Genomic DNA, 72,089 nt, shown 5'->3' on the forward strand with positions numbered 1-72,089 from the left:
ATATACGTTTTATAGTGAGATCTAACAGGAGGGCGGATACCAAATTTGGTTGCTCTAGTCTTAATAGTTTCCAAGATTTGTGGATGCCCCAGATTTTCGACCTTTGCGGAGGCGGAACGGGATATGGCGAAATTTTGAGGCCAAAAGGTCAAGGTCCGATATCAAAGGAGTGTGGATCAAAAATTTGATTGCTCTAGCTCTTATAGTCTCTGAGATCCTTCAACTCACATTTTACAATTGGAAAAACCGACCATGAAACCTGTGTGTTAGAGAGAGACAGAGCGAGAAAGAATGAAATTTTTTTCTTGATTCTGGCTATAATAATTATACGATCTGGTTCAGATTTTGCATTCTAGAGGATGACTCTAATCCTCTACTATTCTGCGTTTTCTGTTTTCTCGTATCTTTGAAATTGTGGATGCCACAGATTTTCGCTTTTTGTGAGTGCGGAAGTGGGCGGGGCAAAGTTTTGAAACATTCTTGTAACAGTGACATATCACAAAAGTCCGGATTTGAAATGTCGTTGCTCTAGCTCTTGTAGCCTTTGAGCAATAGGCACTGATAGGGACGGACAAACGGACCGACGGACAGACAGACAGGGCTCAATTGACTCGGCTATTGAAGCTGATCATGAATAAAAATACTTTTTTAGGTCGGAAACGATTCCTTCAGGACGTTACACACATCCATTTTCACCACAAATCTAATATACCCCAATACTCGTTTTGAGTATCGGGTATAAAAACGAGGGGGAACGTTGTGAGTTGCTGCGGAGACCGCAACTCTACATTTATACCCGATACTTAATCAATATGGCTCTCCTTCGGCAGACGCCGCGAACATTAAACGACACGACAAAGAGTGCGTGCGAGAGAGACAGAAAATCAGTCTGCGCGTGACGTCGGACGCTGCATAGCCACTGCAAAAAGATTTGTTCCTTTTGGCTAAAAAAATGATCCGATCTTATCCAGATTCAGCAAGCGGATAGATATAGTCATTCTCTATGATTGTGCGTTTTTAGTTTTCTCGATTCTGCAATATTGTGGATGCAACAGATTTTCGTCCTTTGTGGTGGCGGAAGGGGGTGAGGCGAAATTTTGAGATATACGTTTTATAGTGAGATCTAACAGGAGGGCGGATACCAAATTTGGTTGCTCTAGTCTTAATAGTTTCCAAGATTTGTGGATGCCCCAGATTTTCGACCTTTGCGGAGGCGGAACGGGATATGGCGAAATTTTGAGGCCAAAAGGTCAAGGTCCGATATCAAAGGAGTGTGGATCAAAAATTTGATTGCTCTAGCTCTTATAGTCTCTGAGATCCTTCAACTCACATTTTACAATTGGAAAAACCGACCATGAAACGTGTGTGTTAGAGAGAGACAGAGCGAGAAAGAATGAAATTTTTTTCTTGATTCTGGCTATAATAATTATACGATCTGGTTCAGATTTTGCATTCTAGAGGATGACTCTAATCCTCTACTATTCTGCGTTTTCTGTTTTCTCGTATCTTTGAAATTGTGGATGCCACAGATTTTCGCTTTTTGTGAGTGCGGAAGTGGGCGGGGCAAAGTTTTGAAAAATTCTTGTAACAGTGACATATCACAACAGTCCGGATTTGAAATGTCGTTGCTCTAGCTCTTGTAGTCTTTGAGCAATAGGCACTGATAGGGACGGACAAACGGACCGACGGACAGGGCTCAATTGACTCGGCTATTGGAGCTGATCAAGAATAGAAATACTTTATTAGGTCGGAAACGATTCCTTCAGGACGTTACACACATCCATTTTCACCACAAATCTAATATACCCCAATACTCATTTCGAGTATCGGGTATAAAAACGCACAATCATAGAGAATCTGCAATATTGTGGATGCCCCAGATTTTCGTCCTTTGCGGGGGCGGAAGGGGATGTGGCGAAATTTTGAGACCAAATGGTCAAGGTCCGATATCACAGGAGTGTGGATCAAAACTTTGATTGCTCTAGCTCTTATAGCCTCTGAGATCCTTCAACTCACATTTTACAATTGGAAAAACCGACCATGAAACGTGTGTGTTAGAGAGAGACAGAGCGAGAGAGAATGAAATTTTTTTCTTGATTCTGGCTATAATAATTATACGATCTGGTTCAGATTTTGCATTCTAGAGGATAGAGTCATCCTCTACTATTTGGCTTTTTCTGTTTTCTCGTATCTTTGAAATTGTGGATGCCACAGATTTTCGCTTTTTGTGAGTGCGGAAGTGGGCGGGGCAAAGTTTTGAAAAATTCTTGTAACAGTGACATATCACAACAGTCCGGATTTGAAATGTCGTTGCTCTAGCTCTTGTAGTCTTTGAGCAATAGGCACTGATAGGGACGGACAAACGGACCGACGGACAGGGCTCAATTGACTCGGCTATTGAAGCTGATCAAGAATAGAAATACTTTATTAGGTCGGAAACGATTCCTTCAGGACGTTACACACATCCATTTTCACCACAAATCTAATATACCCCAATACTCATTTCGAGTATCGGGTATAAAAACGCACAATCATAGAGAATCTGCAATATTGTGGATGCCCCAGATTTTCGTCCTTTGCGGGGGCGGAAGGGGATGTGGCGAAATTTTGAGACCAAATGGTCAAGGTCCGATATCACAGGAGTGTGGATCAAAAATTTGATTGCTCTAGCTCTAATAGTCTCTGAGATCCTTCAACTCACATTTTACAATTCGAAAAACCGACCGTGAAACCTGTGTGTTAGAGAGAGACAGAGCGAGAGAGAATGAAATTTTTTTCTTGATTCTGGCTATAATAATTATACGATCTGGTTCAGATTTTGCATTCTAGAGGATAGAGTCATCCTCTACTATTTGGCGTTTTCTGTTTTCTCGTATCTTTGAAATTGTGGATGCCACAGATTTTCGCTTTTTGTGAGTGCGGAAGTGGGCCGGGCAAAGTTTTGAAAAATTCTTGTAACAGTGACATATCACAAAAGTCCGGATTTGAAATGTCGTTGCTCTAGCTCTTGTAGTCTTTGAGCAATAGGCACCGATATAGACGGACCGACGGACAGACAGACAGGGCTCAATTGACTCGGCTATTGAAGCTGATCAAGAATAAAAATACTTTATTAGGTCGGAAACGATTCCTTCAGGACGTTACACACATCCATTTTCACCACAATACTCATTTTGAGTATCGGGTATAAAAACGAGGGGGAACTTTGTGAGTTGCTGCGGAGACCGCAACTCTACATTTATACCCGATACTTAATCAATATGGCTATCCTTCGGCAGACGCCGCGAACATTAAACGACACGACAAAGAGTGCGTGCGAGAGAGACAGAAAATCAGTCTGCGCGTGACGTCGGACGCTGCATAGCCACTGCAAATAGGTTTATTCCTTTTGGCTATCAAAATAATCCGATCTGATCCAGATTCAGAACCGGATAGATATAGTCATTTTCTATGATTGTGCGTTTTTAGTTTTCTCGATTCTGCAATATTGTGGATGCAACAGATTTTCGTCCTTTGTGGTGGCGGAAGGGGGTGAGGCGAAATTTTGAGATATACGTTTTAAAGTGAGATCTAACAGGAGGGCGGATACCAAATTTGGTTGCTCTAGTCTTAATAGTTTCCAAGATTTGTGGATGCCCCAGATTTTCGACCTTTGCGGGGGCGGAAGGGGATATGGCGAAGTGTTGAGACCAAACGGTCAAGGTCCGATATCATAGGAGTGTTGATCAAAAATATGGTTGCTCTAGCTCTTATAGTATCTGAGATCCCTCAACTCACATTTTACAATTGGCAAAACCGACCATGAAACCTCTGTGTTAGAGAGAGACAGAGCGAAAGAGAATGAAATTTTTTCTTGATTCTGGCTATAATTATACGATCTGGTTCAGATTTTGCATTCTAGAAGATATAGTCATCCTCCACGATTTTGCGTTTTCTGTTTTCTCGTATCTTTGAAATTGTGGATGCCACAGATTTTCGCTTTTTGTGTGGGCGGGAGTGGGTGGGGCGAAGTTTTGAAATATGTTTGTAGCAGTGACATATCACAGAAGTCTGGATCCAAAACATCGTTGCTCTAGCTTTTATAGTCTTTAAGCACTAGGCGTTAATAGGGACAGGGCTCAATCGACTCGGCTATTGATGCTGATCAAGAAAATATATAGTTTATGGGGTCGGAAACGATTCCTTCTGGACGTTACACACATCCATTTTCACCACAAATCTAATATACCCCAATACTCATTTTGAGTATCGGGTATAAAAAAAAAAAAAATCTTCAACTTCACCAACTCAAACGAGGGGGAACTTTGTGAGTTGTTGCGGCGACCGCAATTCTGCAATCTCATAGGTACGGTCATTCTCTATGATTGTGTTTTTATAGTTTTCTCGTATCTTCAATATTGTGGATGCTTTAGATTTTCGTCCTTTATGGGGGGCGAAATGGGGTGGAGCGATATTTTGAGATATACGTTTTATAATGAAATCTGACAGGAGTGCGGATACCAAATTTGGTTACACTAGCCTTAATAGTTTCCGAGTTTTGTGGATGCCCCAGATTTTCCACCTTTGCGGGGGCGGAAGGGGATGTGGCCAAATTTGGAGGCCAAAAGGTCAAGGTCCGACATCACAGGAGTGTGGATCAAAAATTTGATTGCTATAGCTCTTATAGTCTCTTAGATCCTTCAACTCACATTTTACAATTGGCTAAACCGACCATGAAACCTGTGTGTTAAAGAGAGACAGAGCGAGAGAGAATGAAATTGTTTTCTTGATTCTGGCTATAATAATTATACGATCTGGTTCAGATTTTGCATTTTAGAAGATATAGTCATCCTCTACGATTTTGCGTTTTCTGTTTTCTCGTATCCTTGAAATTGTGGATACCACAGATTTTCGTTCTTTGTGGGGGCGGAAGTTGGCGGGGCAAAGTTTTGAAATATTCTTGTAACAGTGACATATCACAGAAGTCCGGATATAAAATATCGTTGCTCTAGCTCTGACAGTCTTGAGCAATACGTGCTGATATGGCCGGACAGACTGATAGACGGACGGACGGACAGACAGTCAGGGCTCAATCGACTCGGCTATTGATGCTGATTAAGAATATATATATTTTATGGGGTCGGAAACGATTCCTTCTGGACGTTACACACATCCACTTTTACCACAATTCTAATATACTCCAATACTCATTTTGAGTATCGGGTAAAAAAGCGAGGGGAACGTTGTGAGTTGCTGCGGAGACCACAACTCTACATTTATACCTAGTCTTGCTCTAGTCTTAATAGATTCCGAGATTTGTGGATGACCCAGATTTTCGTCCTTTGCGTGGGCGGAAGGGGGTGTGGCGAAATTTTGAGACCAAACGGTCAAGGTCCGATATCACAGGAGTGTGGATCAAAAATATGGTTGCTCGAGCTGTTATAGCATCTGAGATCCTTTAACTCACATTTTACAATTGGCAAAACCGACCACGAAATCTGTGTGTTAGAGAGAGACAGAGCGAGAGAGAATGAAATTGTTTTCTTGATTCTGGCTGTAATGATTTTACGATTTGGTTCAGATTTTGCATTTTAGAAGATATAGTCATTCTCTACGATTTTTCGTTTTCTGTTTTCTCGTATCTTTGAAATTGTGGATGCCACAGATTTTCGTTCTTTGTGGGGGCGGAAGTTGGCGGGGCAAAGTTTTAAAATATTCTTGTAGCAGTGACATATCACAGAAGTCCGGATATAAAATGTCGTTGCTCTAGCTCTGATAGTCTTGGAGCAATATGTGCTGATATGGCTGGACAGACTGATAGACGGACGGACGGACAGACAGTCAGGGCTCAATCGACTCGGCTATTGATGCTGATTAAGAATATATATATTTTATGGGGTCGGAAACGATTCCTTCTGGACGTTACACACATCCACTTTTACCACAAATCTAATATACCCCAATACTCATTTTGAGTATCGGGTAAAAAAGCGAGGGGAACGTTGTGAGTTGCTGCGGAGACCACAGCTCTAAATTTATACCCGATACTTAATCAGAATGGCTCTCCTTCGGCAGACGCCGCGAACATTAAACGACACGACAAAGAGTGCGTGCGAGAGAGACAGAAAATCAGTCTGCGCGTGACGTCGGACGCTGCATAGCCACTGCAAATAGGTTTATTCCTTTTGGCTATCAAAATAATCCGATCTGATCCAGATTCAGAACCGGATAGATATAGTCATTTTCTATGATTGTGCGTTTTTAGTTTTCTCGATTCTGCAATATTGTGGATGCAACAGATTTTCGTCCTTTGTGGTGGCGGAAGGGGGTGAGGCGAAATTTTGAGATATACGTTTTATAGTGAGATCTAACAGGAGGGCGGATACCAAATTTGGTTGCTCTAGCCTTAATAGTTTCCGAGATTTGTGGATGCCCCAGATTTTCGTCCTTTGCGGGGGCGGAAGGGGATGTGGCGAAATTTTGAGACCAAAAGGTCAAGTTCCGATATCACAGGAGTGTAGATCAAAAATTTGATTGCTCTAGCTCTTATAGTCTCTGAGATCCTTCAACTCACATTTTACAATTGGAAAAACCGACCATGAAACCTGTGTGTTAGAGAATGAAATTGTTTTCTTGATTCTGCCTATCATAATTATACGATCTGGTTCAGATTTTGCATTCATCCTCTACGATTTTGATTTTTCTGTTTTCTCGTATCTTTGAAATTGTGGATGCCACAGATTTTCGCTTTTGTGGGGGCGGAAGTGGGTGGGGCAAAGTTTTGAAATATTCTTGCACAACGAAAGGCGCCTTTCAGCGATGGACCACTGTATTGAAGCTGTAAGTGACCCAATTTCCTTGTTCTTTTTTGCGCCTTAATTCGTAAAATCGTAAAAGGCATGCGCAGTGGCCAGCCGCTGCTGATAAGAGAGCGCAACGCTTGCGTTCCCCACGCTCGAAGCTTTTCGTTCTCGTCGTTGCCAATTCTGCTTTAGGCTTGCAGTGCTCGCTTTCCGTGCATTTTTGTAATGCATTGAAACGTAGCAGACAAATACACTAAACAAAAGAAACAATTTTTTAATCTCCTTAAACCAACAACCATAAAAATGTTTTTTTATTTTTAATTAAATTTCGTTTTGGCTCACCATGGCGGATCGCTGGTCTGACCCCCGCGGCTTTTTATAATTTTTTCCCCGTTTTTTCTTTATACATATTTAATTTCCTTATTTCTAATATCATATATTATATTCATATACCCTATCGTTTATATATACATACCTCTATAAATATCTAAAACTTTTCTCTTTCTCCTTTAGTGATTAAGCCTCATATTTTTCCATTTTCATTAAAATTTTTTTCCCTTGATTTGCCTACTAGTTGTAATTAAAGACTTGTGTTCTTTCTAGTATTAAGCCCAGAGAAATATATTGAATTATGTCAGCCATGAATATGGAGTAGACTTCTAATTTCCTGGTGACATGGTGATGTCATCGGGTAGGGTGAGAATATTAGGGATTTCCAGAACCTTTCGCACCACTGGAAATGGGTCGTGTGGGTCGACTTCCATCTCAAGGCCTCACGCCCTCGATATTTTTGGAACACCCCGACGAAAGCCCCTAGTACTTTCGAGTACGCCCTATGTATGATTGTGCCATTTCATTTCGGTTATGCTCGGAATAGGCAAATTGTTGTTTTCGGAGTTAGCTCCCTGTAGAGTCACGGGATTCTACAATTTTAAAGTTTATTTCCCCCCCCCCCAAGTTACCGAATGAGCACGGAACCAGAGAATCCCCACCGGCAGTGACCTCGACATCCCCTCCAATCCATCCCCTACTGACATATAGAAATATATAGTTGACTTGTTACAATACTTTATGGGGTCGGAAACGATTCCTTCTGGACGTTATACACATCCACTTTTACCACAAATCTAATATACCACAATACTCATTTTGAGTATCGGGTATAAAAATGGAGCGACCAGCAATTGGTGGTATTAAGTAAACATTAGTATGCATGAATTGGCTTTTTTTATGATCAGTGCTTTGAAGCCTTTAAATAAACGACTAATACACGCCTGTCGAAATGGACTTCATAGATGGAAAATACCACTATAAGCATTTGGCATGATATTACTGCGGATTTCAGGTGCTCCCGAAATAATTTCGTTATTGTCGACCAGGACACATACAATTACAGCTCTAATATTCATTCTGCAACCAAGGCACCGCACCAAAGTAGATATACTGGAAAATATTCTCAAAATTGTTCGGAAAATGCTTGAAGTCCAGAAGGAGCAGATGAAATTATGGGAGGAATAGCAGGAAAAAAAAGCGAGAGACACTCCAGCAAATTGCGAGTAGCCAAGCCAAAACCAACTTCCAAACAGAGCTGCTTCAACTCTTAAGGGAGTCAAAAGCGTGACATTATATAGTAATTATCAGCCAGGGTATGGTTTTCATGTTAACAAAAGTATTCTGATTTGCTTTTGAAACCACATTGATGCTCTGGTTTTCAAGAGAAAACGAACACATTTTTCTCCACGTAATGAAAAGTAAACGGCTTTTTATACGTCAAAAAAGCGTCGAGGGTTGATCACTAGAGACACATTAATCTGCCCTCTCTGGTAATTGCGGAAGTCTCATCAGGATTCCCAAGTGCTTAAACGAGGACGCTTTCCACACTTTGGCTTCTCTCATTCTGAGGGCAGAAAGTGTTGCCACCGATATGGCCTTATCAATCTTAAGACTTTACAGGAAACGGTTTGCTGCCATCTCCTATTGGCATTTTGCTCGAACAATTCGTGCGTGAGGAGCCTGCACGTAGCCAAAGGCATCGCTACTTGCTCCCTCTCCGATAAGAGAAAAATCGTAGTACCCTGGCTGGCTAGCTCGTCGGAGTCGTCGTTCCCCTCGATTTCCGTGACCGGGGACCCATATAAAGAAGATATCTGGGAAGCAAGCTGGGAGTCTGCGATCACACTGGGCGGAATACTCGCCGTGAGATGTAGCCTCAGCAGCCGTTCCATCGAGTTCAAAAGGAAAGACGATAGACTAATTGGTGTGAAATCTTTTGAGGCAGTGTGCGAGCGCTTGCCTGCCTTGGGAATGAAAACGACTTTGGTCTGAAGCCCTCGTAAATTATTTTGAGCCAATTAATGTCTTTATGTCCCGCGTGAATCAGTTGGGCAGGGAAAATGCCGTTTGGCCTCGCGTACTTGTGAGGTTTAAAGCTTTTGATCGCCCAGGAAATGTTCTCCTATCTTGTTCATTCCTTTTGAATCATATTTTCTTAACCCATATTTGAGTCGGACATAATTGGTCAGTGCAACAACACTTTTCGGATTCGTGCGATAGGATAGAAACAGCGTGTCAGACAAATTAAATTATTAAATACACAGGGGTGCATCTTCGATGTCTTGATCTTCTTAACTCGCTCACTTTCTGCCGTCGTTTTGCTTCATAGAGAACAATTGAAAATATTAAACCATTTTCATCACTCTGAATTATTTTTGAAGCAAACAGGTCAGCTGTTTTTGTTTGTCAGAATCAATGAGAGAATCAATGAGCAAATCAACACAAAAAATGTTTGAAAACGGGAGCACTTAATAACGAAAACGAAAAGTTTTGCCTGAAAACATAATAAACATAAGTAATTGAAAACTGGAGTTTTCATAGTTGCACAGTATTTTACCCTTTTTCTTCGTTTACATTAATTTCGTCGATGAAATTAATTGGTGTTTGGTACGTGCGAAGAATTTGTAAATTCAAATCATTATAAGCTATTTACACTTACGACCATCCACCATTCATTTCAAGGATGGTGTTCGGGCCAGCCGCTGAAGAATAACCGTAACTTTAACATTATTATTGTATGAGCAGAGAGAGCCGCCTATGTTGTAAAACGTTGACGTTCTGCAGAGCTGCTGCGCTCTCCCGCTAAAGGGGCTCTCTGCCGCCGCTACTTCGGCAACTACTTTGATCTGCTGCCGCCAAGCTTTTTTGGCACCTATGTGTTTCAAAAATGAAAAGAGATTTTGGGTTAAACTTTATAATTCGTATTTAATCTTGGTGGCTTAGCGGAAGCCGATTGCTTGCTATTGCCAGATAAAATTTATTCGAGATCAATATGCAGCCAATGCGCTGAGGGGTTAGCATAGAACTAAACTATAGACGACGGCGTTAGATCAAAGTGATTGCCGAAGTGTGCGGCAGCAGATCAAAGTAGTTGCCGAAGTGGCGGCGGCAGAGATCCCCTTTAACGGGAGAGCGCAGCAGCTCTGCAGAACGTCAACGTTTTACAACATAGGCGGCTCTCTCTGCTCATACAATAATAATGTTAAAGTTACGGTTATTCTTCAGCGGCTGGCCCGAACATACTCCCCCCGTTGGGAGCTAGTCTCTCAACAGATTCCTTAAGGGGCAGCAAACATAGCCGAGCGACGGCCCTCCTGATGTTTCCTGAGGATGTCTTCAGGTCAGCGACGCGACACGCCGTCCTTGCGCAAAACGACATCGACCACTCTAGCCAGTGGCCAACGCATTGGAGGAAGATTTTCGTCCTTCACCAGAACGAGGTCGTTCTTGCAGATGTCTTGCGCGGGGGTGCGCCACTTCGCGCGCTCTTGCAAAAGAGTGAGATACTCTTTGCGCCAACGGCTCCAAAATATTTGTTGTAGTTGGGTAACCCGCTGCCAGCCATCCAGACGATTGTAGTTCAGCTTCGTTAGGTCAGGCTCGAGGATTTGCTCATGGGGGCCGCCTAAAAGCAGATGAGCAGGAGTCAAAATGTCTAAATCATCACGATTTTCTGAAAGCGAGAGCAAAGGGCGAGAGTTAACAATTGCAGTGATCTGACAGATCAGAGTGCGCAGCTCGTCGAAGCTAAGCACAGATGGTCCAACTGAGCGGTACAGGTGATATTTTGCGGTCTTCACGGCCGCTTCCCACAACCCGCCAAAATGCGGAGAGCGAGGTGGGATGAAACGCCAGTCGATCGAGTCAGCCAAGCAGGATTCGTGGACCTCCTTCATATGGGGTTCGCTCAGACAAAGCTTCTTTAGCTCCAGAAGCTTGTTCTTGGCCCCAACGAAGTTTGTCGCATTGTCCGACCAAATTTGACTTGGCCTTCCTCGAGTGGAAGTAAAACGCTTTAGTGCGCCTAGAAACGATGCGGTGGTCAAATCCTTTACGAAAAAGGTCCACAGTAATCTACTCCAGTGACTTCAAAAGCTCGAGATCCTCCCAAACGTTCTTTAGGTAGGTCTCCCATGATGTGTTCAACCATGCGCGGCCTAGTCCTGAAGCATCTCACACATCTGCTGACGACCCTTGACACTGCTTTAACACCTCCAATGGACCAATATTCCAGCCGAATTTTGGATAGCAAGGCGCGAGGTCCGGCATGGAGGTTTCTTTCATGATAATTTCTTATCAGCGCAAAGGTAATGGAATGTCCCTTTGGCAGAATGAGCGGGTGCTGAGCGTCAAATCCTAGCGATGAGTTGCCAAGACGACCTCCAACTCTAAGTAGTCCAGAATGATCGATGAACGGGTTGAGCGAACTAATAGAACTGGATTTCATGACTTGACCATTGCGCCGAATCTCCTTTATGTCCATCCACAAATTTGCCAGCTGAATGTGTCGAATTAGAAGATGCGTTCCTTGCCGAATATCAGAAACGGTGAGTCCTGGATGCCTAAGACGATGTATAAATTTATGCATGTAGGCGAATGTGCGCTGCATGCGAAAGAATGAATTCGCAAATTTGCATCCGGACGTGAGATCGGCATGTGGAGACGTGATTAGCAATCCTCTCTTGCGAAGCTCCAAAGTTGCTATGTTGTTAGATGGAGATACAGGCCACTTATCCTTGGAGCCTAGCAAAAAGGATGGGCCGTGAAACCATAGCTCTGACTGGATAAGATGGTTGGGAAGCGAGCCTCTGGAGAGAATATCAGCAGGATTTAAAGATGTGGGAACATAGCGCCATTCCATGGCTGCCGTCAACTCCTGAATTGATGCCACTCGATTTGCCACGAAAACTTGAAATTTAGCTGGCTCGTCCCTAATCCAAGATAATGCTGTTGACGAATCCGACCAGCAATAGAACCGACCTGTAAAGATTCCCATGTCCTTTACATTCTGCATGATTTTCGCAAGCAAATGGGCTCCACTTAATTCCAGCTTAGGAATCGATATAGTCTTTAGAGGCGCCACTCGCGACTTCGAGCACAAAACGTGGCTCGAAGACTGGGCTTCCCTGGACACGACATACACGCAAGCGCCATATGCTTCTAAGCTGGCATCACAGAATCCGTGAACTTCTGCAGCCACACTAGAACGAAGAACCAAGCGAGGAAATGAGATCCGAGAAATGCTTGCCAAACTATTTTTCAAGTCCATCCAAGTTGAATGCAACGCTGACGGTAGGCTTTCATCCCAATCCAAATTTTCTCTCCAAAGCTGCTGAAGGAAGATTTTGCACCTGGCAATGACTGGATTTATCAATCCAAGAGGGTCGTAGAACCTCGCAATCGTAGATAAAACCGACCGCTTTGATGGCTTTGAGTTTGTGTCCAGTGCGGACAAGGCAAAAAGCAGCTGATCCGAAGCAGGGTCCCACGCTAAGCCGAGAGTTTTGGCTATGTCGCATCCATCATTAAACTTTAAGAACTTCTCTATGTCATCTTCAGGGGTTCCCTCAAGTACTTCCTGGTGACTGGAGCACCATTTCCTAAGTCTAAAGTTACCACGGGACAGTAAAGCTGATGTTTGGTGCATCTTGTCCATGACCTGTGCGACCGAATTACCGCCCGAAATAAGGTCATCCACGTAAAACTCCTGCCGCAGAGCAGCTGAGCCAAGAGGGTAGGATTCACCCTCGTCGATGGCCAGCTGGTGCATTGCGCGGAGCGCTAAAAATGATGCAGCCCTCGTGATGCACAATCGTCTTCTTCTTTGGAATTCAACCCAACTTCCACACAATTCTCGACTTCCCAAAACATACGAACAGTTTTATCCAACCTTGCCTCCATCTCAGCTATCGAATCTGGACAATTGTGCGTGGCCAAAAGCGCCGAGCTTGATACCTTCTGTCCACCACCAGATACGATCCACCCAAGCCGGGTCTTCTGCAGAAGAGGCAGTCCATCGGTGAGTTTGATTTGCCCTACGCAGAGGAGATCATAAAAAACGCTCGCACCAATGAGAAGATCAACCCGTTGGGGATTGAAAAATGCAGGATCAGCGAGGTGAATGTTAAATGGAATACGCCAATCGGATACATTTACTGCCATACTTGGTTGAAAATCGGTAATCGTGGGGGCGATGAGAGCAGTAAGCGTAGTTGTGTAAGCAGAGGTGCGAGAATGCATACAAATGCTTATGGTGGATCCCTTAGTAGAAACGCTGGTATCGCCCAGCCCAGACACAAGTGCAGACGATTGAGTTCTCCTAAGCTGAAGCTGCTGGGCGAACCTGGATGTGACGAGATGCAGCTGCGATCCTGAATCTAAGATGGCACGACAAGGAACTAAAACGCCAGACCGATTCTTCACGAGAACCACGGCTGTAGCCAGAAGCACGACATCAGAGTCAAGACCTTGGGCAGCAAGAGAGGTAGACGATGGTAGAGACGAGCTGCTAGCAGAATTTTGAGCAACGGAAAGAGTGTCCGGTTGAACGGCCAGATCGGGAGGAGTAATACCTGGGCAACCTTGTGTTGTTGGCTGTATACTATCGAAGTGCAACAAACTATGATGCCTACCGCCGCATACTCGACATTTTCCACTATTGCATGCGCGGGTCCGGTGCCCCGGTTTTAGGCAATTGAAGCATAGGGAAAGCTTCTTCACTTCTTTGTGGCGCAGCAACGGTGAGAGATTTCCGAATATCTTGCACGAGTATATTCCATGGCCCGCTGAGTGGCAAAATATGCATACAGACGGGTCGGCGGAAGAGTTGGAAGCTACAAACGTTTTCTTAACATGCGTATAGGAATGGTTTTTTCCCACCTGATCGCTACTAGCGTGTGTCGCTGTAGCATATTCCAATCGCTCCATTTTCTGGCAGCGTTGCTGCAAGAATTCGAAGAATTCCTCTGCGGTAGGTATAGCATCCGACGATGTGTGCTCCTCCCATTTGGTTTGCGTCTTCGAATCCAACTTCTGCAGCAGCATGTTGATAACCATGAATCCCGAAATCTCCTCAGCAGTTCCCAATGTCTGCAACGCTCGCATGTGTAAATTGACTGCATCCGAAAACTCCCGAAGCCTTTTAGCAGAAGGCGAGTCTACCCTCTTTAGCCCAAGAATCTTCTTGATGTGTGCCTGGAAAACAAGTCTTTTGTTATTAAAGCGTTTATTAAGTATATCCAGAGCCGCACGATAATTGGCACTGGAGAGCTCCAACGATCGAACCGAATCCAAAGCCGCATCAGCGAGGCAAGAGCGAAGGTGCTGGAATTTCTCGATGTCACTGAGATCCGCATCCTCTTCAATCACCGATTTGAACATTGCCATAAAATCCGAGAACTCGACGTATCCACCAGAAAACTTAGGCACCTTCAGCTCAGGAAGTCGCTGCTTGTGAGCCATGATGATGGTACTATGTCCGGAATGGCTTGGCAGAGTCGTAGAATGCGCAGCGGCGTGTGACTGGCTTACTTCAACAGCAGCCAGCAACTCAGCTTTCAACGATATGAAAAGAGTATCGAAGATTTCGCGCAGCTCACTCCCAATCTCGTTTTGATCGAGAGCCTCCAATTCATTATGGGCCTTATTAAATTCCTCTCGAATTTCTGCCAACATATCAAGGCGAACCTCGACTTCGGCGGCGGTCAGCTTATCGATTTTATTCCCCGCGAAGGATTCGCCAAGTCTGTGCAATCGATCATATAATGACTGACTTTTACGCTTATACAGACTCAGTCTGGAATCAGCCACCACAATATTTCCGCCCGCGCCTGTATTTGGATCGTTGTCCATGTTAACCGTTGTGCAAAATCGACACAAAAACGGAAAATGAAATACCGCTTAAGAGACGATGTATAGACGCGAGAGCGAGAATGCAAGACACGAAAAGTCAAGAACCGCGGCTGCAGCTGCGCAGAGAATGAGAGATTCGACGCTTAAAGTACCAGAATTTGTCTATAAATATTCCAGCCGAACTCTCACTGAATTTGCACTTTAATAGGCTATTCACACTGACGACCATCCACCATCCACCATCCATTTCGGGGATGGTCCGTAAGGTTTTGCCGTTCTGAAAATTTCCCAGTTAGTTCACCATCCATTTTGGATGTTCCTAAACCGCACGTTTCTATGCGATAGTTAGCCGATGGTTTTCAAATGCAACTCTGAATAATTGTCATTCACAATTGAAAAATGGTATTCACTGCGAAAACATAAACAATGATTGTGACAAAATTAACAAAAAACAAAAACAACAACAGAACAGCTCGGAAGGACAGCAGACCAAATTTTCGAAAAACTTATTAATAAAATGGATTTAGTGCCAGAAAACTCCTCCAGTGGTACGTTGAATAGATATATTTGTTTTTTATTGTTTATAATATATAATATTATTACACAATGCAGCAAACAAGAGAACAACAGCAGGCGGCAGGGTGAAATGGAGTGCCGCGCTTGAGTGCCTGCTGATTGACATATGGCAGGAGAAAATTGAAGACTTGCGCGGACCACGCAAAAATTCACATGTGTACATGGAGATGGCCGAGTCCATGAAGGAGGCTGGGCTTGAGCTTGGATGGGGCGAGATAAGGACAAAGCTCGAGAACATGACCAAAAAATACAGGTAAATATTATTGACTCTGCCAAATAAAAGATTGTGAAACCTACTATTTTTTTATACTTTGCAGGATTGAAAAAAATAAAATTGGACCGAGCGGGGGTGCTCCATCTGTTTCTGTTTCTGTTTGAGATGCCAAGCTTTTTTGGCACCTATGTGTTTCAAAAATGAAAAGAGATTTTGGGTTAAACTTTATAATTCGTATTTAATCTTGGTGGCTTAGCGGAAGCCGATTGCTTGCTATTGCCAGATAAACTTTATGCGAGATCGATATGCAACCAATGCGCAGAGGGGTTAGCATAGAACTAAACTATAGACGACGGCGTTAGATCAAAGTGATTGCCGAAGTGTGCGGCAGCAGATCAAAGTAGTTGCCGAAGTGGCGGCGGCAGAGAGCCCCTTTAACGGGAGAGCGCAGCAGCTCTGCAGAACGTCAACGTTTTACAACATAGGCGGCTCTCTCTGCTCATACAATAATAATGTTAAAGTTACGGTTATTCTTCAGCGGTTGGCCCGAACAGATGATCCGTAAGTTTTTGCCGTTCCGAAAACTTCCCACTTAGTCCACCATCCATTTTGGATGTTTCTAGACAGCACGTTTCTATGCGGTAGTCAACCCATGGTTTTCAAATGCAACTTTAAATAATTTTCACTCACAACGAAAAAGGGTATTTTACTGCGAAAAAATAAGCAATGATTGTGACATAAGAAACATAAAACAGCAACAACAATAAAAACAAAAAAAGACTTATAGAGCATAAAAATAAAATGAAAGAAGCAGCAGAAAATTCCAGTGATAAGTTTAATAGTAAATAATATTGCGTTTGCCAGTCAAAAAATTTTGAAACCTACTATATTTTTATAATTTGCAGGTTTCAAAAATATTTAATCTCACCAAGCGGGGTGCTCCATCTGGATGGCATTATTTCTATAAACTCGTTCCTGGGATCTCTGCGTGTCCACAATATGGAGCAGAAACCGTGGGACAACCACAGCAAGTTAAATTAAATATATTTTTTTACAACTATATTAAAAGGGTTCAAGGTTCAAGGGTTAAAAGGTTCATTACAGATGTTGCTGAATTCCTTACGGATCCTGCAGCTCCACTAGTTTTTCTGTCAGAAATGGGCCCCCACCAAAAGGCCTCTAAAAAGTCCTCTGTTCTACTGACTGATTAGTATTCCTGGCTTATTTTTTTAGGGAAGATACCCAGCATCTCATCCTCGTCAAGGTTATAGTCTTCATCATCATTGTTATTCATTTGCAGTAACATTATCAGTTGGTGCAAGAAAATATTTTCTGTTGAACCACAGCCAAAATAATTGCTTAATCTTCATTTTGAGACAGCAACAGATTAAAAAATTAATAATATTAATAAAATTATGAACTTGTTATTGGCATCAGTTGTTTTTGATAGATGGTGTATGGTTCCAGTGTAAATCGGAGTTTCACATCTTTAAAAAAAATCCCACCGTTCCACAGGGATGTGCTCAGTGTGCCGAGACTATATGTCGTGTTCATTGTGGGAAATTGTAATGCAGGTTTATCAGACGTCACAATACACATCGAAAGAATCGATTGGTTTTTGGTGAAACCAAAGAATCGATTATATCGATGTTTGAATTGATTTTTGCCCAGCTCTATTAAGCAGGCTGCTGTTGGTTATATAAGTAACATGATTCAGAGTGTTGTGTTTCAGCTCTCGAGGCTCCGGTTGGAAACATCTGTCAATTTATCTTTTTCTATATGTTAACCTATTTCTTTTAATTAGGCTTGGCAGCTGTATCGTTCCTAGTCCACAAGTACGAGGTAAGGGCTATTTGAGCCGACCCCGCTTAAGGAATCCGTACTGGAATCTTCGAAAAGAACGCACCGTAAGCAAAGTCTCAAAACTTACTATTAGCCATTTTGACATTGATTCTTGACTTTTAAAGAATACGGAAGATTTTGTGACTGCAGAAAATAAACATTTTGTCAATGAGCTAGTTTATGACAAATACGGTACTCCAGCGCTTATCAAGAGCATACAAGCCCATGCCAATAATTTTATCCAGACCTATGATCCGGAAGATGGCATTCGTCCCTGGTCCCCGCACACTAGGCGTTGCGGTGTAATAGCACGTAAGATTGGTCAGTACCCGCTATGGCTTAAAAATGGCAAAAAAGTGCGCACCACATTGTTGCAGATTGCTGATAACCATGTTATTAAGTACATGCCACACGAAGAATGTCGGCCTCAAAAGAATTTGAGCCGTGTTCATAATTCGAACCAGTATGGCTGTCTCCTCGTGGGCGCTGAAAGTACGAACCCATCCATGCTGACTAAAGAATACTGCGGGATATTTCGCGATGCAGGCGTCGTACCAAAAAAAAATATCATGCGTTTTATGGTCTCACCAGATGGAGCACTAGCACCCGGAACACCTTTAAATATTTCCCGCTTTCGCGTTGGAGAATATGTGGATGTTCGCGGCAAAACGTGAGTATTACGGAGCACTAATAGTTCGAAATAAATAGGACATACATACATACACACATACATATGTGTAAATATATACAGCAAAAGTTTCGCCGCCCATAACAGCCAAACGAATAAAGCCAAGCAAACCAATTTTGTTCCCCCATTTAAATACTTCTATTCTTAACAAATAAACAATAATTTCATGAACAAATACAAATTTTTTAAAGAATGAAAAATAAAAAGCGAAAAAAAAACGCATGTACTCACTTTTTCACTTTTTATAAAAATTAAAGTAAATCATAATATTAGCATTTTGTGCATAGACCCATATTAGAAATTGATTTTTTAATACGGGTTGGAATGCTCTCTTATCAAATTCCCAAGAATATCTTTTGGAATACGATTGCATTCCGCATCTACATGTCCTCAGAGATCACTTAGGGCTCACGCACACTGTAGCTGAAATTGGAGCTGAAAGCGGAGTTGATAGCTTATTTATAAGCTCTGAAAAAAAAAACACACTGCACCGGTGCAAGTGCGCACATTGCAGACCGAGCTTAGCTGAAAGCTGAAAAAGCTTGCTGAAATCAGCTCAGCTTAGTTTGATCAATTAAGAAATTTTGTTTTTTTTAGCAAGCTGATTGCTGATTTTGTTCAAGTGTATTGGTTCATAAGTGCGAAACATTGTTAAGGGAAATTACGATTAACCCAGCGCTGGGAAATATGCGGGACTATTACAAATATTTGAATAATAGTCTTATTTCTATCATTTCTGGAAGGCGATAAATTGGGCAAACAAGTTTTATTATTTACCATTTTCATAAGTCAATAATAAATATAATATACTATGTCCCCAAGTACAGTAAACGAAAGACATTACAGTGTTTATTATTACACAAAATACTTAACAATTGAAAAATGTATTAATAATTCGTAAAATAAAAGCAATATTAATACAATACACAACGGAAATGTGGTTGAAATACACGGAATTAAAAAAAAAACGAGGGGGAACGTTGTGAGTTTCTGCGGACACCGCAACTCTACAGTTATACCCGATACTAAGTCAGTATGGCTCTCCTCCGGCAGCTCCGCTAATATTAAACGACACGACAAAGAGTGCGTGCGAGAGAGACAGAAAATCAGCCTGAGCGTGACGTCGGGCGCTGCGTAGCCACTGCAAATTGATTTGTTCCTTTTGGCTATAAAATGATCTGATCTGATCCAGATTCAGCAATCTGATAGATATGGTCATTATCTATGATTCTGCGTTTTTAGTTTTCTCAAATCTGCAATATTGTGGATGCAACAGATTTTCGTCCTTTGTGGGGGCGGAAGGGGGTGGGGCGAAATTTTGAGATATACGATTTATAGTGAGATCTAACAGGAGTGCGGATACTAAATTTGGTTACCCTAGCTTTAATAGTCTCTGAGATTTGTGAATATCCCCAGATTTGCATCCTTTGCGGGGGCGGAAGGGGGTGTGGCGAAATTTTGAAATAAACTCGTCTCGGTCCGATATATTAGGAGTGTGGATACCAAATTTGGTTGCTCTAGCTTTTATAGTCTCTGAGATCTAGGCGCTAATGTTTTACTCTAAGCAAAGCCGCCTATGCTACGTGTGTGTTAGAGAGAGACAGGGCGAGAAAAAGTGAAATTGTTTTCTTGATGCTGGCTATAATAATAATACGATCCAATTCAGATGCGTCTAAAAGATATGGTCATTCTCTACGATTCTGCGTTTTTGGTTTTCTCGTATTTTTAAAATTGTTGATGCCACAGATTTTCGTCCTTTGTGGGGGCGGAAGTGGGCGGGGCAATGTTTTGAAATATTTTTGTAGCAGTGACATATCACAGAAGTCTGGATCCAAAACATCGTTGCTCTGGCTCTTATAGTCTTTGAGCATTAGGCGCTGAAGGGGACGGACAGACGGACGGACGGACAGACGACATGGCTCAATCGACTCGGCTATTGATGCTGATCAAGAATATATATACTTTATGGGGTCGGAAACGATTCCTTCTGGACGTTACACACATCCACTTTTACCACAAATCTAATATACCCCAATACTCATTTTGAGTATCGGGTATAAAAAACGAAGAAAACTTCCGTCTGGCTACTGTACGGGCTGTGAAGTAATAATTAATTAACAATATAATAATAATAATTATAATGATAACTTTTTGATGCCACTTAAGGAGATCGACAAAGTTAGGCAATGGCTTTTAACTATCAGATCAGCCGACAATATACGCACCTGCCAGCTGATTCTGCGTGAAAAAAGCTCTCAAATCAGCTGGGCTTTCAGCTCCGATTTCAGCTACAGCATGCGCGAGCCCTTAGGTTAAATGGCCAATCCCAAGCCGTAGTTTCACGATTGACCATAAGTTTTCAATCGGATTAAGTTCGGTTGTTTGAGAAGGCCACTCCATCAACTTCAAATTTTGATTAGCCAGCCATTCTCGAAAATTGTTCGCAATTTGCTACGGATTCCTATCTTGTTAAAAAGTTATTTAAATTCGGGATAAATAAATTTCTCCGGAAAATTAAAAAGTTGGGCTTGCAGAAGTTTTAAATAGTCCTCTTTGAACATAATACCATCAATTATTTGTAGAGAACCAACCTGCTACCATGTAAAGCATCTTCAAACCATAGTAATATGAAATAATCAGGCAGGCTCCGTTTTTCATTTACGTTTTCAGCTAAAATGTTTTGTTTTGGTTGTAAGGCTCTCCAGTTTTCACATATTTTTGCTGTTTGCACCAAAACGAAAATTGTTGTTGCCCTGTCAATTTTTTTCCGAGCCAAATTTGAGGTTGGGTTAATATAAATGTATTTATAAAAAAAGCAAAAGATAAATTACCCTGATATAGGTGTCAAGTTTATGTTAATGCATCAATAAGTCATCTATTTTTTTCTGTTTGCAATTAAGGTTCGTTTCGTTGTATAAAATGCCGTTTACTTTCCATTTCGTCAAAGAAAATGTTTTCGTTTTGAAAACGGAAAAATCTTGCAGAATGTGAAAACGGGAGCACCAATTTATGTGATTTTAAAAGTAAACCGAAAAAACTTTTGTGAAAACCGGAGCTGGCTGTATTGGAGGTAGAGCAACCAAATTGTGTGTGCAGACTCCTGTAAGATCATACTGAAACAAGTGCTACGGGAAAACCGAAAACGCAAAATCAAAAACGAGGGGGAACGTTGTGAGTTGCTGCGGATACCGCAACTCTACATTTATACCCGATACTTAGTCAGTATGGCTCTCCTCCGGCAGACGCCGTTAATATTAAACGACACGACAAAGAGTGCGTGCGAGAGAGACAGAAAATCAGTCTGAGCGTGACGTCGGGAGCTGCGTAGCCACTGCAAATTGATTTGTTCGTTTTGTCTATAAAAATGATCCAATCTTATCCTGATTCAGCAACCGGATAGATATGGTCATTCTCTATGATTGTGCGTTTTTAGTTTTCTCGATATCGGACCTTTAGGTTTATTTTCAAAATTTCGCCCCAACCCCTTCCGCGCCCACAAAAGACGAAAATCTGTGGCATCCACAATATTGAATATACGAGAAAACTAAAAACGCACAATTATAAAAAATGACCAAATCTACCAGATTGTTGAATCTGGATTAGAACGTATGACTTTTATAGATAAAAGCAACAAATCAATTTGAAAGGGCTACGCAACGCCCGACGAAACGTTTTCTGTCTCTCCCGCACGCACTCTTTTACCCTCAATGTAGCCATACTGATTTCTCAAAACTTTCCCCCTCGTTTTCTTTGCTGTCTGGCCACTGACAAAACAGAAAAAGACCAAGTCTCTTCGCTTGTGGTTTCTGTTTCGTGTTTTCGGGGGAGCGAACACACTATCGTGTCTCACAATAAAAACTTAAAGAGACATTTTTAATCAAACGGTCACAGAAAAAGTGTCAGTGGCTAATCAGAACCAAAAAATGGTCTGTGTATGTAAGATATTATTAAGAGTATTGTTTATTCGTATTATTATCGCTTATTTGGTATCCACACTCCTAAGATATCGGACCTTGACGAGTTTGTTTCAAAATTTCGCCACACCCCCTTCCGCCCCCGCAAAGGACGAAAATCTGGGGATATTCACAAATCTCAGAGACTATTAAGGCTAGAGTAACCAAATTTGGTATCCGCACTCCTGTTAGATCTCACTATCAAACGTATATCTCAAAAACCTCACCCCCTTCCGCCGCCCCAAAGGACGAAAATCTGTGGCATCCACAATTTTGAAGATACGAGAAAACTAAAATCGCAGAATCATAGATAATGATCATATCTATTAGGTTGCGGAATCTGGATCAGATCAGATAGTTTTTATAGCCAAAGGAAACAAAGCAATTTGCACTGGCTACGCAGCGCCCGACGTCACGCTCAGACTGATTTTCTGTCTCTCTCGCACGCACTCTTTGTCGTGTCGTTTAATATTAGCGGCGTCTGCCGAAGGAGAGCCATACTGACTAAGTATCGGGTATAAATGTAGAGGTGCGGTCTCCGCAGCAACTCACAACGTTCCCCCTCGTTTTTTACTTGGATGTTGACATGCAATGACTGCATCTTGCGAGAGGCGATGCAATTGCTGCACCGTCAAGTGACCCGTCCGAAACCAGCAGAAGGCTGTTACGCGAGCATGCAGGAAAGTTAGCTATTAAACTTATATTCGAGGAAAATTAGCACTAAACTAACACTAAGAGAACGAGGGGGAACGTTGTGAGTTGCTGCGGCGACCGCAACTGTACATTTATACCCGATACATAGTCAGTATGGCTACATTGAGCGACAATGTGTGCGTGCGGGAGAGACAGAAAACGTGTCTGAACATATCGTCAGGCGCTGCGTAGCCACTGCAAATTAATTTGTTCCTTTTGGCTATAAAAATGATCCGATCTGATCCCGGTTCAGCAGTCTCATAGATACGGTCATTCTCTACGCTTCTGCGTTTTTAGTTTTCTCGTATGTGGATGCAACAGATTTTCGTCATTTGTGGGGGCGGAAGGCGTTGGGGCGAAATTTTGAGATATACGTTTTATAGTGAAATTTGACAGGAGTGCGGATACCAAATTTGGTTACTCTAGCCTTAATAGTCTCTGAGATTTGTGGATATCCCCAGATTTTCGTCCTTTGCGGGGCGGAAGGGGGTGTGGCGAAATTTTGAAACAAACTCGTCAAGGTCCGATATCACAGGAGTGTGGATACCAAATTTGGTTGCTCTAGCTAATGCTCGCTAATGTTTTACTCTAAGCAAAGCCGGCTATGCTACGTGTGTGTTAGAGAGAGACAGGGCGAGAAAAAGTGAAATTGTTTTCTTGATGCTGGCTATAATAATAATACGATCCAATTCAGATGCGTCTAAAAGATATGGTCATTCTCTACGATTCTGCGTTTTTGGTTTTCTCGTATTTTTAAAATTGTGGATGCCACAGATTTTCGTCCTTCGTCTGGGCGGAAGTTGGCGGGGCGAAGTTTTGAAATATTCTTGTAGCAGTGACATATCACAGAAGTCTGGATCCAAAACATCGTTGCTCTAGCTTTTATAGTTTTTGAACACTAGACGGACAGACAGGGCTCAATCCACTTGGCTATTGACGCTGATCAAGAATATATATATTTTATTGGGTCGGAAACGATTTCTTCTGGACGTTACACACATCCACTTTTACCACAAATCTAATATACCCCAATTCTCATTTTGAGTATCGGGTATAATTAGGCATGCATTCAAAATACAAAGCCCACTACAATTACTAATTACTAGAAAGATGTGTAAGGATTAGTCATTTAATAAGAGAAAGAGAATTAGTGGTGGATATGGTAGAGGGAATTATAATCCGAGCATAAGACCCTAAACGGTTCATGCAAGGAATAATTCGATCTACAAAACAACGGTATAAAATTTCTAGTAAGTCCGATAGGAATCGTGAAGTTTATGCGCCTCAACAGATCAGGGCTGTCTATGTCACCTCTGATCAAGTTGTGCATAAAAATCGAACCAAATATTTTTATACGGTTAACTAAGGATGGGAGGTTTACTAATAACAGTAACAAGAGTAAGATGGGAGTCTCACACCTTCATCCCAGTTAAGGCCCCGCAGAGCAAAGAGCAAAAAGATTTTCTGTACTGATTATATACGGTCCTGGTGTACTTTGTACTGAGGGCACCATACAGAGGAGCCGTATTCTAAGATCGGTCGAACAAGCGAGGTATAGAGAGTCTTTGTTATATAGGGGTCGTCAAATTCCTTTGACCACCAAGAATAAAGGGCCTAAATGGCTGCCCCGAAGAAACCTTTACTGGTGAAGAGAGGGAGTTTTTGAAGAGGACTCTTTGAAACCTGGAACAAAGATAGCTAGACATCCATCTCAGGAGGTTGGGCGGAAACCCTAAAAGGTCAAGTTTATGCGCTAGAAGGAAGTGGTTTACAGAGTCGAATGATTTACTAAAGTCGGTGTAAGTAACATCCGTCTGTAAGTTACTTTGAAAGCCTTTAATAATGAATGAGGTAAACTCTAACAAGTTCGTGGTGGTTGATCGCCGCCTTATAAATCCCTGCTGAGTGTGATATATAAGTGACTTGACCATCTCAAACATTTTGGGAATGGCGGATAACTTTGCTATACCTCTATAATTGTTTGCTTCAGACTTGATACCCTTTTTATGGGGAGGAATAATAAACAATTCCTTCCAGATCGGGGGGAAGCAAGAAGATTCAATGGACTGGGTGAATACTTTAAGCAAGGGTCCATACAGTGCCTCGGCGCAGTACCTGAGTACACAACCTGGAACCCTGTCTGGACCCGGTGAAAACACCGGCTTAACAAGTCGAAGATAATGAAGTAAAGAACATTCATTTAACAAAGAACAATTGCCTGATCATTATTTGCCGACGTATTACAGGATGATAGCGAGGATGGGTGTGCGGACATTCTACGCTTACTGTTTACGAAGCTGTAAAACTGTTTAGGGTGCTGAGAAAAACGTATCCTGAATCGAGATAGGTAGTTCTTATAGCCTTGAGCATTAAGAAGTGAAAAGTTTGACCGTGCTATTACTTAGCGAGAGTGAGAAGTAGGAGAACCAACTTCTTGAAATTTTGTATAAAGTCTTGATTTTATGTTTTTTAGGCTGGATAACTCTTTGGTAAACCAAGGAGGTATTCAAGATCTAATCGGACAAGAAAGGGGGGCACAAGAATCGAAAAATGCGCCAGGAGCATGGTAAAAAATGTTTGTGCCTTTTATGACATCAGTGCACAAGTACAAAGCGGACCAATCAAAATCCCTAATTAGATTATTAAGCTTCTAAAATTTGGCTTTACGAAAGCAACGGAAACGTTCAGGTGGCCTACTCGACCGATCCAATACAGTTGGTCCTATATCTAGCGACACTTCGAAAGTTGGATGGTAGGCGTCTTCAGGTATAGTAAGCGGAAGGGCTCGGGTTAACAACACTAAGGTCGGATCCGATACAAAGCACAGATCAAGCAATCGACCCAAGGAATTTTTCACATGGTTGACTTGCGACAGGGATAGGTCAAGCAAGCCGTCAACAAAGTCATGTCGTGATATGGGCACTAGGTTACTAGACTCGTTTAGATCTTTATGAACCTGGACTGTGAAGTGTTCCGACGTGAAGATAGAGTCCACTGCAATCAGAACCCCTCGTGCACGTCGAGACGAACGGTCCTTTCTAAAAGTTGTGTACCGACCTGCCAAAACCTCGGAACTAAGAATGTCCGGCTTTAACCAGGTTTCAGTAAATACAATAACGTGGGAAGCAAATGCAACACTATCCCGGAAAAGAATGCTGAGTTACTATGTACTTACATTCTGATAGGTTACTGAAAGAGAAGTTAGTTTTTTGGAAGGGTGGAAACAGGACGCGAAGATGAGAAAGATGAGGATGGCACATTGGGATGATTTGTAAGAGTTAAGGGGGCCTTCTTCTTCTTAGCCTTGAACTCCTTCACCACCAAATGCTCTGCCCAAAATTTTGCAGAGCAAATGGTGTTAAAATCAGTTGGGGAGACAGTTATTTTGAATGAAGCTATCTCCCTGGCATACGAGAACTGCTCTATTACCAGAGCATTGCGCAGCGTTGTATGGTTGAGGGTACTTTGTGTTTACGTTTGGCATTTATGTCCCTCATGAAATATTTGTTGAGTAGCCGGTTAGCTGACGACGAGAATTTTGGCAGCAGCCTGATTGTGGATTCGTACAACCTATGTTTGATGGACGGAAAGTCAGCTTCTGCTAAAGAGCATTATTATATGGTGTTTGGATTTTTCTTAAATTTGTATTTGCGCATTTGTGATATATATTAACGCATTAACATGGACGTTTGAATATTTTGAGTTTAAAAATCTAATGATGCTAAGTGTTAAGTTTGGATTCTAATTGTAATCTGAATTGTAGACAAGAATTCCAATTCCAAGAATTTTCAAGTGTTCTACAGATTGAATTGTCGTGTTTTGAAAATTAAGATCATTGTTTCTCGCCCTGCAGCGGTGTTTTCTGCAAAGATGCAGTATTTTACACTTGTTTGTGGAGAGTTTGGCACCCGACAAAATTCCCCACTCCTAAATATCTTTAAGTATTTTTTTAAAACAATTATGTACAGCGTTTGTGTTTTTATACCCGATACTCAAAATGAGTATTGGGGTATATTAGATTTGTGGTGAAAATGGATGTGTGTAACGTCCTGAAGGAATCGTTTCCGACCTAATAAAGTATTTTTATTCTTGATCAGCTTCAATAGCCGAGTCAATTGAGCCCTGTCTGTCTGTCCGTCGGTCCGTCCATATCAGTGCCTATTGCTCAAAGACTACAAGAGCTAGAGCAACGACATTTCAAATCCGGACTTTTGTGATATGTCACTGTTACAAGAATGTTTCAAAACTTTGCCCCTCCCACTTCCGCACTCACAAAAAGCGAAAATCTGTGGCATCCACAATTTCGACGATACGAGAAAACTAAAAACGTAGAATCGTAGAAGATGACTATATCTTCTAGAGTGCAAAATCTAATCCAAATCGTATAATTATTACAGCCAGAATCACGAAAACAATTTCACTCTTTCTCGCTCTGTCTCACTCTAACACACAGGTTTCATGGTCGGTTTTGCCAATTGCAAAATATGAGTTCAAGGATCTCAGAACCTATAAAAGCCAGAGCAACCAAATTTGGTATCCACACTCCTGTGATATCGGACCTTGACCGTTTCCTGTCCAAATTTCGCCACACCCCCTTCCGCCCCCGCAAAGGACGAAAATCTGAGGCAACCACAAATCTCAGAGACTATTAAGGCTAGAGTAACCAAATTTGGTACACACACTCCTTTAAGATGTCACTATAAAACGTATATCTCAGAATTTCACCCCACCCCCTTCCGCCCCCACAAAGGACGAAAATCTGTTGCATCCACAATATTGCAGATTTGAGAAAACTAAAAACGCAGAGTCATAGATAATGACCATATCTATCAGATTGCTGAATCTGGATCAGATCAGATCATTTTTATAGCCAAAAGGAACAAATCAATTTGCAGTGGCTACGCAGCGCCCGACGTCACGCTCAGACTGATTTTCTGTCTCTCTCGCACGCACTCTTTGTCGGGTCGTTAAATATTAGCGGCGTCTGCCGGAGGAGAGCCATACTGACTTAGTATCGGGTATAACCGTAGAGTTGCGGTGTCCGCAGCAACTCACAACGTTCCACCTCGTTATATTTAGTATTTTCTCAGAATTTATTTGTTCCAGGTAGTCTTGTTTTAATAATTTTGGATTAAATATACCGAGCCTAGTTAATTGCATACCTAGTTCTATATCTTCGATATATTCTGTGAAATGTTGTAGATTGAATATCAAAATTTCTATTTGTTGATTCCTGTCTTTTTCTTCATTTAGTTTGTTTATAACGTTTATTCCGCTATTAACTGCATCTATTACCAAATTTAGTTCATTCATTTGAATGCTATGGCTGGCTAAATTTTCTATTTTTTGTTCCAAATCGACTTTATCTTCCTGATCTAGTGTTCCAAAGAGATATTTCCTACTATATTGATTAGGCCTCTTTTATTTCTTTTGGTTATTTTTAGCCCGTTCATTTCTCTTTGCAATTTGTCTACTAGATATTTTATTTGGATTATGTCCTGGAATTTAGTGGCTTGCCTTAACAAATTTTGGTATAGTTCTTCGGTTTTAGTTACATTAACAGTTAGATAATGGTATTCGTAATTGATAGGTATGTGAATCGATCCAGTTTTGAATATCATATATCCGTTTTGGGATTTTATAGGATTTATTTCTATGTTTTGGCCCTGTGCCATTACGATGGTAATTATGAGGAAGATGAGGATTTTAATTGTGTTGAAGTTCGCCGATTCCATTAACTTCCTCGGTTTCTCTGGAATTATTATATTTGCTTCTATTAAATTTCTTCTTTTTCTTGAATTTTGATTTATAATGAGTTATTTTCCTACCCCTATTCTTTTCTTCATAATGTTTTTCGTCTACCGCCTACTTCATACTCTATGCAGTTTTTATTTAATTGAGTGTCATAATCAGGTGAGCCTGCATAAATGAATATATCAGCTGGTGTCCTATTTGTGGTATTATGTTTGGTTTTATGATTATAAGTATAAAGAATTAATTCAAACTTCGTGAATCTATCTTCTGTGTTATCCTCGCTAGATATTATTCTTAATTTTTCATTTACTGTTTTATGAAATCTTTCTACGTCAGATATTCCATTTTTGCTGGAAGTGATCTCTATTTTGACGTTTTCCGCATTCAGCCATGCTTGCAATGCTGTGCACATAAAAGCTGAATCTTTATCGGCTTTGATTTCAATTGGTTTGCCCATCTCGTTGAAAACTTTCATGATGGCTCTTTTTGCTTCTAACCAGTCACGACTTTTTACTCCTACAAGAGTGGCAAAATTCGAGTATACGTCAATACATGATAGGAACTGTTGGTTACCAACCATATAGAAATCCATGACGTATTTCTCTCTGATGTTCAGTATTTCCGGTGTAGTTTCGAATGCCAACTTCGTATTTCTATGCTCTGTTTTGGCAATATTACAAGTAGGACATTCGTTTATGATGTTTTGGATTAGTTTTTGATAATCCGGGTAATAGTATTTTCCCCTAAACCAATTGACGGTTTTCTCTATCCCTGGATGGAGTAAGCCTTTATGATTCTTTAATATGGTTTCTTTAAATTCAGCGTAATTCTGAATATCTAGGAGTTTCGTGCTTGATTTAATAGCTTTGGTTATATTGTTAGAATTAATGATTTCTAAATAGGCTTTTTGGAATGGAGGAAAATCTGTTTCGTTATGAAAATATAATGCGCTCTTTTTGGTGCATAGATATTCCTTTATTATATCCTTCGCTAAGGTGTTAGTCATTTCCTTATACGTGATCTTGATGATTAGCTTGTGAAAATAACGAATTGTTTCTACCTTATCTTCATTGCCTTTTATTAGATCAATTTGCCGATTGTAATAGTTAATTGGTCTTTCCGTGATAGCAATGTGGAAGCTTCTCCAAGGAGATTTTCATTAATCTTTACCCTTGATAAGGCATCAGCTACATGATTTTCTTTGCCTGGTAGATATTTCATTTTAAAATCAAACTCATTCAGTTTTATTTTCCACCTTTGTAATTTCATATTTGGCTCTTTGAGGTTGTTCAACCAAATCAAGGGTTTATGATCGCTTTCTATCTCGAATGTTCTACCGAACAGGTATGAACGGAAATACTTGGTTGCCCATACGATCGCTAATAATTCCTTTTTGATGGCTGAATAGTTTATTTCATGTTCATTTAGGGTTCTGCTAGCGTAGCAGATCGGTTTGTGTTCTTGTGACAAAACCGCTCCCAATGCTATGTTACTAGCGTCGGTTGTTACCGTGAACATTTTGTCAAAGTCTGGGAACGCAAGGATAGGGTCTGAGGTGATGAGTACTTTTAGTCTCTCAAATGCCTCGACGTACTTTTCTTCCTTGGGGTCTATGACAGCTCCTTTCTTTAGTTTGAGTGTCATGGGTTTTGCTATGTTTGCAAAATTAGGAATGAAGTTCCTGTAGAACCCGCAAAGACCTAAGAATGACTTTATTTGTTTAGTCGTTTCTGGTATTGGAAATTTGACAATGGCAGAGATTTTGCCTGGATTTGGTACTATTCCTTCAGTAGTGACACCATGACCTAGGAATTCAGTTTCCTTTTTCATGAATTCACATTTATCCATTTGTAGCTTCAAGTTGGCGTCTCTCAACTTTCCAAATACTCTCCTTAGTGACAACAAGTGTTCTTCCAATGAAGTGGAAAATATAATGATGTCATCTAAGTATACAAAGCAATCTTTGAAGATTAACTCTTCTAGCAGATTGTTCATACATCTTTGGAAGGTAGCTGGTTCAGTGGTTAGCCCAAAGGGCATACGAGTGAACTCGTAATGTCCATGCTTAGTGGAGAACGCAGTTTTGGAGATTGAGCTAGGTTCCATGGGTATTTGATGGAAACCTTTTGCTAAATCGATTGTCGTAAAATACTGACATTTACCTAGTTTGTCTAGGATTTCATCCATTCTTGGAGTTGGGAATTTGTCCTTAACTGTTATTTCATTTAGACTTCTATAGTCTACTACCATTCGATATTTTTGCTTTCCTGAAGCATCTATCTTCTTCGGAATCATAGATATGGGCGAGCAGTAAGAAGAAATTCGACTTTCGAATTATTCCCTGCCTGATCATATCTTTGATTTGCTGGCTTACCTCCTGATCATGTATCTGGGCATATTTGTATGGTCGTCTGTAGACCGGGTCTTCATGTTGAGTTTTGATTTCGTGCTTGATTGTACTTGTGAAAGTCAAATTGTCACCTTCTCTGTACTGCACATCCTTAAACTCATATAAGACCTTATTTAACTCTTCCCTCTCTTCGTCGTTTAAGTGTTCCAATCTTAATTGATTACAAGTATTGAAGTATTGATCTCCCTCTGGAGATGGGTCAAGGCACTTAGGTGCGATCTTCTCTTCTTTTGTAGAGGGATCAGTGCACTTCTGTGCGGTCTTGCCGGCTTCAATAGCTTCTCCACTCTGAATGATTGGGTACGACCTAGCTCCTAGTGTTACAGTGTCATTTCTGTAATCGATGACGGCTTTACTTGCCATCAAGTATTCTCTTCCTAATAAAATATCATAATTTTCGGAAAAGTTATGTATGTAGAACTTTTGTTCGGACGGACATGTTTTGTTCGCATTCCTCATTATACTCTTAGTTAAACGGATAGGTCCATTGATGGTATGGACCGTAAGGTTATCGTCTTTTATCTCGGAATCTGTATAATTTTCTTTCATGATGTTGATCGATGATCCCGAGTCAGCGATACACCTTAATATTCTTTTATTAATGGTAATGTTTATATAGGGTCCTCCTCGGTTTCTTCCGAGGCGGCTTGATGAAAATTTACGTCCATCTTCGTTTGGCCACTCTGGCTCTCCCTCCCTCTTTTAGTAGGTTGGTTGGGTCCACTCCCACTAGCTTGGTTTTGAGATATATGCTGATTGAATGGATTCTGAGCGCTACCTTGATTCAAGGAATTTTTGAACTCATTGTATAATCCAGGATTTTGGGAATTTTGATTTTGATTTTTTCGATTAGTCTGACCTGTTCCAGATGAACTCTGAGTTTGATTGTGATAGTTAGTAGTATTATAATTTGGAAAATAGTTTCCAACATTCGAATTGATTGTGACGATTTCGATTGATCTTTATTTGTACCTGAATCTGTTGTACGAGCTTCGTACAATCCTTCTTCTTGTGCTGCCTTCTTAAGATTAGACAATGTGGTAATATCTTTTCTTGCTAAGGTCATGAACATTCTGTCAGGAAGTTTTCGAGTAATGACATCTTTAATTGTGTTGTTCAAAGCGTTTTTATAAATGACATTATTTTCTGGTATGTTTTCTAAGTTTAGCTTATTGTTTATTAATAATGCTTTTATCTCTAATTCTTCTATAAACTTACGAAGACTGCCGTTGAATCTGGTGGTGTATAGTTGTCGTAAGAGTTCTTCATATGGTGTGTGATTTTTGAACTCGTTGATCAGCGCCGTCTTCAGTTCGAGCCACGTGTTGGGTTGTATCATTTGCGATATGCGTTGTGCCTCTCCTGACAGTTGGATCTCGGTCGCTCCAAATAGGATCCTTTGTTGGCGAAGATCTTCAGTTGGATATAATCCGCATACATATTCGATTCGTTTGATAAATGAGCTTAGCTGTCCAGATGAACCGTCATAGGCAGGTATTTGTCTGATCGACAGCAGTGCCTGGTTCAAGTGGATTTCGCACAATGATAGTTGTGGTAACGCCATGTTGTTGGTGTTGATTGGGTTTTGTTTTGTTTTCAGTAGTTTTTAACTTTATTTTGGTTCACTTGTAAGTTTTTATACCCGATACTCAAAATGAGTATTGGGGTATATTAGATTTGTGGTAAAAGTGGATGTGTGTAACGTCCAGAAGGAATCGTTTCCGACCCTATAAAGTATATATATTCTTGATCAGCATCAATAGCCGAGTCGATTGAGCCCTGTCTGTCTGTCCGTCCGTCCGTCTGTCCGTCCCCTTCAGCGCCTAATGCTCAAAGACTATAAGAGCTAGAGCAACGATGTTTTGGATCCAGACTTCTGTGATATGTCACTGCTCCAAAAATATTTCAAAACTTTGCCCCGCCCACTTCCGCCCCCACAAAGGGCGAAAATCTGTGGCATCCACAATTTTAAAGATACGAGAAAACCGAAAACGCAGAATCGTAGAGAATGACGATATCTTTTAGACTGCGGAATCTGAATTGGATCGTATTATTATTATAGCCAGCATCAAGAAAACAATTTCATTTTTTCTCGCCCTGTCTCTCTCTAACACACACGTAGCATAGGCGGCTTTGCTTAGAGTAAAACATTAGCGCCTAGATCTCAGAGACTATAAAAGCTAGAGCAACCAAATTTGGTATCCACACTCCTAATATATCGGACCGAGACGAGTTTGTTTCAAAATTTCGCCACACCCCCTTCCGCCCCGCAAAGGATGCAAATCTGGGGATATTCACAAATCTCAGAGACTATTAAAGCTAGAGTAACCAAATTTAGTATCCGCACTTCTGTTAGATGTCACTATAAAACGTATATCTCAAAATTTCGCCCCACCCCCTTCCGCCCCCACAAAGGACGAAAATCTGTTGCATCCACAATATTGCAGATTTGAGAAAACTAAAAACGCAGAATCATAGATAATGACCATATCTATCAGATTGCTGAATCTGGATCAGATCAGATAATTTTTGTAGCCAAAAGGAACAAATCAATTTGCATTGGCTACGCAGCGCCCGACGTCACGCTCAGACTGATTTTCTGTCTCTCTCGCACGCACTCTTTGTCATACTGACTTAGTATCGGGTATAACCGTAGAGTTGCGGTGTCCGCAGCAACTCACAACGTTCCCCCTCGTTTGATTTTGTATTTAGTGTTTCACTGTTCTAGGTGGAACACTATCTCCGCTTACTTCAGTTCACTTAATTTTAGTTTTGCAAATCGTATGTGCTCGTAACACATAGGTTCTTTGGCGGATTTCACAATTTTATTAACGATTCCGGGATTACGTGATCACAGTAATTAGAAATTACACAAGCTGACCATTACCGAAATATAGGTGTTAATTTTAAACGAAATCTTACCGACTGCGCCAGTTAAATATCCGCAACTCCATTTTAAGTTTTTTAAAAAAGACTTTTATTTTACAACTTAAATATCTTTATGTCACAAGATTTAAATGAATTCCCCGACTTGACTTTGGGTCTGCTTGTCTCAAACGGAACTGATCTCTCTGCTGATGGCTAGTTTCCATGAGCCCTTCTCTTGGAACTCCCGACTCTGGCTTCGGGCGTTGCATTCCTCGGCTGTATCTTCGTGTCGGTGGCGTACGTGCCTAGATCGATATTTGGGGATGCGTCGGCTTTGATGAAAGGCATCCACTGCTGGCGATCGGTGTTGCATTACATGACGGAGCTAGGAATGTGATACTCCTTGGTTTTATGTCTAGCTTTGATTGGTCCTCATGAGTGGCGTGATTCTAAAGAATCGATTTCTCGAGAGTGGCGTGATTCTAATGTTGATGAAACAATGGGGTCCATTGTTTATATTATGGGGGGGGGGGCCCCTAGCTTGGAGTATGGGAAGAAACAGTTATTGATTCTTGAGTGGGGTCCTGTTACATGTGTGGATGGGGTGGATGAATTGTACATAAACATAATGTGTATGGGATGTGGGGAATTATGGATATGTCACTATATATATATCTTAAATTTAGACCGATCCGACCACGCCCACACCAAACGCCCATAAAATAAAAGATTCGCTAATATTGATTTTTAACACGTAGTCCATTATGCTAGAGAATATGTTATTAAAATTCTTACAAATTAATATTTTTACATTTAAACTTAATACTTAGAGGGGGATGAATGTTTGAGTTTTTCAAGTTACAACGAATTTATTATTAATCTTCTTCTACATCTATTTCTATTGAAAATGGATTTTCATTTTCGGAATTCGATTCGTCACATTCACAAATACCAGAATAAGTATCAGTTTCTAAGAAAGCATTATTGTTATAAAAAATATTTTCAAAACATGGTGTTTCTAAAAGTTCAATAACAGCTTTCGGCAATGGGTCTTTTTTATTCCCATCCAATCTTTTTGTCAGATAGATACTCGATAAAAAAAAGCAGAAGAATACATTGTATTGCCGTCGTTGGTGTTTCCACTTCCATGTTGTTTAGGCTTGTCGACATGTAGAGCCATATTCCTCCACATCTTCTCCTGTATGAGCTTTTTCTTTTTCGCTATTTCCTTTTTTTTCATTTTTATCTCTAACTTGCCATTCCAGCTCTATAAGCAACTTTAAAAACAAACTCAACTAATCTGAATGTTGAAGTCATGGAATTCGATGACAATAAATTCGATTTCAACTTTGATAACCATCTTGGACAAATGCCATTTATTTAGAAATGCTTCTCCCGCATTTTGCCAAATTTTGGATTTTTAGATAAAAGCTCCTTACTTTATTATTGATTTCATCCTTTTTCTCCGTGCTTTGTTTTTTTGCCTTCAGTTCTTCGAAAATCCAATTCAATGTAAATACTGAGCAGCTTTTCATAGGTAAACTCCACTTCACCCACAAATAAATTAAAATGCGCACACCGGCGCAAAACGGCGCACTACAATAATACATCATTACTTTCTCGCACAATTTCGCACAAAGTTATTGACCATAAGAGACGGGCAAATGAATTAAGTATTCTCTACCTTTGGACGACAAAAATGAATACACACAAAAACATATTCAAAAACATGAGCACATGAGCCCAACGCGTTGGGCTGTTACTGCGAAGTAACGACAGATGAATCTGTCGTTGGGACGAGAGATAGGGAAGGGGGAAGACTGAAATTCTCAGTCGTGCTGTTTTTATACCCGATACTCAAAATGAGTATTGGGGTATATTAGATTTGTGATAAAAGCTGTTGTGTGTAACGTCCAGAAGGAAGCGTTTCCGTCCCCATAAAGTATATATATTCTTGATCAGCATCAATAGCCGAGTCGATTGAGCCCTGTCTGTCTGTCCGTCCGTCCCTATTAGCCCTAAGACTATAAAAGCTAGAGCAACGAAATTTTGTATGGAGACTTCTGTGATATGTCACTGTTATCAGTATATTTCAAAATTTCGCCATGCCCACTTCCGCCCCCACAAAGGGGGAAAATCTGTGGCATCCATAATTTCAAGGATACTGGAAAACAGAAAACGCAGAATCGTAGAGGATGACTATATCTTCTAGAATACAAAATCTGAACCAGATCGTATAATTATTATAGCCAGAACCATATATATCGCCCCACCCCCTTCCGCCCCCAGAAAGGACGAAAATCTGTTGCATCCACAATATTGCACATTCGAGAAAACTAAAAACGCACAATCATAGAGAATAACCATATCTATCAGATAGCTGGATCTGATCAGATTTTTATAGCCAAAAGTAACAAAGAAATTTGCAGTGGCTACGCAACGCCCGTGTCGACACTTTCCGAATGATTTTCTGTCGCTCTCGCACTTACTCTTTGTCGTTTAATGTAACCATACTGACTATGTATCGGGTATAAATGCAGAGTTGCGGTCGCAAGATCAACTCACAACATTCCCCCTCGTTTTAAATATTTTATTTTGGTTTTATGTTTGGTTTAGGGGATGAAGACGGAGTTTGTGGATTTTGTTTGCGGGTTTGTTTTGGTTCTAAGTCGTTCGTTGGGCTGTACTCGCGAGAAAACTAGACGGGGTTTGAACGTTTTGTTTGTTTTCTTTTGCGTTTTCATTTGTCTTTGGGGCTGTAACAGCTGCAAAACTGAACAACGAAGTAGAGGGAGATAAATATTGTTGTTTTTGTAATACACGTGACATATGCTGCATTTATTTGGTGTTTTTATTGTGAGGATTTCTTTCTGCTCTATAGAGCTTGGAGAGTTGGCAGGGTGTTGCTCAAAGCAGTTAGCACAGTGGATGCGTGTACATTTTGCGTTCGGGTGGGGGGAAAGTTGCAGGTGGGGCAAACGGTAGTATTTTTGCAATACTTAGCTGTATGGCCTGGGAGTTGGGATGTTTTGCATTTCATTGGATTAGGCACGTATTCCCTGGCTTTAACTTCAGATGTTAATTTTGCTTGAGGGAGTGTAAAGTTTAAAGGTGACTAAGACTACACCAGTTGGAGTTGATTTGCCTACGATTGTTTTATTAAATTTGTATGTAGAGAAAACGCTCGTTTATTATTTCGTTTTCCGGAATGATATTTAGAGATGGGGCGTAAATGGTACCATTTATGTTATTAAGAGATTCATGAAGTTTACAGGTGATATCACATAGTCCAATAAGCTTTTCGGTGTTTATAGGTTTTTCGGAGTTCTTTGCAGAGAGTGTAATGTACTTTGGGCTTTCAATTGTCACATCGGGTGGTTCTGGGATGTCTATGTTTGGTTTTTGGTAATGCTTTTGTTTTTGTTTTTGGGCTATCGTCTAGTAAGGAAAACGGGTTTTCACTAGAAATTGATGGCCCGGGGGACATGGTTTGTGGAAAACTTTTAAGTCGGCGCTGTCCAGCAGAAGCGAAACACGTGCGCGAAAATGAAATCAAAAGGAAGAGCGAAAGAAGAAGTGCGACTGAAATTTTAACTCGAATCTGTGCGTGCTGCGAAAAGGACTGAATTTTATATCATAGTCATATACTTTTAAACATTTTTTTTTATACTAGGAACTACATTAATTTTTGGCAAGTGTGTGCCTATAAATGCGTTACCACGGAGTACTCGGTTTACTCTTGTAGCGTCAATGTCTTTAAGTTTAGTTTGAACCACGGTTTGGACGATATTGAGGGAAAAGCGAGCAATAACCTCGGTTTTTGACGCTAGCAAACTCGAAGTATTCTCTCTCCCATTCTGCTTTTAAAATTCTGTGTATTTCACACATAGCGTCTTTAAGGTTCCATTTAACAACTGTGTATTTACCTCTTCTATGGGCTTATTTGGCTGCTGCGTCGACTGAAGTGTTTTGGGGGATTTTAGCGTGACCGGGAATGTAGTGAACCTCTACAGTTCTTAGATGTTGATTTTGTTGAATGTTTTCTCTGATTCTGTAGGCGATAAAGTTAACCCAAATGCTCTTCGGCAGAATGAGAGCCCCGTCTGCTGTCCGTCGATAAATAGAATGGTCTAGTGCCTTTTGGATAGCAAACAGCTCGGCGGACAACGAGGAAAGGGTTTTGTGCGTTTAATAGCCATCTAAAAGACATTTTTTATCGTGCAGGAAAGAGGCGCTTGAATGCCCATCTGTAACTGACCCGTCCGTGTAATAGATTTCAAAGCCTTCTTTTCCCCGTGGAGCCCCTTGTTAGCCGTACAACCCTTGAAAAAATCGGGTTCAGAGCTAATTTTTGTGCAAAACGAAGATGTATTCTCGAAAACGTCAACTCTATCTATTATGCTGCCAAACTCACGATATGCCTTCGCATAGCCCTTGTTTATATCCCTATCTGGAAATTGATTTTAGTTGGTAACTGCTCTCCTCTGAACCAGAGTTTCACCCTACCGGTAGGTACACGTTCCCCGATGCTCTGTTCTTCTTGTAATCCAAACTATCTCCCCAATTGGGATATCCGAGGTTACGAGCTCTGCTAGCCGTTCCGCCGAGTAGTGCCCGGGGATTGCAAAAATGAATTCTTGGACGACGTGCCAAAAAATTCGGGTCGAGTACCCTTGACCAGCGAAAGCAGTGTTTTCCACTATCACTTTGACGCACTCTGCCGACCCGCATACAATCTTACATCTGCCACAGCCTATTCTAGCAACCTCCTCGATATCACGTATGCCCAGTTTAAGGAGCAGATCGGATAGCTCAATCTAATTGATAGCATTTCTGGCATTATTCGCACTCATTTTATCGATATATACAACGTGTGGAAATTTATGCCCCTCATTATACTTGTTAACAACCCATTTTTGATTATTTCCGTTTATCGTACTTACGAAAGCCACAAAAACCGCGTTAGTCTTCTCTCTCTTTCGTCGTAGACATGTTCGTCGACATGTTCGTTTTCTTGCTCGGCAGTTTGGATACCAAAAGATACGTCGCCTTTTTTTCCGCATTTCTAACATATTCCGGAATAACGTATCTAGCTTCCCTTCCTTTTTCCGCGTCGCAGGACGAGTTTTTTTGAGCAATTAAGTAAACTTAAGTAAGAAACGCCGTCTTCTTAGGCGTGTAAGGCTTAGAAGAATACCAGCAATAACAGCAACATCGAATCGATGTAGTAGTCTAGCGGGCCACCAGGAACTAAGAATCAATAGCAACAGTAACGTGTGATAACATCACATAAAGATATCCAACGAAGCGCCAAGTTCAATCCAATCAAACTTCTAGCAAGTCCAAAAATGACTGTGCAAATCGAGTTTGTCTGTTTTTGTTTATGGACACTGAGAACGGACAGATCGACACAAACACTTGTGCTCTACTTGACTTTAAATTATAAGTGTTTATACCCGATACTCAAAATGAGTATAGGGGTATATTAGATTTGTGGTGAAAATGGATGTATGTAACGTTTAGAAGGAATCGTTTCCTACCCCATAAAGTATATATATTCTTGATCAGCATCAATCGCCGAATCGATTGAGCCCTGTCTGTCTGTCCGTCCCTATCAGCGCCTAGTGCTCAAAGACTATAAGAGCTAGAGCAACGACATTTTATATCCGGACCTCCGGATATTGCCACCACAGGTGCTTTGCCTGTGGTGACTAAACTACTGGTGGGAGTCCCACCAAAACGACAAGTTTTTGTTTCACGGCTGGCCCCTGACCTCACATCTAATGATGTAATTGCTTTTATTCAAAGCAAAATAAAAGCCGTGGGTTTTGTAGGCCGTCTAACCCGGGAATTGTAGTGACCAACATCGGTGCGTGGGTGAACTGTCTAGGTATAAAAACACAAGCCCGGCGATTTGATATAACTCTTTTTTATTAGCTGCGCGTCTGTCTCCCACAATCGCCATTTACAAAGTGCACTTACTCTATTATCGATGTTTCTTATCCGATATCTCACTATTGGTATTTCCCGCCGAGTGTATCGATGGTGCGGTAAATACCAATGCGCGCTGTATGCTATTTTAAATACTAGTTGAATGCCTCACTAATTATTACCTTGCTACAATTCGGCCATCCTGACCGGAGTGCTCCTGAACTCCTTACATTTAAGTTAGTTTCTAGATAGGTTGATTTATTACAGTTGGGTGTGGTTTACTCTTAACATTCTCAGTTTACGTATTACAATCATTTTCTTCATTTTGATTCCCTGTGACATTTGCATTATTACCATTTTCAATCCACGGCTTCATATTTGCCACCGCCCAAACTCCTTTATACGGGATCCTTGATTGTTGAAACCCCTCTACATCTTCTAGCAAATACCTATCATTTTTTAACACCTTTGATATCTTATAAGGTCCTTTGAACTTCGGGATAAGCTTTTTAGACACCCCTATATGACTGTCGAAATTTCTCACCATAACTTTTTCGCTATACGACAGTCTTCTAGGTGGGCAATGAAACGGTTTTTCGTGTTCGAAATTCAACTTCATTTCCCACTTGGTTTGTGGTAAGTTTGGTCTTTCTGCGTTTACATACGCTGTCCTAAACATGTATTTAAGTCGTCCTGCGAGTTCTTGGCTACATTCTGTCCCTACTTTCAACTCCCAAACGTTTTCTTTGTCCGGATACTGGCTTAGTAGTTCGTTTGAAATTGGCTTTTACGCTCTCGCAGGTATCGCTGTCTTCCAGACACTCAACCATTGCAGAACACTCATTTTCTACCTTGCCTTCACTTTCTACTTCATGCTCGTTCTCTTTACCACCCTCATCTTTTACTTCACACTCATATTCTCCTAAACGCTCATTCTCTATTCCACACTCATTTTTTTCTAAACACTCATTTTTTATTTCACACTCATTTTCCTATAAACACTCATTTTCTCCTAAACACTCATTTTTTATTTCACACTCATTTTCTTCTAAACACTCATTTTCTCCTAAACACTCATTTTTTATTTCACACTCGTTTTTCGTCTCACTCTCCTTCTCCTTGCAAATGTCACTTACAATTTTAAATTTGGCGATGGCCTTAAACTGCGCGATCCAAGTTGTGACGTCATCGTTGTTTCCAGAAATGTTGCCATGATATGTTGGCAACATGTCTTTGGCGGCATTTAGCAACATGACGCCAGCGTCATTGTTGGCGGCTGGTGTTGTGTTCTCTCCTCTCCCTTCCTTCTCCCTCTCGCTCTGCAGCTTCAGCAGCTCGAATTGCAATTTTAACATTTCAACCTCTGCTCGATATTCGCCGTGGTTGTTGTTGTGCCCAGGCGCTTGCGGTGTTTTTCGTTCTTCTCTTTGCGTTCGCTCTTCGGCGAGTCTTGATCTGCGGCTGCCTCATCTTCCCTCTCGTTCTCGCATGTTTCGGCTGCCGGTGGTCCCTGTCCCCGCAGCTCTACTGGTATTTCGTTAAGTCTTTGCTTCCACCTTTTGGTAGATTGAGGGACTCCAGCCATCCGCGCAGCTGGGCGGCCGAGAACTCCTCCGTGCCGACCAAGTCCGACATGTTTTTTTTTCCAGCAATGGCGTCTTCGACGGACGAGAAAAGAAAAATTTTCGCTATTTTTCACTGGCGGCGGTTGATCCTATCCCACTTCTGAAATTGTAGGCCGTCTAACCCGGGAATTGTAGTGACCAACATCGGTGCGTGGGTGAACTGTCTAGGTATAAAAACACAAGCCCGGCGATTTGATATAACTCTTTTTTATTAGCTGCGCGTCTGTCTCCCACAATCGCCATTTACAAAGTGCACTTACTCTATTATCGATGTTTCTTATCCGATATCTCACTATTGGTATTTCCCGCCGAGTGTATCGATGGTGCGGTAAATACCAATGCGCGCTGTATGCTATTTTAAATACTAGTTGAATGCCTCACTAATTATTACCTTGCTACAGTTTAAAGGTGGAGAAATTTAACTTCTCTTATGCCAGGGAGATAGCCTCGTTTAAGATAAGCATCTCCCCAACTCAATTTGACACCATTTGCTCCGCCAAATTTTGGCCGGAGCATTTGGTGGTGAAGGAGTTTAAGGCTAAGAAGAAGAATGGGCCCCCCATAACCCTTAGAAATGTTTCCAGTGTGCCACCCTTAACCTCAACTTCCTCTTCCTCAACTTCCCGTCTTGCTTCCACCTTTCCAAAAAACTAACTTCTCTTTTAGTAACGTATCAGAATGTTAGAGGCTTACGTAGTAAGCTCAGCATTCTTTTCCGGGATAGTGTTGCATTTGCTTCCCACGTTATTGTGTTTACTGAAACCTGGTTAAAGCCAGACATTCTTAGTTCCGAGGACAGTTTTTCTCGATGTGCACGAGATGTTCTGATTCCAGTGGACTCTGTCTTCACGTCGGAACACTTCACAGTCCAAGTTCAACCGGAACTGGAAATTATCTCTATTTATGAGCAGCATTTGTCCGCTTTAACTGCTGTTTCTTCCTCGCTATCAGATAAAGATCGTATGATAGTTCTTGGTGACTTCAATTTGCCAGCAACTGTTTGGTAAACGAGTCTAGTAACCTAGTGCCCATATCACGACATGACTTTGTTGACGGCTTGCTTGACCTGTCCCTGTCTCAAGTCAACCATGTGAAAAATTCCTTGGGTCGATTGCTTGATCTGTGCTTTGTATCGGATCCGACCTTAGTGTTGTTAACCCGAGTCCTTCCGCTCACTATACCTGAAGACGCCTACCATCCAACTTTCAAAGTGTCGCTATATATAGCACCAACTGTATTGGATCGGTCGAGTAGGCCACCTGAACGTTTCCGTTGCTTTCGTAAAGCCAAATTTTAGAAGCTTAATAATCTAATTAGGGATTTTGATAAGTCCGCTTTGTACTTGTGCACTGATGTCATAAAAGGCACAAACATTTTTTACAATGCTCCTGGCGCATTTTTCGATTGTTGTGTCCCCCTTTCTTGTCCGATTAGATCTTGAAAACCTCCTTGGTTTACCAAAGAGTTATCCAGCCTAAAAAACTTAAAATCAAGACTTTATATAAAATTCTCACTCTCGCTATGTAATAGCTCGGTCTAACTTTTCACTTCTTAATGCACAATGCTATAACAACTACCTATCTTGATGCATGGATCTGTGTAACGTCCAGAACTTCTAGTTCGCTTCTAGCTCTTGCTTAAGCCGGTTGTGTTTTTTTTTCTTGCTCTCGCATTCTCCGCCCTTTGCCTAAATATCATACAACATTGTTGTGACTTTGTTTTGATATATTATCTTTAATTTGATTCTTTAATTCTCTTTAATTTGATTCTACTTTGTGTTAACCACCAGTGTTTTGTTTGTAAACAAGTGTTTAATATAAATTCAATATTGCAATCGTAACGCATCGGACTCGTGCAGGCAATTTGTTATTGTTTTTTACTCAGTCTGCTTTTCGTTATCGCTTCTTCGGTGTGCACTGTTCTCGCGCATCAGCGTTTGCATCGCCCACACTCTCTCGTGAGCATAAGCGGACTGCTCGCATTGTTGCTATCACTCTCTCTGGATTGCCTATACTCTCCCTCACTGTGGACTTTTCTTTTGTGTCTCTGCTTTGGTGAGTTTACTGCTCGTTTTCTGCACTTCGTTGGATCATCTGCTTTGAATTATTGCTGCTGCAGCTGATTGTCTGGCTCGCTCAGCTGTCTGCTCTCCTACTTTACCTGCGATCTCACTCCGTTCTTTTATTATTCGTGCACAGTGATTCTATTGCTGTCAATAATGGCAATCGTTTGTAGTGCAAAGAAATGTGAATTCGGTGGTGTTATCATTGGTGATTCATTTCTTAGCTGCTGGCTGTGCGACAATTTTGCCCACATAAAATGTGCTGGTGGTGGAAATTTTGGCCGGTTGAATGATCTGATCTCGAAACGCATCGGCCTGTCTTGGTCATGTCTGGCTTGTCGGGAGATTGAGGCCGAAATGCGCACATTTATGAGACAGACTCGAACTGGGTTTCTGGATGTCCGGAAACAATTTGTGGCTCTCAACGAGAATTTTCTTGCCCTTGAATCACAGTTTCTTGGGCTCAAACTCTTGAGCGAATCGCCTAGACGGAAAATTCCGCATAATGATACCAATCTCTTGCAACCTAATCCGATTGGTACGCCTGCCTCCCACCTTCGGAAGCATTTCCATGTAGTCATGTCACGCCGTTGTCTGTAAATCCGCCAACGGTTGCTCCGGAGTTCTTTACACCGAGCAATGTGGCCGTCACTTTTGACGCGGTGAGTGCTCCTAGTGCGGGTGTGCTGGTTGCTGACGACGTCTTGCCAATTCCTGCTCCAATTCCTGCCCCATTTCCTACTCCGATTCCTGCTACAACCATTGCTGCCAATTCCTCTGCCCTTGGACCGAGATCTCTTTTAGGAGTGGCTCCACCATCTCGATCTCGCTCGGGACTTCAACTTAGAGCAGTGGTCCCTCGGAAAGCAATATTTGTTTCTCGTCTTATTCCTGAGGCTACAACAGCGGATGTTAAACAACATCTTTCCTCTAAACTTAACACTTCGCCTGTTGATATAGTTGTGACTAAATTTACATTTAAACATAAGCGCAACATATCATCATTTAAAATTCTTCTCCCTGATTCTTTACTATCCCGTTCTCTAGAACCATCAATATGGCCTGAGCATACAATTGTGCATGAGTTCCTTCTCAAAGATTCGAACTCGAATCCAAGAATTACCGAACATGCTCCAAAAAACTGATGTACTATTTTTCCATGCACTATCAGAACGTTCGCAGTTTGCTGGGAAAATTTCGTCAAATTCATACTAATAGCGCGTCCTTTGATTTCGATGCCATCACGTTTACCGAAACCTGGCTTAACTCCTCTGTCAATGATCATGAAATTTTCATTGATAGTTACACTATTTATAGAATGGACCGCCCATTTCTTACATTCCTCCCAGGTCTGATGCTGAGCTTTACTTACACCACCTCTCAGCAATTAATACTGTTGTTTCTGCATTAGGGTGCAATGATCGAATTATTGTCATGGGGGACTTTAACCTCCCATTTCTTTCTTGGCTGCCTTGTGATGACGCTAACCTGTTGTTTCCCAATTGCCATAATGACTTTATCAATGGGCTAACGGATATTTCCCTTGTCCAAATTAATGCCGTTGAAAACATTAGGGACAGACTTCTTGACCTCGTTTTTGTTAACGATGGTTCTCTTGCTACGGTATCTAGAGCAAGCCCAATATCTCTCCCTGAAGATCCTTACCATCCAACTTTGTTGATATCACTGGAGTGTACACAATCTGGAGGTGCTGACAGTTCCATGGCTCACATAAAGTGTTTTCGCAAAACAAACTTTATCGATTTAGATCTACATCTCTCGCGTGTTGATTGGTCGTTTCTTTATTCATTACCGAACATAGATGCAACTGTTAACTTGTTTTATAATTCTATTTACTCCGCCCTAAATACGTTTGTTCCAGATATCACTGTACCTGTATCGTCCAAGCCTCCCTGGTTCTCCAAGTATTTGTCATACTTAAAAAAAAATAAATCCCGGCTCTATAAAAAGTACCAGACGTCGGGCTCCACGTTGGCCTTAGCTCTATACTCCTCCGCTCGCTCTCTATTCCTTGCCGTCAATAGTCAGTGTTATAATCATTACCTTTCACAATGTAGTAGAAACTTTCGTAGTGATCCTAAAAAATTCTATTCGTTCGTTAACTCTAAGCGCAAGTCAAACGGTTTCCCTCCGTCCCTTCATTACCAGAACAAAACATAAGCTTCTGCTGTTGGTATTGCAAATTTATTCGCTAACTTTTTTCAAACAACGTACTCGTCTCATATTTACAACGCATCCACTCCGTATCCGTACCAGCTACCTCAAGCTAACAGCATTTTTCTGCCCTTTTTCGAGGAAAGCGTTATTCTGGAAGGTTTGTCATCTATGGACATGTCGTTTTCTGCGGGTCCAGATAAGGTACCAAGTTGCATCTTAAAACACTGTGCCCAGTCCCTTTGCAAACACTTGACCGTTCTCTTCAACCTCTCCTTGGAACAGTCTTGTCTCCCAGTACTTTGGAATGAGTCCTATATCATTCCGCTTCACAAAAAAGGTTCAAGATCAAACATTGAAAACTATCGTGGTATCGCAAAGCTTTCCGCCATCCCGAAGCTTCTTGAGTTCCTAGTCACCCGGCAACTGCAACATCTTTGTTGCAGCTTGATATCTCCGTCGCAACACGGTTTTTTCAGACATCGTTCAACATCGACTAACCTTCTTGAGTTTTCTAACCTAATCCACCGTGGTTTTCAAATTGGTTCGCAGACGGTTGTAGTTTTTACTGACTTTTTATACCCGATACTCAAAATGAGTATTGGGGTATATTAGATTTGTGGTAAAAGTGGATGTGTGTAACGTCCAGAAGGAATCGTTTCCGACCCTATAAAGTATATATATTCTTGATCAGCATCAATAGCCGAGTCGATTGAGCCATGTCTGTCTGTCCGTCTGTCCGTCCGTCCGTCCGTCTGTCCGTCTGTCCGTCCGTCCGTCTGTCCGTCTGTCCGTCTGTCCGTCCCCTTCAGCGCCTAATGCTCAAAGACTATAAGAGCTAGAGCAACGATGTTTTGGATCCAGACTTCTGTGATATGTCACTGCTACAAAAATATTTCAAAACTTTGCCCCGCCCACTTCCGCCCCCACAAAGGGCGAAAATCTGTGGCATCCACAATTTTAAAGATACGAGAAAACTAAAAACGCAGAATCGTAGAAGATGACTATATCTTACAGAGCGCCAAATCTGAACCAGATCGTATAATTATTATAGCTAGAATCACGAAAACAATTTCACTCTTTCTCGCTCTGTCTCACTCTAACACACAGGTTTCATGGTCGGTTTTGCCAATTGCAAAATATGAGTTCAAGGATCTGAGAACCCATAAGAGCTAGAGCAACCAAATTTGGTATCCACACTCCTGTGATATCGGACCTTGACCGTTTCATGTCCAAATTTCACCACACCCCCTTCCGCCCCCGCAAAGGACGAAAATCTGAGGCAACCACAAATCTCAGAGACTATTAAGGCTAGAGTAACCAAATTTGGTACACACACTCCTTTAAGATGCCACTATAAAACGTATATCTCAGAATTTCGCCCCACCCCCATCCGCCCCCACAAAGGACGAAAATCTGTTGCATCCACAATATTGCAGATTTGAGAAAACTAAAAACGCAGAATCATAGATAATGACCATATCTATTAGATTGCTGAATCTGGATCAGATCAGATCATTTTTATAGCCAAAAGGAACAAATCAATTTGCAGTGGCTACGCAGCGCCCGACGTCACGCTCAGACTGATTTTCTGTCTCTCTCGCACGCACTCTTTGTCGTGTCGTTTAATATCAGCGGCGTCTGCCGGAGGAGGGCCATACTGACTTAGTATCGGGTATAACCGTAGAGTTGCGGTGTCCGCAGCAACTCACAACGTTCCCCCTCGTTTTTTTTTTTTATTGGACGTTGACATGCAATGACTGCATCTAACAAGAGGCGATGCAATTACTGCACCGTCAAGTGGCCCGTGTGACACCAGCAGAAGGCTGTTACGCGCGGATCCCAGGCAAAACGCAGCCCTCCTCCCGCCCAACCGACCGAGGGGCGCTGCCGCATGACGCGCGGTGCGTAGCCGAACCAAATGCAAGAAAGATAGATATTAGACTAACCTTCGAGGAAAATTAGCACTAAACTTATTAAGAAATTAAGCATGTAATAAAATACAAAATACAAATACCACTACAATTACTAATTACTAGAAAGGTGTGTAAGGATTAGTAATTTAATAAGAGGAAGAGAATTAGTGGAGGATATAATATGGTAGAGGGAATTATAATCCGAGCATAAGACCCTAAACGGTTCATGCAAGGAATAATTCGATCTACAAAGTGGAAGGAACAACGGTATAAAGTTTCTAGTCAGTCTAATAGGAATCGTGAAGTTTATGCGGCTCAACAGATCAGGGCTGTCTATGTCACCCCTGATCAAGTTGTGCATAAATATCACACCAAGCATTTTTCTACGGTTAACTAAGGATGGGAGGTTTACTAATAGCAGTCTACTAGAGTAAGATGGGAGTCTTACACCCGCATCCCAGTTAAGGCCCCGCAGAGCAAAGAGTAAAAAATTTTTCTGTACTGATTCTATACGGTCCTGGTGTACTTTGTACTGAGGGCACCATACACAGGAGCCGTATTCTAAGATCGGACGAACAAGCGAGGTATAGAGAGTCTTTGTTATATAGGGGTCGTCAAATTCCTTTGACCACCTCTTTATAAACCCAAGCACGCCCATGGCCTTATTTACCATGGTAGAAATGTGTTCGGAAAACTTTAACTTGGGATCTAATATAACAGCAAGGCATTCGATTCTGTGAACCATGCTCTGCTTATTCACAAGCTCTCTTTATTAGGGTTCCCAACGAATCTTCTAGATTGGATTTTGTCCTATCTCTCTAACCGTACTCAACGTGTTTTGTTTTCTAACGTGTTGTCAAATACTGTAAATGTTACTTCAGGTGTGCCACAGGGAAGTCATCTGGGCCCGCTTCTGTTCATTTTATTTGTGGATGACCTTCCTCAAGTTATAACATACTCTACTACACTAATGTATGCTGATGATGTCAAAATCTGTCTTTCTTACCCTGATTGGTATTTGCACACACGCCTTCAACTTGATCTAAGTGAACTACTTTGTGGCGTTCAACTAATCTTCTTTTTCTGAACCTTTCCAAATGCAAACTTATGACATTTTACCGTCGCGCTCCTCATTTTGTCCCATATGTTCTAGGAAATCATGTCCTTGAGCGAATTTCGAGTTCAAATGACCTTGGAGTCCTTTTTGATCATAAGATGTGTTTTAACACCCATATAGCTGCAACTGCAAATAAAGCTAAGGGTGTTTTAGCGTTCATCAAGCGTTGGTCCAAGGAGTTTGACGACCCGTACGTTAAGAAACAACTGTACATCTCGTTAGTACGTCCTATATTGGAGTATTGTTCTTGTGTGTGGAGCCCGGAGTATAAAGTACAGCAGGCTGTTATTGAATCCGTGCAAAAGCAATTTTTAATTTTTGCCCTTCGGAACTTTAACTGGGACTCAGGTAGAATCTTCCCACCCTACCGATCTAGGCTAAATCTTATTGACCTGCCGTCGTTGCACCATCGCAGAATATGCAATGGCGTAATGTTGGTGCACAAGCTCCTTCTTGGGACTGTTGACTCCCAAACTCTCTTGGGTCAGATTGACTTGGCCGTTCCATCTAGACCTACCCGTACTTTTAGGCCTATCCGTCTACCCATATGTAGGTCTATTTATGCTGATCATGAACCTTTTAGGGTTTTATGCCATAATTATAACTCCCTCTGTCAAACCCTATCCCCTGAACTGTCTCTTAAACTAATTGCATGCAATATTTATAATCATTTAAATTTAGCTAACTTTTAACTTATCTTTTTCCGCCTTTAGTAACTAAGTACCATTATTAACAGATAATTGTTAATTAAATAAATAAATAAAAAAGGAATCGTTTCCGACCCCATAAAGTATATATATTCTTGATCAGCATCAATCGCCGAATCGATTGAGCCCTGTCTGTCTGTTCGTCCCTATCAGCGCTTAGTGCTCTAAGACCAGAGCTAGTGCAATTTGTATCCAGACTTCTGCGATATGTCACTGTTACAAGTGTATTTCAAAATTGGAGCCACTCACTCTGCTCCGCAAAGGACGAAAATCTGTGGCATCCGCAATCATAGGGAATGACCATATGTACCAGACTGCCGAATTTTTATCAGATCGGATTATTATTATAGCCAAAAGTAACAAATCAATTTTCTGTCGCTACGCACTCTTTGTCGTGTCTTTCAATGTTAGCGCCGTCTGGCGGAGGAGAGCCGTACCGACTATGTAACTCACAACGTTCTCCATCGTTTATTTATTGCAAAGCTTGCAACATAGAAACTTTTATGACAATAAATGGCTAATTCCACGATTACAAAATATAGTAAATAAGACAAATCAGAAATTCAAAAACTATGAATTAAAAGTGTTTTGATCAGAGCTCGAAAATAGCGGTCAACACTTTTTTCCTGTGTGGTCAGTCTGGTCACTGACAAAACAGAAAACAACGTACACTCGCTCTCTCACTGAGCAAAACATTTTCTGTCTTCGCTTGTGTTATATGTTTTTTGTGTCCGGTCGAGACGACAACACTAACAACACTTTACACACATACAAGATTTGTATAGATTTGCAAAGTTTCTGATTTTTGCTAATTCCTTTAAGCGTCAATAGTCAAACGGAATACAAATCACATAGGCAAGTTATCGCTGCCATAGGAATCACTCTAACAAGCACGCATATGTACGTACGCAAAAGACACCTTTGTCGTTTGTTCGCGACAAATTGCCTGTCTTTGCTTGAGTGAATTGAACAAAAACTAATTTGATCTTTTCTCAATGTGTCTCCCAAATAAGAGTTTTGCTCATACACCACGAAACTGTGAAACCAACTATGTATAAATAAAACCTGCTTAACATTTTAAATGCAAAATTTTTCTGTACTATCTAACTTTGCAACATTAAAACGGAATTTTAGTTATATTTCGATTAATGAATGGTTTAATAGCTTTTAATTTGTATGGCTTTTCGTTATAGCGTGGACCACGGCTTCCAAGGTGTAGTCAAGCGACACGGCTACAAGGGCATGCCTGCTTCACATGGCGTTACCAAGACTCATCGCCGTCCCGGTAACATTGGAGGTGGTGGCGAAAAGGGACGTGTCTGGCCTGGTACAAAGATGCCTGGTCATATGGGTAATCGTTGGCGTGTTCTTAAAGGCCTGCGAATTTGGCGCACTAACGCAAAGTACAATGTCATGTGGGTACAAGGTAGCTCAGTGCCTGGACCTACCGGTGGCCTCGTATATATATACGATACGATTTTGCCCCTGCGGAAGCTGAAGCAAGCTCCGCCATTTCCGACATTTTGCGGTGAGGTGGACACAACTTTTGAGGACATTTGGTATGAACAGATGCACAAGTTCAAGGATGAAACTATTATATACAAGTGTGATTAGTTTTATTTTCTATCAATTAAAAAAGTCTTTATATCTAATAAAATGAAAGTTATACAAAATAAACTATATAAAACCATGAAAAAGAACAAACCAAACGTAAAAAGGGTATGGTAAGTGTCGTCGGACGATAATTGACCGATATGGCGGGGTAGTTTTAGATCTAGTATTTAATTTATATCGATAAAAGGTGAATTTTTAGCTAAAAACGAACAGGCATACTTTCAGCTACCATGAGGTGCCGCCAGGGTTTTAAGCTTCACTGGACATACTGCGGTAAGAATTTTTTGGCGATATTGTGCTAGGTTGTGTATCGACGTACTTTATAGAATAAAACAGCTTAGCAGCGGTGCGGCAGCTCAGAACCAGCAGGGGTCAGCAGCAGCAGCTGCATGCGACAATAACTGTTCTTGCCGATTGATTGATGCTGTTAAAGGCATCTCCGCGTGACCACCGACATGATATTTTATTCACAGTCCTAGGCAAGGAACTGCAAGGGCAATTTGCGCTGGAGTACAGGCAGTCAACCACCTCCAGTTAGAGAATTTCTAGGGATGCAGGCAGCGTCGATTTGAGCTGGGCTGCAGGCAGCGCCCAGAGGAACGCGGCCAGCGTGGATATTTGGACTGGGCTGCAGGCAGCGTCGACTATCTGGAGCTTCTGGGAAATAGAATGATGCAAAATTCTCCCAGAAGAAGTAACCGAATAATGGATGGGCAATCCACCCCCACAACAACTAGTGCGTCTTCGCAATCTGAAAGTAGTGGTGCAGGAAACAGGCCGCCAAAGTCGAAAGTAATAGTTACGTCGGCTCCGCTGATTCCTAGCCAAACCACTACGGTCATCTTGGTAGTTTTACGACCAGAAGTTTTACAGCCAAGTGTGGAAACACTTGGACAGAACGAGCCACCTCTACTGCTAGATCTCTTAGTGAGAATTGCATTGTTGGAGCAGGAGCTGGAAAGGACAAGAGACAAGAGCCCAGAACAATGTGAGCACGTAATACCTAACGGGGTCGTAGTGAGCAGTCGCCATCTTATAGCGGACCACCTCTGCTTGCGAGTAGCAGCTATTTTATGTCATTTTGCGCAACCAGTACAGCGCAGACAGCGCATGGAGTCATGCCGCCGTGTGTAGGCATCTGCAACGTCACGACGCCGACGCCACTAGCTGGATCGTACGTCTGGACGACACCAAATGGAAGCAGTGGAAACTATATGCCCCGCAAGCTTCCTGATCTGCCATTGAAGGTCAGCCCGAGGGTTGGGCGATCTTTCTTTGTACATATACTGAGACAACGCAAGAGGACAACTGTGCAAATCTGGAGAACAACCAACGCGTGTTGAAGGCACTGAAGGACTTCACCGCGAGAGTGTCAAGTCTTTCTTGATTCATCCGAGCAACGTGAGAGCTGTTGTGGAGCAGCTGTGTTTCAGATATGGTCGACCGGAGTAGCTTACACGCAGCCAGCTCAGTGGAATACGAGAGGTGCCCAATATTTCGGAGCACAGCCTGACGAAGATTATTCCCTTTGCAACCCGTGTGAGTAATCTCACAGCCTTCTTGCAGTCAGCGAGGGCAGATCAGCATTTAAGCAACCCAACACTTCTGGAAGAACTTGTGGCCAAACTCCGTACAAGCAAGCGAGTGGAGTGGGCAAGGCATGCTGTGACGATTATACCTTTCCCAACTATTGTGCATTTTAGTGCGTGGTGCGCTATCGTTGTGTGTACTATCGTGGACATCGAAGGGTGGGAACCAAGGCGCCGATTGCTACATGCAGGGATCGACCAATACCGCGGCGAGCAACAAGAGAACCGTCTCAGAGGTTGTCCAATCTGTGGAGGGCAACATGCAGTTAAAGGCTGAGGGACTTCAACGGAGCTTCTCCGCCAGACAGGTGGAGGTACGTGAGGAGGCATTAACTATGCTCTTCATGCCTACGAAGTGCTCATATGACTAGATCCTGCAAAGTCGCAGAAGGTTAGCGAAACCAGCAGACAATAGTTTCTAGACGTAGCCTGAACAGAGGGGCTTCGCAGGCGGATGCGGCCGCACAGATGATCTTAAATTGTGTCGACGTAGAAAGAGGCCTATTGTTCCGTATACTGCCAGTAACGCTGTACAGAGCAAACCGACGAGTGGATACATTCACACTTCTGGATGAAGGATCAAGCCGTTAATGCTAGCCTGCAATTAGGCCCCACACAAACGCAGTGACGAAGATAATCATTGGACTGGATCACGGACATTTGGGATTTCCAATTAGATCGTGACTGTTTGCCGGACAGGGACCATATGCGGCTGCAACCGAGCTGGGCTCTGTTGTCTTTGGGTCGGTAAGCGGGAAATCAAACATGCCTTCACCGCGGACCTGCCTCCTAGCTGTATGATTGGATGACATTATTCAGAGGATGGTGGAAGACTATTACGATGTTACCAACGTTACCAGACAGGACGTTTACATGCTTGTCACAACTGTAATCTCGGAACGGGGCACAGGCGTCTCGGGTTCTTGGCTTGTCCTGAATTCGAGGCGACTGTGCTTTACGCCCTAGGATACAGGGAGTCACGAGAGAATCGGCACCCGCCGTAACTGTACACACTGCTGGAAGTGCGACTATACTCTCCCCGTGAGGGCGGCTGGACACAGGTCCTGGTACGGTCATGTCTCTGCCAGGATGCTTAATAATTGTAGTCGGGCGGAGAGAAGAAAACTCTCAGTGAAATAACACCAATCCAAGGTGACACTGTCATATGCCGAAGGATGCATGGTCGAGGGGGTGCTCGGTCGCTAATGTGCGAACTCGGGATACCTGTAAACCTCCAGTTTACATCAGACTTCCCGGGGCACGCGGGCTATGCCCCGGGCGACTAAACCCTTTCCGTCTACTCGTGGGACCAACAATGCCAAACTCAAATTTAAATATTAAAAACACCGCAAAGGAGCTCGGTACTCCTCTTAAAGTGGCGGAGGGCAAAGACCATGCCTCTTCAACCGCATCTCTTCCCATCTTACTCTAGTAGACTGCTATTAGTAAACCTCCCATTCCCCTTAGTTAACCGTAGAAAAATGCTTGATGTGATTTTTATGCACAACTTGATCAGCGGTGACATAGACAGCCCTGATCTGTTGAGCCGCATAAACTTCACGATCCCTATTAGACTTACTAGAAGTTTTATACCGTTGTTTCTTCCACTTTGTAGATCGAATTATTCCTAGCATGAACCGTTTAGGGTCTTATGCTCGGATTATAATTCCCTCTACCATATTATATCCACCACTAATTCTCTTTCTCTTATTAAATTACTAATCCTTCCGCATCTTTCTAGTCCTTCCGTCTGTGCGTCCGTCCGTCTGTCCGTCCCTATCAGCGCCTAGTGCTCAAAGACTATAAAAGCTAGAGTAGCGATGTTTTGGGTCCAGACTTCTGTGATATGTCACTGCAACAAGAATACTTACTTTTCGGCTACCATGAGGTGCCGCCAGGGTTTTAAGCTTCACTGTTTCACTGTCTCGTGGTTAAAGCAGGAGGACATACTGCGGTAAGAATTTTTTGGCGATATTTTGCTAGGTTGTGTATCGATGCAGCGGTGCGGCAGCTCAGAACCAGCAGGGGCCAGCAGCAGCAGCTGCATGCGACAATAACTGTTCTTGCCGATTGATTGATGCTGTTAAAGGCATCTCCGCGTGACCACCGACATGATATTTTATTCACAGTCCTAGGCAAGGAACTGCAAGGGCAATTTGCGCTGGAGTACAGGCAGTCAACCACCTCCAGTTAGAGAATTTCTAGGGATGCAGGCAGCGTCGATTTGAGCTGGGCTGCAGGCAGCGCCTAGAGGAGCGCGGCCAGCGTGGATATTTGGACTGGGCTGCAGGCAGCGTCGATTATCTGGAGCTTCTGGGAAATAGAATGATGCAAAATTCTCCCAGAAGAAGTAACCGAATAATGGATGGGCAATCCACCCCCACAACAACTAGTGCGTCTTCGCAATCTGGAAGTAGTGGTGCAGGAAACAGGCCGCCAAAGTCGAAAGTAATAGTTACGTCGGCTCCGCTGATTCCTAGCCAAACCACTACGGTCATCTTGGTAGTTTTACGACCAGAAGTTTTACGGCCAAGTGTGGAAACACTTGGACAGAACGAGCCACCTCTACTGCTAGATCTCTTAGTGAGAATTGCATTGTTGGAGCAGGAGCTGGAAAGGACAAGAGACAAGAGCCCAGAACAATGTGAGCACGTAATACCTAACGGGGTCGTAGTGAGCAGTCGCCATCTTATAGCGGACCACCTCTGCTTGCGAGTAGCAGCTATTTTATGTCATTTTGCGCAACCAGTACAGCGCAGACAGCGCATGGAGTCATGCCGCCGTGTGTAGGCATCTGCAACGTCACGACGCCGACGCCACTAGCTGGATCGTACGTCTGGACGACACCAAATGGAAGCAGTGGAAACTATATGCCCCGCAAGCTTCCTGATCTGCCATTGAAGGTCAGCCCGAGGGTTGGGCGATCTTTCTTTGTACATATACTGAGACAACGCAAGAGGACAACTGTGCAAATCTGGAGAACAACCAACGCGTGTTGAAGGCACTGAAGGACTTCACCGCGAGAGTGTCAAGTCTTTCTTGATTCATCCGAGCAACGTGAGAGCTGTTGTGGAGCAGCTGTGTTTCAGATATGGTCGACCGGAGTAGCTTACACGCAGCCAGCTCAGTGGAATACGAGAGGTGCCCAATATTTCGGAGCACAGCCTGACGAAGATTATTCCCTTTGCAACCCGTGTGAGTAATCTCACAGCCTTCTTGCAGTCAGCGAGGGCAGATCAGCATTTAAGCAACCCAACACTTCTGGAAGAACTTGTGGCCAAACTCCGTACAAGCAAGCGAGTGGAGTGGGCAAGGCATGCTGTGACGATTATACCTTTCCCAACTATTGTGCATTTTAGTGCGTGGTGCGCTATCGTTGTGTGTACTATCGTGGACATCGAAGGGTGGGAACCAAGGCGCCGATTGCTACATGCAGGGATCGACCAATACCGCGGCGAGCAACAAGAGAACCGTCTCAGAGGTTGTCCAATCTGTGGAGGGCAACATGCAGTTAAAGGCTGAGGGACTTCAACGGAGCTTCTCCGCCAGACAGGTGGAGGTACGTGAGGAGGCATTAACTATGCTCTTCATGCCTACGAAGTGCTCATATGACTAGATCCTGCAAAGTCGCAGAAGGTTAGCGAAACCAGCAGACAATAGTTTCTAGACGTAGCCTGAACAGAGGGGCTTCGCAGGCGGATGCGGCCGCACAGATGATCTTAAATTGTGTCGACGTAGAAAGAGGCCTATTGTTCCGTATACTGCCAGTAACGCTGTACAGAGCAAACCGACGAGTGGATACATTCACACTTCTGGATGAAGGATCAAGCCGTTAATGCTAGCCTGCAATTAGGCCCCACACAAACGCAGTGACGAAGATAATCATTGGACTGGATCACGGACATTTGGGATTTCCAATTAGATCGTGACTGTTTGCCGGACAGGGACCATATGCGGCTGCAACCGAGCTGGGCTCTGTTGTCTTTGGGTCGGTAAGCGGGAAATCAAACATGCCTTCACCGCGGACCTGCCTCCTAGCTGTATGATTGGATGACATTATTCAGAGGATGGTGGAAGACTATTACGATGTTACCAACGTTACCAGACAGGACGTTTACATGCTTGTCACAACTGTAATCTCGGAACGGGGCACAGGCGTCTCGGGTTCTTGGCTTGTCCTGAATCCGAGGCGACTGTGCTTTACGCCCTAGGATACAGGGAGTCACGAGAGAATCGGCACCCGCCGTAACTGTACACACTGCTGGAAGTGCGACTATACTCTCCCCGTGAGGGCGGCTGGACACAGGTCCTGGTACGGTCATGTCTCTGCCAGGATGATTAATAATTGTAGTCGGGCGGAGAGAAGAAAACTCTCAGTGAAATAACACCAATCCAAGGTGACACTGTCATATGCCGAAGGATGCATGGTCGAGGGGGTGCTCGGTCGCTAATATGCGAGCTCGGGATACCTGTAAACCTCCAGTTTACATCAGACTTCCCGGGGCACGCGGGCTATGCCCCGGGTGACTAAACCCTTTCCGTCTACTCGTGGGACCAACAATGCCAAACTCAAAATTAAATATTAAAAACACCGCAAAGGAGCTCGGTACTCCTCCTGCTATTAGTAAACCTCCCATTCCCCTTAGTTAACCGTAGAAAAATGCTTGATGTGATTTTTATGCACAACTTGATCAGGGGTGACATAGACAGCCCTGATCTGTTGAGCCGCATAAACTTCACGATCCCTATTAGACTTACTAGAAGTTTTATACCGTTGTTCCTTCCACTTTGTAGATCGAATTATTCCTTAACTAAACCGTTTAGGGTCTTATGCTCGGATTATAATTCCCTCTACCATATCATATCCACCACTAATTCTCTTCCTCTTATTAAATTACTAATCCTTACACATCTTTCTAGTAATTAGTAATTAGTAATTGTAGTGGTATTTTTATTTTTATTTTGAATGCATGCCCAGTTCTATTAGAAACTTTGGTGCTAATCTTCTCTAATATCTTTCCTGCATGCTCGCGTAACAGCCTTCTGCTTGTGTCACACGGGCCACTTGACGGTGCAGTAATTGCATCGCCTCTTGAAATATGTAGTCATTGCATGTCAACGTCCACTAAACAAGAATATTTTAAAACTTCGCCCCGCCCACTTCCGCCCCCACAAAGGGCGAAAATCTGTGGCATCCACAATTTCAAAGATACAAGAAAACAGAAGAAGCCGAATCGTAGAGGATGATTATATCTTCTAAAGTGCAAAATCTGAACCAGATCTTTTAAATATTATAGCCAGAATCAAGAAAACGTCATTCTCTCTCACTCTGTCTCTCTCTAACACACAGGTTTCATGGTCGACTTTGCCTATTGCAAAATGTGAATTCAAGGATCTCAGTATCTATAATCCACACTCCTGTGATATCGGACCTTGACAAGTTTGTTTCAAAATTTCGCCCCACTCCCTTACGCCCCCACAAACGACGAAAATCTGTGGCATCCACAATATTGAACATACTAGAAAACTCATAGAGAATGACCATATCTATCAGATTGCTGAATCTGGATCAGATGGGATCATTTTTATAGCCGAAAGGAACGAATCAATTTTCAGCGCCTGACGACACGCCCAGATTATCTGTCATTCTCGCACGCACTCTTTGTCGTGTCGTTTTTTTTTTTTTTTTTTCATGTTGAAAATTTTTATTTTATTTTAACCAAGTTTACTGCTACCTTTCGTGGCAACTTAATCTAGTTTTACATTTAAGGGGAAAAACAATTGATCACAAGAGATACATACATAGACTTAATGACTTCATAAACTTACATATATGGAGTAGGTACATACATTATTTACAATATTTACAAAAAGTTAATGAGATATTATAGGAGGGACCTAGTAGGGAGATCCAGTGGATGACACCTTTTGAGTCTTCTTTTCCTTGGCGGGTTAATTAGACGTCTGGCTAGCGCATTAGGGTGACCACCATGTCGTTGCAAGTACCTTGCTGCATGTAATTGTATCACATCGCCCACTTTGGGAACCTTTAGGTCCCTCTCGATGTCACTGTTTCGCATGTACCATGGAGCATTGCATATTCGTCGTAGAATTTTTGACTGAGCAACTCTGATTTTATTTAAGTTGGTTTTTGCCGCGATGCCGTAAACTTGAAGTGCGTATTTCCATATGGGGCTGAGGATGGACTTGTATATCGTGACTTTGCTGTGCAGCGACAGCTTATTTCTTGGTGCAAGTAGCCACGCCATCTTTCCCGCTTTCGCCATCACCGACTGTCGAACCATGGTAGTATGGGTTTTGAAATTTAGTGACCTGTCGAGTACAACACCTAGGTATTTGTACGAGCTCTTATGCGTAAGTGTGGAGCCCAGCATATTGATGCCTCCGCAAGAAAGAGTTCTCGTAGCAAAAGTAACAGTAGCACATTTGCTGCTGTTGATGCCTATGTTCCATTTCTGAGCCCAGACGTCAAAGCTGCTCACATATTGTTGCAGAGCTTCCGTAGCTAGATTTATGCTTGGACTTCTGGTCAGCACTGCAGTGTCATCCGCGTAGGTTGCTATCAACACATCGTCCTCGTCCAACCCAGTTATTACCCTTGAGGAAGGCTTATCGGCTGTATATAGGGTATATAACGTTGGTCCAAGAACGCTGCCTTGTGGGACGCCTGCACAGATTGGGCGCTTCGATGATTTTGCTCCATTTACAACAACACTAAAACTTCTGTCCATTAGAAAGCTACTCACCAGCTGGAATAGCTGCGGGGGCAATATGTTTCTCAGCTTAAAGAGGAGGCCATCATGCCACACCCTGTCAAACGCTTGTTGAATGTCCATAAACACAGCTACCGAATACATTTTTTGCTCCATTGCATCAAGCGCGAAGTTGACCACACGATGAAGTTGTTCTGGCGTGCCGTGACCTTTTCTAAATCCAAACTGCCACTTTGGAATTCTTTGCTTTACAAGTTCAAGCTGCATGATGCGGTTCAGTATCATTCTTTCCGTCATCTTCCCTAGCGCTGAGAGCAGGCTAATTGGTCTGTAGCCATCGACTTCTGTATGTTGTTTTTCTGGCTTAGGTACCATGGAGATTAGCGCCGTCTTCCAGCAGGTAGGAAAGTGTCCTATCCTAAGAATGCTGTTGAGGAGCAGCAATATAAATAGCAGGGCTTTTTTAGGCAGAAGTTTTAAAGTCCTGTTGTCCAGCAGGTCCTCTCCAGGGGATTTTTTGGCCTTCAGCTTCTTAATTTGCTGCACCACCTCTTGAAATGTGACTGGGCTTGCTGGCAAGGACATTTGAAATGGCATTTCCAATTGTAGCTCGACGGCCCTTCGTGTAACAGCAGACGTAAGATTAAATGGTTTAAATCTTTGCTCTAAACTGTCTGCGAAGATATCAGCCTTTTGCTGTCTGGAGTAGCACCAACCGCCTGCTGGATTTTTAATTGGCGATTTAGGCATGACTACTCGTTTAAATCGGCTTGTAAGCTTCCAGAGAGTATAGTTGAAAGATGCATCGGGGCCAGCTTTTTCTAAAATGTTATCAATGCTCGTCTGCTTGACTTTTGCAAGAACCTTTTGCAGTCGGTTTGATAGTCTCAAGTATATTTGATGAACTCGAGTATCACCCGTTCTCGCATACTCTCTTCTTACTCTTCTTTTCAGGCGCAGGAGAGCAACGGCACTCGGGGGAAGAGTATCTTGTCGTCGTTGGCTTGGTGAACATTGGTTTACAGGCGCAGCAGAAGATGCAGCCAATATTACGTTTCTCATAAATATCGAGATTGCATCTTCTATATCATCGGGACTTTTTATTTCCGTGTTGAGGTTGATTCTACTATCCAGTTCGGCTTGAAATACTTCGACGCAAGAGCCTCGAGGGAGAATTTGTTGCTTCATAGTTTTGATTTGAGGAGAATGATGCACTGATGCTACAATAGGCAGGTGATCCGAGGAGAGTTCATATTTAATTTCGACTGACAGCTTATTTTGCGCAATCCCGTTAACAATGAAAAAGTCGAGAGCAGTCGTGTCGTTTAATATTAGCGGTGTCTGGCGGAGGAGAGCCGTACCGACTATGTAACTCACAACGTTCTCCCTCGTTTATTTATTGCAAAGCTTGCAACATAGAAACTTTATATGACAATAAATGGCTAATTCCACGATTACTGTTATGCTATTAAGCGTGTTGCGTGACCTTCCATCCATGGCGGCGATTATTAATTATTGATCTTAATTATGAAGTGTAAGTTAGGCTAGGGCAAACCGGGAGCGCAATAAAAGCTCGCTCTCTCGCTCTTGGCGAATTCGCCCCGCTTTGCCACCGTAGGTTAGCTAGAGTAAGAGATTTGAATTGTGAAGGAAATATAGTTGTTCGCCAACATTGAAATAGATCGAGCGTATCAATTTTTCGCCCCGCCGAATAAATAATTTAAATTACAGCCACCCAAAGTTTTCGGTTAATTCATTAGAAAAACTCTTCTAATTTTTCATGGCGCCCCCGGGTGGACTGTAAAGTTAATTATAGGCAACAACAATAAGTGACAGTGACACAAGAAATTGCAGTATATGCAAACATATTCGTTGCCCGCGTCGTGGTGTGTGTGTCAATCGGCAATCAATTTGCATAATATCATCGCGTCGGTCGCGCCAAGAATAATTTTTGTGCAAGTTTCTGTTACCGCCGAGGGATGCCCTGCGATAAAGCCAGGAAAGTAGCAGTTGGATTCAAAGATCCAAAAGAGGAATCAGAGGTATTTGTGCAGAAAATTGAAGGCTGAGCAAAAGACATTCAGATCTCTCTTTGAGGTGTCTTGTGCTGAAAACATTGCACATCGCTTTCAATTCTAGGCACAGACGTATGATATACATATAGTAGAGCTTGATTGCATGCATTTTATTAGTAATTGCATAAATATAACTAAACACACATAAATATGTACATACATATCGACACATACAGACATATGTGAACCGCTATTTGGACGCAACAGTTATACATATGTACTTACATCTATCGTTTACTGCAATCACTGTCGCCCTCCCCCCCCCCCCCCCCCCCCCTTTATTTTGTTCTACCTTTCTCGTCGTTAGAACCTCACAAGAAAGTTTGTTCGTTCGTTCACCCAAGCCACGGCGTATAGAAAGTTTCCACACATACATACAAGCAGCAGCACCGGTGCATTATTTCGTTTTCGCTTTCGCTTCTCCACTGCTGCTTGCGTTGTATTTGTTGGGAGAATTTTCGTTGCCGCTCTTGAGCTTAACGGTGCGCCAAGTGACGTGCTACCCTGTATCTAACGGGTATATTCTTTTCGGCTGTTACTTGCCAAGTGACGCGCTACCCTGTATCTAAGGGGTATATTGTTTTAGGCCGTCACTTGCAACTACTCTTTCCCTTGATACCTCGTGCCCCGACATTCAATTAAAATTCGTTTTCGATTATCGTTCTCGTTCAAACATTTAAAAAAAATAATAATAATAATAAATAAATAAATAGAAATAAAAGTGGTTTGTTGCGTAAAATCTTCATACACAAATATTATGGCAGAAAACAGTAAATCCACTATTGAAGATTAAAGATTAAAGATTAAGCTCAAAAGTCGAGTAAAAAGCATTCGCCGCTTAGAGGATCGATTAGATCAAGGGTCGATTCCTTTGCAATTACCGGAATTACAATGTAGATTAGATTGTTTGAATGCTTCAATTGAAAAGGCTAACCATTTGCAGGAGCAAATCGAGGACATAACAGGTGATGATGCATATGCAGCCGAGTTGGAAGAGCTGACGATTGTCACCAAGGGAAAGATAATGCTTATCGCCGCCTTTGATGCAGCAAGCGAGACGAAGCCAGTGTCTTCTTCAGCCCCAACTCATGCTAGACTTCCGAAATTGGCATTACCCAAATTTAGTGGTAAACACTCGGAATTAAAAAATTTCATTAGCCTTTTTGAGAGACTAGTCCATAGCGACAACAGCATACCGGTGATCGAAAAATTTAATCATTTGATTTCGTGCCTCTCTGATGAAGCATTAGGAACAATAAAGGCGTTCCAAGTCACCGAGGCAAATTAAGGAAAGGCCATGGCTGGCCTAAAACGAGTATATCACAACGATTATTTGATTTTCACGAATAATATTTCCACATTGTTCAATCTGCCGAGAATATCGCATTAATCTGCATCATCTCTAAGAACTCTAATCGATACTGTTTCGTCGATTTACGGATCGTTACTGTCGATCGGAGATGATACAAAAATTTCGAATGCAATGCTCATTCATCTCGTTTTAAACAGAGTCGACCCACTGACGAAACAAAAGTGGGATGAACAGCTTACTTATGAGAAGTTGCCGCTTTGGTCCGACTTTGAGAAAGTCTGCTGAAGAATCGACCAAGCCAAGGCAAGACAAAGTCATGCCAAGCAAGCAACATAATCGCAGTTCATTTGCTTGTTCTTCCACTTCCACGAACAGTAGAACTCAGCAATCTTGTAGATACTGCAATTCAGGAGACCATGTAGTGTCAAATTGCCCTCCACTTTCGCGTCTCTCGGTGATGCAAAGGTTTGAGTTTGCTAAGTCGGCATCCCTATGCATTAATTCTCTGCGAAAAGGCCACGCTGTTGTAAAATGCAAAGCCAATAAATGTCGAGTGTGCAGCCGCTCTTATCATACATTATTGCATCGATACACAGTGTCGGCTAATAGTCTCGCGTTGCCACCACCCCAAGAGAGTCCTTCTCCTCCATCAAATCAGAATCAACCTTCCACGTCACATGTTTTGCATGCGACAGCGTTGGACAGGGTAATTCTGGCTACGTCGATCGTAAACGTCCGAACTAAGAGCGGTGAACACATTCTGGCCAGAGCTCTGCTCGACTCTGGATCACAAACAAATTTCATTACCGAGGACCTCGCTAATCGCTTACAGATCCGTAGAGAGGAGTCCTGTATTAACTTGCTTGGAATTGGTGAATATAATTCTCAAGTAAAGGATAAAATACACACAGTGGTGAAGTAGCGAATAAATGGTAGTGAGTTATCCTTAGATTTTTGGATCCTGAAATCAATATCAGGTTATCACTCTGACCAGTCAGTGAATGTGACTGACTGGCGAATCCCAGAGAACCTACCACTGGCAGACCCTTATTGCTACAAGCCACAAAGAATAAATATGTTAATTGGAGCAGAATCGTTCTTTGAATTATTAGCTGTTGGTCAAATTAAACAAGGTCCAAGGTTTCCAACTCTTCAGAAAACCCTTCTTGGTTGGGTTGTGTCGGGAAAATATGTTTCCAGGAGTTCTGCTCCTCAAATTACAAACAGTTTGAGTTGCAGTGAAGAGTTGCTAGTATCCATCGATAGGACCTTGAAAAAGTTTTGGTCACTGGAAGAAATGCCATCTACCAAGAAAATTGCCACACCTGAGCACAAGCTATGTGAAGAACACTATCGTAAGACGACTCAGGTACTATCATCAGGTCGGTTCGAAGTAAGGCTCCCGTTTAAATCAGATCCAAATTGTTTAGGCAACTCCTTTGAGGTTGCGAAACGGCGGTTTTTGTCGCTTGAAAGACGATTGCATCGTGACCCTGAGTTGAAGAAAATGTACTTGGAATTCATGGAAGAGTACCTCTCCTTAGGTCATATGTCTTCTACTGACAATACGATTCCTTCTACTCCACACTACGTAATCCCTCATCAGTGTGTTCTGAGGCCCCAAAGTACGTCTACCAAGCTCCGAGTCGTGTTCGATGCTTCGTCCAAGACGTCCTCACAGGTGGCTTTAAATGATATTCTGATGGTGGGAGTACCATTCAAGAGGAATTATAGTGGACACTGTTCCGTTTCCGTCTGCACAGGTTTGCCCTGACTGCTGATGTTAAAAAGATGTATCGCCAAGTGATGGTGAACAAACCGGATCGGCAGTTTCAGCTCTGAACTAAGTTTCTGAATCCTTGAGATTATACAAGCTCAACACTGTAACCTATGGGACTGGACCAGCCCCATTCTTAGCTATCCGGTGTTTGAAAAGGTTGAGTGAGTCTGCGAAGCTCTCATTCCCTAGAGCTGCTAACGTTATTGGGTCCGACTTTTACGTCGATGACTTGTTGACTGGTGCTGCATGCGTAGAGGAGCTAAGGGCAATTAAGTCCGAAGTGTCTCAGGTTCTTCAGACCGCAGGGTTTGAGTTGACTAAGTGGTTTTCAGTGTTAGGAATCTCATGGTTACCTACTGACGATGCCTTTAAGTTCAAAATTGACAATTCAGTTAGGGGTCTCCGAGCGACAAAACGGAACATACTATCGGTGACATCAAAGTTGCTTGACCCCATTGGTTTATTAAGTCCTATCGTTATAAAAGGCAAGATCCTATTGCAGGAGCTTTGGCTTAACAAACTAGATTGGGATGAGTCGATCCCGCTGCATTTGGAAACAGCGTGGAATAAGTTGAAAACTACACTATCTCAATTGGAAGACATATCCATATCTCGGTTTGTGTATTCCGATCCGATGTCACCGGTTCAAATACATGCCTTTGCTGACGCCTCCATGAGAGCGTATGGAGCGTGCGTCTATATACGTAGCAGAACTGCAGAAGGTTTAAAAATATCATTGTTGACTTCGAAATCCAAAGTAGCGCCGCTCAAGACCAAAACGCTCCCAAGGCTTGTGTTATGTGCCGCTCACCTTCTCGCAGATCTCTGTCACAGAATCAAGCCCCTATTAAATGTGCCCATTGAACGAGTCGTTTATTGGTCGGATTCAGAGGTAACTCTTCATTGGTTCCGGTCTCATCCATCGTCGTTGTCGACTTTCGTTTCAAATAGAGTGGCTGAGATTCAAGAGTGGTCAGATGATGCTACGTGGTGGCATGTACCCACGAAACAGAACCCAGCAGATATTGTCTCAAGAGGTAGTGACGTCGACGAAATCGTTCAGTCAATTTTGTTCGAAGGACCATAATTTCTGAAAGAGGAAGAAGAAAACTGGCCCAAGAACGCTCATTTCGAACACTCCGATGATATTCAGCTGGAAAAGAGGAAGACTGCGGTCGGGCTGACCGCTGCTGTGCGAAGTTCGGAGCTGTTAGATGTCATCGAGGGATTCTCGTCACACCTCAAACTGCTTAGAGTGTTCGTATATGTGTTCCGCTTTATAAGAAAATGTGAAGACCCAAGCCTAAATTTCGAAAAAACTATCTCACCGACCGAATACAATGAAGCCTTTTATAAAATTGTCGAAATCGTCCAGCATCACGAGTATCAAGGAGAAATCGAAAAGGTTAGGAAAGGATCTACAATTGGTTATAGTCTTCAGCGGTTGAACCCATTCACACAGGGACTTGGTGCAACTTTTCGTTGTTGCGAGTGGGGGGGCGACTAGCCAAAGCTCCTATATCATACGATGCCAAGTTTCCTCTGCTTTTGACTAAGCGCTCGCAATTCGTGCGAAGCTATATTCGTCATCTGCACCATTCGAATTTTCATGTCGGCCCACGAGCACTTGTGAGCATCCTTCGACAGAGCGTTTGGATAGTGAACACTCAGGAGGTCTGCCGTCAGACAGTTCGATCGTGTATGCGCTGTTTTAAATACAAGCCTCGATTGCTGACGCAACTCATGGGGAATTTACCCGCAGATCGACTCCGTGCTCTCCGCCCATTTTCAATTTGCGGCGTTGATTTTTGTGGACCAGTGCACACGACATTGAAAATTCGCGGAAGGATACAAGTCATACATTTTGCTTTTTGTTTGTTTTGCGTCCAAGGCGGTTCACCTAGAAATAGTTTCTGATCTAACCACTGACTGTTTTTTGTTGGCTTTCCAAAGGTTCGTCGGGCGCCGACGATATCCCCAAGTCGTTCATTGCGACAACGGGACAAATTTCGTCGGAGCGAGCCGCCATCTCAGCGCTCTGCGGATCAGGCTCAAGGAGCAGGGAGACACAATTCGCGACTTCGCGTCAAAAAACGGATGCGAATTTGCGTTCATATCGCCGCGAGCTCCTCACATGGGAGGGCTATGGAAGGTAGGTGTAAAAACTGCCAAGGGCCTACTCCTACGGGCGGTAGGCAGCGCGCTCCTAACCGCCGAAGAGCTCGCCACAGTCCTCGTCGGAATCGAGGCCATAATGAACTCGAGGCCGCTGGGAGCCATCAGCCAAGATCCAAGCGATGGCGAGGCCCTAACACCCGGTCACCTGCTGACAGGCGGGTCGCTCATCGCCCCCCAGCACTGCGGACTCCGGACCAGGAGAGTCTCAGTTGCTTGCGACGATGGCGACTTGTCTCGTGAGTCAGGCGAGCGTTTTGGCAGCGATGGTCCCGCGAATACATATGTCCTGGGGGTGCAAATTCGGGGCAAATGGCACCAGCGGCAACCGAACCCCGAGGAAGGAGACCTCGTCATCGTGGCCGAGGACAATCTGCCGCCTCAGGAGTGGCTCGTGGGGAGGGTCATCGCCACGCACGCAGGAGAGGACGGCATGGTCAGGGTCGTCGAAATAAGGACTAGCACTGGAGCGGTTTTTCGGCGGTCAATACACAAATTAGCGCCGCTCCCAATGTGTTGAAGCCGATGCATGCGTTCAACGGGGCCGGTGTTGCGTGACCTTCCATCCATGGCGGCGATTATTAGTTATTGATCTTAATTATGAAGTCTAGTGTAAGTTAGGCTAGGGCAAAGCGGGAGCGCAATAAAAGCTCGCTCTCTCGCTCTTGGCGAATTCGCCCAGCTTTGCCACCGTAGGTTAGCTAGAGTAAGAGATTTGAATTGTGAAGGAAATATATGTGGGATTTGGTGGGAGAGCAACAGAGTCTGTAGAGATAACAGAGGAAGTAACAGAGAGAGAGAGACTAGAAGCGGCCGTCGAGCAAAGAGAGGAGAGAACACAGCCTCAACGATCGACGCCAATCAATTCGGTGCCAAAGTCTCACTCAGCCACATGCAAATTACGAGCGCAAATATCTGTATTAATCAAAATATACTTAAAGCACAGCGACCGTTGTAATCATAACTAATCTTAAATAATATTTATAAATAAAGACTAATTATAATAAAACCTGGCATCCTGGACTAAAGTACAACTACGGAAAATCCGGGGCCACAATTTTTGGGGGCTCGTCCGGGATTTGAACGATTACAAACGGAAAGTCATCAAACTAAAGTTGTGTTTTACAAATATTGCGAGAACTCGGTGAATTGTGGTGGCGTTGTTTGGAACATTCTGGAAGAAATCTGCAAAAACTCTGCTGCGCGAAAATTCAAACAAAAGGCAATTGGCAAAGCAGCGCGAGAGTGAGCAAGACGGCAGCAAGCAGCTACGGTAAAAAGGAGAAGAAAAACCGAAGCAAACCGAATCAAGAGGAACGGCTAAGCAGCAGAGACGGCGATAAAGAGACCCAGTACCCAATCTGAAGGCAACGCAAGACTTGGTGGATGGTCAGCAACGTGCAATAGGCAGGATCGTTGGCGGTGGACATCATCTGGACAAGGAGAAAGGCGTGGAGCAGAGAAGGTAGCTAGTGGTTCGCAAGTACTGTACGGCGGAAAAGGCAGCTGGTCAACTCAAAAAGTCTGCAGCAAGAAGACGACGAGAAAATTGACAAGGCAGTGAGTGCGTGGAAACGAGACGCAGCAGTCAGTAACTGTAAAAGCAGAGGAATAGAGAGGAACGGCGTAAACAGCAGAGACGGCGATAAAGAGACCCAGTACCCAATCTGAAGGCAACGTAAGACTTGGTAGATGGTCAGCAACGTGCAATAGGCAGGATCGTTGGCGGTGGACATCATCTGGACAAGGAGAAAGGCGTGGAGCAGAGAAGGTAGCTAGTGGTTCGCAAGTACTGTACGGCGAAAAAGGCGGCTGGTCACGACGAAAATTCTGGAGCTGTGTTGGTGTGACGACGATAGAAAATTCTGGAGCTGTGTTGGTGTGACGACGACAGAAAATTCTGGAGCTGTATTGGTGTGACGACGACAGAAAATTCTGGAGCTGTGTTGGTGCGACGACAACAAAAAAATTTTGGAATTGGTTGTTGTTGGTGAGTTCAAGCGAAATATTGCAAAGAAGCAGACAGACAAGAACGGCGGTAGCAGTGGTAATTAACATAGTGTTAAGTTTACATTTTCAATAACATAACATTAAGTTTAAAGAGCGGAATACTGTTAATTATTGTAAGGTCTGAGAGGAACTGGATTCTAAAACTGTATTTTGGCGAGCGAGCGGCATAGATCCATTTCTTATTCTATTATATTTCATACAAGTTTGTAAAAATGAATAGAGATGAGATTTTGGCACTGTTGGTGGCAGATTTGCGCGATAAATTGGCCGAGATAGGTTTAAATAGAACCGGAAGAAAAGTTGAATTGCAAAACAGACTGCTGGCTCACTATGGTTTTCAAACCGATCAAAACGATGAAGAAGTTAGGGATGAGGGAGAGACTGCAGATGAGATTAATGAAGAGGTATCATTTAGAACAGTGGCCTCAAATAATGAACAAGCAAGGGGAAATGAAAGGCGAGATGAAAATCCAATTGGATCTGGTCAGAGGCGGCAAGCAGACAGTTCTAATTCAGGAAGGTCATGGTTTACGTTGAAAGATGTAGAAGGTAGTGTGTCACAGTTTTCGGGTACAAGTTCACCAGACATCAATCAGTGGATCGAAGAACTCGAGGAGTGTGCACTCACGGTGGAATGGAACCAATTACAGGTGTTCATTTATGCCAAACAATTGCTCAGTGGGGCAGCGAAGCTTTTTATTCGAAGTCAACGCGATATTCGTGATTGGAATGTTTTAAAGGGTGCATTGATCGTCGAATTTGGGGTGAGGGTGTCATCAGCTGAGATACATCGTAGGCTAGGGAAGCGGCAGAAGAGGAAGAACGAAACGTTGCACGAGTATCTGTACGCTCTGATGGAGTTGGCAAAGCCAATCGAGATGGATGACGAAAGTTTAATTGAATATTTTGTCAGCGGGATTCCAGATTCTAGTACAAACAAGGCTTTACTGTATCAAGCTAGGAATATGAGGCAATTGAAGGTGCAAATTGAGGCATACCAGAAAATGACAGGGTCGGTGAGATCACAAGGGAAGTTTGACTCACACTTCAATAAAGGAGAAAAAGAGTTAGTGAAATCAGCGGAAAAGTTTAAAAAGTGTTTTAACTGCGGAGATGAGTCGCATATTAAGCGGGATTGTCCAAAAAGAGATAACAGGTGTTTCAGATGCAACCAGCTAGGACATAGAGCTGCTCAATGCAAGGTCGACATGGCAATTAAACAGGAGAAAGCAACCAATCTAGTTCTGGAGAATGGTAGGACAAAGCCATCAAGCACGTTCACTTCGTCAGGATTAGAGTTGAAATCGGTAAACTACGGAAAAGTTGTGTTTAGAGGATTGGTCGATACAGGTGCAGATTTGTGTCTTCTAAGCAGAAATGTGTTTTTGAAGCTGGGTAGAGGAAAACTGGCAGGATGTAGTAAATGTTTAACGGGAATTGGTGAAAGCCAAATTATGACTTTCGGTAGTATCACAATACCTGTGCAGATTGATGACATTGACTTAATGGTAGAATTTCACGTAATTGCGGACGAGGACATGGGATTTGATGCTATATTGGGTAGAACTCTTTTAGAGAGTGTGGACATGAAGGTAACAAGAGATGGAACAGCACTAGTCCTCAGATCAGGAAGTCAAGTAAGTACTAGGCGCAATGTTCCAGAACATAAAGATGAAAAGGAAAATGTTAATTCATGTACGGAGTTGCTGAATGAGTTTCAGAGTTTGTGTATGGTGAACTTAGAGCAGAGTGAAGCTATAAATATTGATTTGTCACATTTTCCCTATTCAGAGAGAGATCAAATAAGTAAGATAATTGAGGAATACAAGCCAAGCCGAAATGTGCATTGCCCTATAGAGATGAAAATTGTACTAACGGATGATTTACCTGTGTATCAGCATCCTAGGCGTATGGCTTATAGTGAGCAGAACATAGTAGACGAGCAGGTCAACGAGTGGTTAGCACAAAAGATAATAAAGCCCAGTACATCAGAATATGCCTCTCCGATTGTATTAGTACCAAAGAAGAATGGACAGAAACGTCTTTGCTGCGATTATCGCAAGTTAAATGAGAAAATAGTGAGAGATAACTTTCCGATGGTACAGATGCAGGATGTTATTGAGAAATTGCAAGGAGCTTTGATTTTTACGACATTAGATTTGACTAACGGTTATTTCCACGTACCAGTTGAAGTTCAGTCACAAAAGTATACATCATTTGTAACGCAGAAAGGACAATATGAGTTCCTATTTGTACCGTTTGGGATTTCGAATTCGCCAGCAATCTTCACACGTTTCATAGTTGCGGTAATGAGAGAATTGGTTCAGAAGGGTGACGCTGTAGTATATATGGATGATATCATTATACCAAGTAAGGATGTTAAGGAAGGCGTACAGAAGTTGAAAAGAGTGCTAGAAGTGGCAGGAAAGAATGGTCTGAAGATAAACTGGAGTACAGGTCAAATTTTGCAAAGTAAGGTAGATTTCTTGGGGTATGTTATACAAAATGGTACCATAACACCCGGTAAAGAGAAAACACAGTGTGTAGCAAACTTTCCGATCCCAAAAGATAAAAAAGCTATACAACGATTCATTGGGTTGACTTCTTATTTCAGGCAATTCATTGAAGGATACGCAGTCATAGCCAGGCCATTGTCGGATTTGTTGAGAAAGGATTCTAAGTTCGAGTTCAAGGAGTTGCAGCGATTAGCATTCGAGCAATTGAAAGCCGCTCTCACTAGGAAACCAGTTTTACGATTGTACAATCCTAAATTATCTACGGAGATACACACGGATGCTTCTAAGTTAGGTTTTGGGGCTGTCTTGTTACAAAAGGATCCAGAAGATGGTCAGCTGCACCCAGTGATGTAAATGAGTAAGAAAACAAAGCCATGTGAGGAAAACTATCATTCATACGAACTTGAAGTGCTAGCAGTAATAGGAGCATTGACTAAATGGCGTGTGTATGTTCTCGGACTGAAATTTAAAATCATTACGGACTGTAACGCGTTTGCCATGACGATGAAAAAGAAAGACGTTCCATTAAGAGTAGCTAGGTGGGCAATGTATCTGCAGGACTACGATTACGAAATAGAACATCGTTCAGGATCGAAGATGCGACACGTAGACGCTCTCAGTCGAGTTGCTTGTTACGTATTAACAGAGAGTGTTATGCACAGGCTTAAGGATGCGCAGTGTGCAGATGAATGGACAAGGGTGGTCAGAAATCTGGTGGAAGAGCAGGGATACGAGGATTATTATATGGCAAACCAAATCTTATTCAAAGATCTAAGCCGAGAGTTAA

At 42.5% G+C, this 72,089-nt stretch overlaps 2 protein-coding genes across 2 annotated transcripts; both read left to right on the plus strand.

Moving 5' to 3' along the window:
- Window positions 1-15,353: 15,353 nt before the first annotated feature.
- Window positions 15,354-15,936, plus strand: LOC26533394 (uncharacterized). The gene is made up of 3 exons (XM_033384044.1): window positions 15,354-15,514; window positions 15,579-15,795; window positions 15,860-15,936. Exons 1-3 carry the CDS (start codon window positions 15,484-15,486, stop codon window positions 15,918-15,920), a joined length of 309 nt encoding a protein of 102 aa, XP_033239935.1. The 5' UTR covers window positions 15,354-15,483; the 3' UTR covers window positions 15,921-15,936.
- Window positions 15,937-17,356: 1,420 nt separating this feature from the next.
- Window positions 17,357-51,179, plus strand: LOC6903689 (39S ribosomal protein L3, mitochondrial-like). The gene is made up of 4 exons (XM_033382810.1): window positions 17,357-17,502; window positions 17,561-17,663; window positions 17,724-18,268; window positions 50,691-51,179. The coding sequence occupies exons 1-4, from the start codon at window positions 17,465-17,467 to the stop codon at window positions 51,109-51,111; spliced, it is 1,107 nt and encodes a 368-aa protein (XP_033238701.1). The 5' UTR covers window positions 17,357-17,464; the 3' UTR covers window positions 51,112-51,179.
- Window positions 51,180-72,089: the final 20,910 nt, after the last annotated feature.

The sequence above is a fragment of the Drosophila pseudoobscura genome, chromosome X (genome assembly GCF_009870125.1).
Source record: "Drosophila pseudoobscura strain MV-25-SWS-2005 chromosome X, UCI_Dpse_MV25, whole genome shotgun sequence".
Classification (NCBI taxonomy): Eukaryota; Metazoa; Arthropoda; class Insecta; order Diptera; family Drosophilidae; genus Drosophila; species Drosophila pseudoobscura.

Bases quoted from the DNA above. Each gene is read 5' to 3' on its own strand.
- LOC26533394 (XM_033384044.1), top strand. From the start codon at position 15,484: ATGGATTTAGTGCCAGAAAACTCCTCCAGTG. The intron at 15,515-15,578 runs GTACGTTGAATA...TACACAATGCAG, and splicing joins GCCAGAAAACTCCTCCAGTG to CAAACAAGAGAACAACAGCA. The intron at 15,796-15,859 runs GTAAATATTATT...TATACTTTGCAG, and splicing joins AACATGACCAAAAAATACAG to GATTGAAAAAAATAAAATTG.
- LOC6903689 (XM_033382810.1), top strand. From the start codon at position 17,465: ATGATTCAGAGTGTTGTGTTTCAGCTCTCGAGGCTCCG. The intron at 17,664-17,723 runs GTAAGCAAAGTC...TGACTTTTAAAG, and splicing joins ATCTTCGAAAAGAACGCACC to AATACGGAAGATTTTGTGAC. The intron at 18,269-50,690 runs GTGAGTATTACG...TTTTCGTTATAG, and splicing joins GTGGATGTTCGCGGCAAAAC to CGTGGACCACGGCTTCCAAG.